This window comes from Pan paniscus, chromosome 23 (genome assembly GCF_029289425.2).
Source record: "Pan paniscus chromosome 23, NHGRI_mPanPan1-v2.0_pri, whole genome shotgun sequence".
NCBI lineage: Eukaryota > Metazoa > Chordata > Mammalia > Primates > Hominidae > Pan > Pan paniscus.
Window position 1 is genome coordinate 21,287,106 of NC_085927.1, and position 72,089 is coordinate 21,359,194.

Genomic DNA, 72,089 nt, shown 5'->3' on the forward strand with positions numbered 1-72,089 from the left:
GTAAGAGGTAGAGTAGGTAAAATTGTCTCCATATGATAGAGGAAGAAGCCTATCTAAGATCACAGAGTGGGTATGGATAGATGAGAGAAGTCAGTTTCCTCTTGCCTGATCCTCTCAAGGAAACAAAGAGTCAGGAAAGAAAAATTGTGAGGTGGCACAAAAAACAAAATGTGCACATTATTGAAATGGAAGAAACTGGAAAACAGTAACCATAAATTAAAGAGACCTGCACTGCATCCACTAGTAGGAGATTATTGAGATTCAAGCATAAGTGTGTGTGTAAGTGGGGACTGCTTATATCGTAGGTCCCATTCATGTAGGAGCAAAAAATAAGATAATATAACCAATATTTAGGGGATAGAAACTGAAAAGCAACTATTATAGGCCAATGTATACACTTGAATAATCTCGAGTATCATATAATGCCAAGAAATAAGAGAGAATAACTGAGTTACTGACATGGCTGAGGCAGAGGAAGAGAAGTTGATAATGGTTCATATAATTTATAAATAATATTTATTAAATGTTATATGTTTGTATTTCCAGATCATTTTTTCAGAATATTAAAAATATTTGATTCACTGAGTTTGCCTTTCCCTATACACCTGTTGAGAATAAGTTTGCTGCCTTGACACTGGGAGCCATAAGCCTAGCAGCACCACTGGGGACAGGCTGCAGGTGCCAAAAGAACATAGCATGCAGAGGTAGGTGGCTGAGCCTCAGGCTGGAAGACTGAAGGGTGGAGGAAGCTCTGCCTCCTTATTAGTAAGGAGAGCTCTTTCCTCTTCCTTTTCACTCCAGTTTAGATTCATTATGAACAGGATATTGGCAATCCTTCTCGGAATTTTGCTAATACCTGTGAAAGCATGAAAAGAAGCTTTGATCTTCTTTCCCCCTTTGGCGTGCAGAGATCACGAAGTCTGCTCCCTGTTGATGGGCAGAACTGCATAAGATTGTAAATTCAGGATTACTACCGAATTTACAACCTTTTTATGCCTTTCTCATAGGGAATTCTGAGTAATCCACAATGAGCGTGACTGTTTGCCCTATCCCTTAGCCTGTTGGGAAAAGTCTTTGACAGCCTCTGTGCTCACATCCAATGTGAAGCCATGAGAGATGAGCTGAGGGATCCCCAGGTCTTCTTCATCTGTCCTAGCCCAATATCCAAACTTAAGAACTGTTGAGATCTAATGCTTCAAAGAGACAGACCTGTGTATGTGATTATAAAGACAACCAAGACAAGTTCTATTCTTTGCCTAGTAATCGTTCTCACAAGCCAACTTAACTATAAATGGTATCACTATGGTCTGTGAGTGGAATCACAAACATAGCCTTCTTATCCAATATGTTATAAACTATTCATGTTAGGTGTGTATTCTAAGTGGAAGGTTTCTGTTTTTCAGGTTTATGGAGTCCCCAAAATCTTTTGCAAGCCTGGGAACTCTTTCTAATTATCAAACAGCCATCCCACTCTTGGGTCTTACTAATTCTCAGAGAGTTGTCAAGAAACAACGACCTGTTCCCTGCTGCCCAGGACCCACAGACCCCTTTATTCTCTCCTGGAAAAGCCATTCTCTTTTCTATTTATAGCAAAAAACCTCCTTCCACCTCTCCCACTTCCATAAACCCTATTATTCCTGAAAGAAATTAGATTTTTCAAAACAAGCCAGAAGACTCTACAGGCAAACACAGCTTTCTGTCTTCCCAGGCATCATCACTTACATGTTGAAGCACAGAGACACCACCTGCTTGAAAACAGGTGAAGGAAGGAGAAACACACGGAGAACTAAAACATAAATTAAGATAACAAAATGATAGAAAACTATATAATGTATATATAAATGTATCTATACACCTGTATAATACCTATTACATAGGTTCTCTCTTTTTTGAATAATTACTTCAATAAAAGAAGAGTTAATCTAATTTTTTCATGATTCAATTTTTAAAAAATTGTCCAATTCTATTTTTTCTTTTTTCTCATAATTTAGTTATGCTTATACATTTATCTGTACCATTTTCATGATTTCCTTAGATTTATTTTTTCTTCTAATTACTTGAATTTCGTGCTTACTTACTTGATCTTGTTTTTTATTTATTACTAATGAAAATGATATTAAATGATATATTTTAATATCATTATCATCATTATTATTGTAACCTGGTCCCTAGACCAAGGAAGCATATGACAGATGGGCCTTCTTATCAAAAAGAAAGAGTAAGCATTCTGTTCTTGCTAGTGTGTTTTATGTGTGTTTTCTTCAACTGGCTTCCAAGGCTGCCATCCTTTTCATTTTTGTCATAGGGCTATCACACGGTAGCAGCCTCATTTGTCACTCTCATGCCTCTCAGAGCATGGTCATATACAACAGCATCTCTCTGGTCCACCCTGGGAGGTTCAGGTTGCTCGACCTTCTGTTCGGAAGAATTGACAAATTGTTTTTGTCATTTGTCACAAGAATCTTGTACCTGAAATCAGAAAATCTAGTCTTTGGAAGGGATGCTATGAGCCCCAGACTATGTTTTTGTTTGTTGCTGAGCTGGCTGTAAGATCCTGAGTGACTGCTATGACGGACTGGAGTCTGAATGGTGTTTCCAGGACTAAAGGAGAGCCATGGCATAGAGGTACTGCAGAACCTCAGTGAACATTCACCCCCAGGAGAGGAGCACAATGGGGGCCTGCCTTCCCATTCCCACTAGAATGGAAGCCATACTGGGATACTGGGATTTGTTTTCAATGAGGTCTGTGATCCCAGAGGACACATACCCTAAAGTCTGGCACTGACTAGAGAAAAGGTAAGAAGAGAAAGATTCAGCCCTTTAGGTAATTCTTCATTCAACACACAGGTGCTTCAGAGATATACCTACTGAAGAAAGGACATTTGGAAGAAACTCAGGAAGTTCTGATGGTACTTACAAGCCTCCAACGCCCAGTACATACACTCTTTCCTTAGGATCTCATGTGTTCTCTGTTGTACCTGCAGTCACAGAGCCCTAGCACAGAAATAAGGACATTTATGGGCATTCGATCTCTGTTATCTTTTCTTGCCTTGTATTTTCTGGCTCAGCTGTACATCCCATTCTGCCTTTTGCTTCTATTGCCGAGTTTTTCTACATAATTCTTTCTAGCCTGACCCTATCAATCTGTCTGTGGTAATATGTGGACACATCAATCCTTTTTTAATTCCCACATTAAGATCTGCCAGGAAAGAGCCTGCTGCTATAGAAGGTGACAGTGGGAGAGAGAAGAGTCATGAGAAGCTGTAAGACACCGAGGTCTTAATGAAAGGAAGCTCACACAGTATAGGAGTAAACTGCCAGTCTCCCGCTTCATTTATATAAAGGCCCATCTACTGAATAATGGAAAAATCAAGCTAACTGTCTTGATCTTCCCTCTTACTCACTGGATTAAATCATAGTCTTGAGAATAAAGAGAATACTTTCCACACAGTTTGTATAACAATAGAAAGAAAAATATTGTGACTCCAGTTAATAATCAGGGCTGTGTCAGGACAGAAGAGAAGGGATTTTCCATTTCGTTAATACAAGGAGAAACAGCTGAAAAGAACATTACATTTATAACCTTGTAGAGAGATGCAGACCAGATCTAGGGCAACAAATCAATTGAAGGTTACAGAATGTTGTTGTAGGTTCTCTTTTATCAAGTCCTGCAGCCCTAGTACAAATGGCCATCAAGGAGTATGCCTATCTGTGTGATTGAATATCTGAAGAGATAATACATGTTTGGTGGTTTCAAAGTGCTTCCCCTGGTTTCTCTCTTTTCCTCTACTTTTCTCTAGCTGCTCATCTTTTACTTCCAATATATGTATTCAAGAGAATAGATCAGTGATATCATAAGTTGAAGATATTTGGCTTAAATTTTATAGCTAGGATTTCAAAACTCAGTGTTCTTTCTATAATGCACTAGGTTTCTGATTATGAGCAAAATTAGTTATGTTTTCTGGGCCTCCATTTCTTTACCTATAATAATTTATTAAATGTTTACATTGTGCTAGAATATGAGCTAAGCCCTTGAAAGATATTTTATTATTGGATAATTGGAACAACTTCCGACAGGATGATCATGATGATCTCCTGTAAGCAGATGATAAAATTGAAATTTAAGATGTTTGTTAACGTTTCTACTATAATTCAAATAATGACAGAGTTGAGAGTTCTACACACCCTATCCAATCCATAAACTTATTCTTTTAAATTACTTATTATATTTCTTTTCCTAACAGAAGTTATTTCTACTTTCATGTTAGTATACTTAAATTATATAATATATGCAAAATTTTACATAATGCATGCTGCATAGTAAGTACACAAACCAAAGAAGCACCAACACAAAAAGTTGAAGAGAGTACACAAGGCAGGAAAGTAAGAAATAATCTGAACTGGTTGTAGCAAATATTTTCTATGAGATTGAGTGCATTGGATTGATTTTTCTTTTTTCTTTTTAGCTTCTATACTAAAATTGATTTTTCAAAGTTAATAGACTATTTTAGAGCAGTTTTATGTTTACAGAAAAATTGAGCAGAAAGTACACAAAATTATCATATACGCCCTCTATACCTGCCCACAGAAAAAATTCAGATTTTTATACTCTCAAAGATCAAATAGGACACAGAAAAGCTGATTGTTCCCTCTATCATGTCCCATAATGCTTCTGACACTTAAATGAGATGTCAGTGTGTTGTTACATTGTTATATTGAGAGGCATTCAGCGAAAAATAAAGCAAAAGGTGGGCACGTTGAAATGGAGAAGTGTTATACACTCCTCACATCCAGTTCATTCTGCACTTATGGACTGATTATATGTTAGTCCCAGCTAGTCCAGAACCTAGCCTGAGTCTTTCTTTATTCTATCAGCTTTCCCATTTGTTCTTAGGCTTGACCCACTGCATAACTTGAACTTTCTTGTGCTTATCCCTTGAAAAGCTAAGGAAAAACATAGTGGCATAGTTCCATTTAATTAGTGATATCTCACCTTGTGTGAAAATATGCAGATGTATTGTAAGGTACCCTATAATGTCCTATATAATTTATAATGTATATAACGGAATTCATTTCATGGCAAACAATCTTCATAACTGATATATTTTTTTAAAAGATGAAGGACTAAACTTATCTTGTACCCTTTCTGATATCATTACTATAATAGGAAGGCTCATAACCTCCTCCAGAACTGTGACATGTGATATAAATAGAATTAATCTCATTTTAATCTTTGAGCATAGGAGAGCAATATAAAATATGAGACATATCATTTTCCAGTTGGGTACCTGGTGCAGTAACAGCAGAAAATACTCTTGTTTGCCTGAACTCAAAAACAGTTTCTTGGATTGCTAGGATTATTTTTTTCTAGGCAGGACATCACCACTGGGGACACACAGAGGGAAGAAACAAAATTATTGATTTGAGCCTTTTTTCTTTTTCTAATGTAAATGTTTACTGTTATAAATTTTCTTCTAAGCATGGCTTTATGTTCTTTCTGTTGTTTACTGGAGTGTTCCATAAATGTCAATATAATAGTGTTGAGCAGGTCTGCTGCATCTTTGCTGATTCTCTAACTATAATACTTGTTCTATTATTTACTGAACACAAAGGGTTTAAGTCTCCAAGTGTAATAGTGGTTTTGTCTATTTTTCTTTTAGTTCTAACAATTTTAGCTTCAAATATTTTGAAGCTTTGTTGGTAGGTACAAGCACTTTAAACATTTTTTTAGTGAAGCAACCCTTTTATAATTATGTAATATTTCACTTTATTTCTTTAATATTTCTTTTTCTGAAGTCCCATTTGTCTGATGTTAATATAGCCCTTCCAGATTTCTTTTGATTAGTGTTTTCATGGATCTCTTTTTCCATTCTTTTACTTTTAATCTTTGTCATTGTATTTAAAGTCAGTTCGTATGTAGATGGGTCTTCTTTAAGAAAAAAATCCATACTGACAATCTCTGTCTTTACATGTCTGTGTTTAGACCATTTACATTTAATGTAACTATTAATATGGTTGTATTTAAGTCTATTACTTCAGTATTCATTTTCCACTTCTGCCCTTTGTTTTGGTCTCTTATTATTCTGTTATAATGTATCTATTTGATTTTTGACTATTTCTTTTTGCATTATGTTTTTAGTGGTTTCTATTAGGATTGCCTACTACTACTATGCTTACTACTTAATCTTCCACAGTCTGTTTATATTTATTTATACTGCTTCATGAAAAATATAGAAATTGTATATAGGTTACTTTACCCTCATTTCTTCATGTTATAGTTGTCAGATGCCTTCCATCTTTAGACTTTGAAAACCCCAACGGGGAATTTTATAACATTTTATTTCAACAGTCTATGCATTTTAAATAAATTAAGAAGAAAAATTATTGTGTATAATGCTTAAATTAACATGGAAATACAGATATCTATTTGAGATCCTGATTTCAATTATTTTGGATATATACCCAGAGGTAGGGTTTTGGTATTATATGGTAGTTCTATTTAAAATTTTTTGAGGAACTCCATAATGTTTTCTATAGCAGCTACACCATTTTACATTCGCAAGAACACTGTACAAGGATTTCAGTTTTGCCACAGCCTCACCTATACTTAACTTTTTAAAAAATAATGGTCATCTTAACATTTGTGAGGTGATATCTCATTGTGGTTTTGATTTGCATTTCCCTGATGATTAGTGATACTGAATACCTTTTCATATACTTGTTCACTATTTGTCTGTTTTCTTGGGAGAAATGTCTATTTGAGTCTTTTGCCCATTTTAAACTTGTTTTTTTTTTTTGTTACTGAGTTTTATGGTTCCTTGCATATTTTGTATATTAGCCACTTATCAATATATGGTTTGCAAATATTTCTCCCTTTCCATAAATTGCTCCATTGCTATACAGAAGCTTTTTAGTTTGATGTAATATCATGGGTCTTTTTTTGCTTTTGTTGTCTGTGCTTTTGGTGTCATGCCCAAGAAATCACTGTCATGTCCAATATTATGAGGCTTTTTCTCTACGTGTTTGTCTAGTAGTTTCACACTTTCAGGTACCATGCTTAAGTCTTTAATTAATTTTGAGTAAGTTTTTGTGTATGGTGTTCAATTTTATTCTTCTGCATGTGGTATTACAATATGCAAGATATGGAAAAGAAAGATTAGTGACAAATAAATAAATAAATTGTGGTATATTCATACAATTAAACATTACTCGGCCTTGAAAAAGAAGAATATCCTGCCATTTGTGACAACACGATTGAACTTGGAGGAGATTATGCTAGGTGAAATAACCCAGTCACAGATGGACAAATAATGCATGATTACACTTATTTGAGGTATCTAAAATAGTCAAATTCATAGAAGCAGAGAATAAAATAATGGTTTCCAGGGACTGGAGGGAGGGAGAAATTGGGAGTTGTTGTTCAATGGTTTTAAAGTTTTAGTTATGTAAAAATAAGTTCTAAAGATCTGCTATACAACATAGTGTCCATAGTTAACAATACAGGCTTGAGCACTTGAAAATTTATTGAGGGTAAATCTCATGTTAATTTTTCTTACAACAATAGCAGCAGCAATAACAACAAAAACAAAGAGTCACAAGGAAACTTTTAGAGGTGACAAACATGTCTATTGCCTTGATTGTGATGATGGTTTCACGGTTGTATGCATATGTCCAAACTCATCAAATTGCATATATTAAATATGTATAGTTTTTGTATATAACTTATACCTCAATAAAGCTGACTGTAAAAGAGAAATGAAAACTAGTTTCTTGTATCTTATCATATATTTACTATTTCTGTTGTTCTTCCTTTGTATTTGAAGTTGCAAATTTTCCTCTGGTATCCTTTCCCTTTAGCCTGAATAACTTCCTTTAGGACTTCGTTTATAGCAGGTCTGCTCACAATGAATTCTCTCAGTTTTCCTTTCGAGAATGTCTTTACTATAATTTCTTTGTGATATTTTTACTGGTATAGAATTCAGGGTTTCTAAAGTTATTTTTTTATTGGTGTTTTAAAAATGTAACGAGAGACAGATCACGCATTCCTACAGGTCACTGTAAGTACTTTGATGTTACTCTAAGAGAAATGGGAAGCTATTGCAAGGATTGGAGTAGATGAGTGACCTATGTATATTTGAAAGATCTCATTGGCTGCTGTATTAAGAATGTTCTGTAGGAGGACAAGCAGGGAAACCATTTGGAAGGCTACTACGGTAATTCATTGAGATGAGGGTGGCTTGACCAAAGAGATAGCAGTGGTCAAACTATGGGTCAATCTTTTAGTTAGGGCCAACTGAATTTCTTGATGGATTCAATGTGAATAGTGAAAGAAAAAATAAGAGTCAAAAATAACTCTGAGGCTATGGGCAGAGATTCTGAAAGAATGAGATGCTGTCGATTGAAAAACAAAAGGTAATAGAAGCAGCATGTTGGCAGTGAGAAGGAGAGGATCAGGAGTCCAGTACTGGTCACACTAATTTAAAATCTTGCACATGTACCCTAAAACTTAAAGTATAATAATAATAAAAAAACTTGACGGTCTTCAGTGTGGTATTTCCAAGCAGAAGGAGAATAGTCATAGAAGTCTGTCTCTTCTACGTCTTGTCTGATGTGACCCAGTAGTAAAAGAAGGAACGTGTTGAAGTCTCTGTTTCTTCTCTGGAGTCAAGCACTCCTCATGGCTCTGTTCTTCCACCTTTCTCACTTTCATCAAATGAGAGACCTTGCTACAAATAGGTCAGGCTGTGCCCTCGAGTTCCTGAAAACCTCAGTGTCACAGGAAGTTTGTGTTCAGCTCCTCCTGCAGTCCCAGGCACTGTGTCACCCACAGCACAGAAGTACTCAGCAGCATCGCTCACATGGGTTGATGGTTTCCTCAGGTAGAAGGAGGTTTCACTCTTCTTAAATTCAGCCTCAAAACCTTTGATGCCTTTAACCTGGGTGGCCTCTGTTAGGTCTTTGAGGAGAAGCTGGAGGCTTTGGCTAGAGTATTGGACATACCAGAAGAGAGAAGGAACTCCACTATAGGAATAGTTGCACTTCAGTTCCAGAGGGGCTTCTTCAGAGACAGTAATGTGGCCATCAAGCTGGGTCACCGACTGGGCTCTGGTTCCTCCTGCAACATCAACACTCTGTTATTGAGACCAGAACAGATCTACCTGTAATGAGACAGAGTCTCTATTTAGATTCCGATTGGAACAATGTTCCTTGTATGGAGACGGGAGCAGGGAAACAATATTATTATACTTACTCAGTGTGAAGAACATTCCAAGCAGCAGAATGACCACTAAGAGCATGGCTAGGCAGTGAGGAAGCTGAGAGCTCTATTCTAGAAGATCTCCTGAGTGGGAAGGAATGTGCCAGAGGATGGTGAGTCCTTATAATGAGGAAAATCTAGGATTCAAGAGTTCCCTGCTTAGGTAAGGCCTAGAGACCACTAGTAAGAGCTGCTCTCTTGACAACAACCACTCTGGTGTTGATCCTACTCAGAATGTGCACCTCAGTGAGCTGTGAGATAAAGCCGCTCAGGAAGGACACAACTCTTCTTAGCAGAGACATTTCCGGTCTGTGAGACATTGCCCCCTGGAGGTCAAATGTGGAAACACACTGAGTCTTTTGGGTTTGGGCTCCATTTCCTTGGTTTGAATTTCTTAGCAGAATAATCTGATGACAGTGTTTTCAGGGGTCTGCTTATGAGGAAGCTATTTTAATCTTATAAAGTAAATAATATTATTTAATCCTATGAAGTAAATACTATTATCATCGTCATTTTATAAACGGGGAAACTAAAGCATGGAAGAAAAGATTCAATTTGTCCAAGTCATAGTAAGTGATAGTGATGTAGGTGATCCCCAAAACCAGCCCAGCAGGTTTCCTGGCTTCACACAGGAAAGAATTCATGAGTGAGCTGACAGAGCAAAGTGAAGGCAAGTGTATTGGAGCTACAGAGTACAGGAAAGTGGTTGCTCCATAGACAGAGTAATAGCAGCAGCAGTTACAGCCCTTGTGGATTGTTGGCTAGCTATATATATGGCTATTTTTTGATTATATTCTAAATAATAAATAAGTTCATGAATTACCTGGAAAAGGAACCCTAAACTGAGGGTTCCTCCCCTTTTAAGCCATATAAGGTAACTTCTGGGGATTGTCATGGCATTTGTAAACTGTCATGGTGGTGGTGGGAGTTTCACTTAGCATGCAAATGTATTATAATTAGTGTATAATGAGCAGTGGGGCCAATCAGAGGTCACTTTCATCTCCATCTTGGTTTTAGCTGGTTTTGGCCACTCTCTTTGCTGCATTCTGTTTTGATCAGCTCCTGTTTTGTTCAGCAGGGTCTTGTGACCAGTGCTCAGAAAACAAGTCTGGCTGATCTGCTATCTCAACAGAATTGGAGTTTGTCTCATAAATATGATTTAATAATCCACATTATTGACCACTGATAACTATTGCACATTTTACACTATAGCCCTTTACAGTAGATCTTATCTATACTGAACAGACGGGAAATCAAGTCCTTATGAAGTTAAATAATTTGTCCAAGGACATGCAAGGATTAGAATCCAATTCTTTTCCACTGCAAGCTCAGTTCCTTGCCCACTATGTTATCTGTGACGTAGTACTACCCTATAAGACTAGATGCAATTTTACCAAGACAAATGCTTAGAGCAAAATTTAGAAGAGAATAGGGACTTAAAAAAATCCTCAAGGAACCCAAACACTGACGGGATAGATAATGGAAAAAGTACTAAAGAAACCTTGAAGCTGGGCGTGGTGGCTCACACCTGTAATTCCAGCCCTTTGGGAGGCTGAGGCGGGAAGATCATCTGAGGCCAGGAAGTCAAGACCAGCCTGGTCAACATGGTGAAATCCCATCTCTACTAAAAATACAAATAATTAGCTGGGCATGGTGGCTTGTGCCTATAGTCCCAGTTACTTGGGAGGCTGGGATATGAGAATCGCTTGAATCTGGGAGGCGGAGGTTGTAGTGAGCCAACATTGTGCCACTGCACTCCAGCCTGGGTGACAGAGTGAGACTACATCTCAGAAAAAAAAAAAGAAAAAGAAAAGGAAACCTCAAAGGGTATCCAGGGAGGTAAGTGGCAAATCAGAAATGGCTGGATTTCTAAAAGAGAAGGAAAAGGAATTCTAAAAAGAAATGAATGGCTAACAGAGTGAGTGGTAAATAAATGTCTATAAGATGATAACTTTTCAATGTCTGTTGATTTTTTATTGATGCATAATAATTGTACATATTTATGAAATGCATGTGACATTTTGATACATACATACAACATGTAATTATCAAATCATGGTAATTGAGTTAACCATTGCTTCAAACATTTATTATTTCCTTGTGTTGACAACATTCCAAATCTAGCTATTTTGAAATATACAATAAATTATTGATAACTACAGTCACCATACTGTGCTATTGAACTACTGATTTTTTTAACAACACAAAAATCATGATTTTGGTCTTTTCAGCAAAAGGTCAACTGCTGTGGGAAGAGGCATTTTGATGAGACAAGGAAGAAAAAATTTGAATATAGAAATCTCCTTCTAGAGATTGCTGGATCCTCTAAAGAGGAGAAAAAAGTCATGGTGTTAACTGGATGAGGATGTTGAAGAGGTAATGGTAGGGTTTATACAAATTAGGGTATATTTACATGTTTTTGGAAATAATGTATAAACAATGGATCAAAGTTTTGAGGAGACAGATGGGATTGGAATGTGGATTATGGGTAGAAGGACAAAGTTTTGGTAGGAGGAAAAACAGTTATTTTCAATTTTATTGAAATGAAGGAGAAAAGGATTACAGTAGTTTAGATTTAAGTGATACTTTGGAGTGTGAAGGTAGAAAGTGAAACACCTATTACCTTCTAATGGGATCTTTTTTCTTGTTATACACAAAGATTAAAAGTCTCCCAAGAGAGTGAATGGAGGAGGATCTGGGTTAGGAAGTCTGAGGTATGTGAGAAGTTTTAGAAAATGGCAGTGAGATGTGATTACAGAGAAGAAGAATACTTTCCTGGAAACATTGTGGGCCTAGTTAGTTTTAAAGGTAACAACATTTATTTATTTATTTATTTATTTATTTATTTATTTATTTGAGACAGAGTCACACTCTGTTGTCTAGGCTGGAGTGCAGTGGCATGATCTCAGCTCACTGCAACCTCTGTCTTCCAGGTTCAAGCAATTCTCCTGCCTCAGCCTCCCAAATAGCTGGGATTACAGATGTGTGCCACCATGCCCGGCTAATTTTTTGTATTTTTAGTAGAGACAGGGTTTTGCTGTGTTGGCCTGGCTGGTCTCAATTTCCTGGCCTCAAGTGATCCACCCACCTTGGCCTCCCAAAGTGCTGGGATTACAGGCATGAGCCCCTGCTCCCGGCTGGTAACAGTATGTTTTAATGACACCAATCAGCACATCGGTGTACTCTGATCAGACAAGATATGCATTACAATAAGGAAGATACAGATTCATGATTGGGAATTAATTAGATCACTGCTATGATGCAGAATTGGGATGAGAATAATATAGTCAATGACTAAAGATTGAAAGCAACAGGTAATAGAGTATAAGCATTATAGGTAAGAAAATAAAAGATAAGAAGCTTCTGAGAAATAAGGTGAAAATAAAGGGGAACAAAGCTGGAGGCATCATATGCCCCACCTTCAAACTATACTACAAGGCTACAGTAACCAAAACAGCATGGCACTGGTACAAAAATATATACATAGACCAATGGAACAGAATAGGGAACTCAGGAATAAGGCTGCCCATCTACAACTATCTGATCTTTGACAAAGCTGACAAAAACAAGCAATGGGGAAAGGATTCCCTATTCAACAAATGGTGTTGGGATAACTGACTAGACAAATCAGAAGATTGAAATGGGACCCCTTCCTTACAAATCAGAAGATTGAAATGGGACCCCTTCCTTACACTGTCTACAAAAACTAAGTCAAGATGGATTAAAGACTTAAATGTAAAACCCAAAAGTATAAAAACCTTAGAAGACAACCTAGCAATACCATTCTGGACATAGAAATGGGCAAAAATTTCATGACGAAGACACTAAATGCAATTGCAACAAAAGCAAAAATTGACAAATGGGATCTAATTAAACTAAACAGCTTCTAAACAGCAAAAGAAACTATCTACAGAGTGAACAGACAACCTACAGAATGGAAGAAAATTTTTGCGAACTATGCATCAGACAAAAGTCTAATATTCAGCATCTATAAGGAACTTAAACAAATTTACAAGAAGAAAAAACCCCAACAAAAAGTGAGCAAAGGACACGAACAGACACTTTTCAAAAGAAGTTATTATTGTTGGCTGCATGTATGTCTTACATGTATGTCTTATACATGCAGTCAACAATAATACGAAAAAAAGCTCAACGTCACTGATCGTTAGAGAAATGCAAATTAAAACCACAAAGAGATTCCATCTCACACCAGTCAGAATGGCTATGAGTAAAAAGTCAAAAAACAACAGATGATAGCAATGTTGCAGAGAAAAAGGAACACTTATATACTGTTGGTGGGAATGTAAATTAGTTCAACCACTGTGGAAGACAGTATGCCAATTCCTTGAAGATCGAAAAACAGAAATACCATTTGACCCAGCAATACCATTTCTGGGTATATACCCAAAGGAATATAAGTCATTCTGTCATAAAGACACATGGATGTGTATGTTCAGTGCAGCACTGTTCACAATAGCAAAGACATGGAATCAACCTAAATGCCCATCAAAGACTGGATAAAGAAAATGTGGTAATATATACACCATGGAATCCTACACAGCCATAAAAAGAAATGAGATTATGTCCTTTACAGGAACATGGGTGGAACTGGAGGCCATTATTCTCAGCAAACTAACACAGGAACAGAAAACCAAATACTGCACATTCTCTTTTATAAGTGGGAATGAAGTGATGAGAACTCATGGACACAAAGAGGGAAAAACACACACTGGGGCCTACTTGAGGGTGGAGGGTGGGAGTAGGAATAGGATCAGGAAAAATAACAAATAAGTACTAGGTTTAATGCCTGGATGACAAAATAATCTGTACAAGAAACCCCCATGACACAGAATTACCTATGTAAAAAACCTGCACAAGTTTACCTGTATAACAAACCTATTTCAACTTCAATACCCCTGAACTTAAAACAAAAGTTAAATAAAAAGAAAAGAAAAGAAAAGAAAAGTGTCAAGGGACTAAAAGACCAAATATAGTCAAAGAACAAGTACAGTGAGAGTCACTGAGGGTGAGAATCTCAGGGTGGGAGGTTTTAGACTGCAGGTAAGATTTCAGAGGTGGAGCAGAACATTATCATAAGACCTGTCTAGATGGTGGCTATGGGAGTTAATGGCTAAAGGGGATTCAAATTAATGGTCTTTAAAGTTGATGAGTTCTGGCTTCTCACTGAATGGCTCATGTATCCTCATAGTGAATCTAACTCATGTCCCTAGTATTTTATTGTATCCTTAGTATTTGCCAGTAAAAATTTTCAATTATAAATAAATATATTTATTCAGTAAATATTTTCTGAGTACTTACTATTTGCCAGGCACTGTCCTAGATACAGAGGATGCTTCAGTGAATAAAAACCAAAAATACAGGCTTCAAACTTTTGTGTGTTCAAATACAGGAGAGTAGAGGATGGTGTTAAACAAAAGGTAAATGAGATTAAAGACTGTGTGAAAGAGAAAAGGAGTGTGAATAAAGTGACTGTAAGGACGTTGAAAGTGATATGTCAATCTTTGGAAACTGCTACCAGCACATCTCACTGCACTTTCTAAGATTTGTGTGTAGATATCTGTTCCCTTATCTTTCACTCATGGAATCAAAGCAATTTCCAAGTATGATCATCATAGCAATTTACATTTATCTACCCATTCTATGGACCAGAAAAATTCCTCAATCTGTGCGAAGTTTCCAAGAATAATTGGAAGCCACTCAGATCCAGGATCAAACTCCTCTTTCCTACTTCCTTTGCTTTATGTTCTAATTTCTTCAATATCCATTCTGCCTGGGAAACGTATGGCTAATAAAGAGCTGAGGATGCTTTAGAATTCTTCCACAATCAAAACACACATTTTGACTGCTATTTGAATGTTTAGGGGACTAGCATTACCTTTCTATATGATTAAGGACCATTGATTTTCTCAACTCATAACTCGCAATTTCTACCCTAACATTCCGGACCTTTTGCTCTAACATGTGTCTTAGATGGCTACTATAATCCATTCCACTGATGCTTTATTTGATTCATTATTTTGGGGTTTTCTTCTTATGATTGCTTCCAGTAAGATGAGGTTAAACAATGTGTGTTCAGATTTCAGTGTTAGACAATCTCAGGTTTAAAATAAATTTAAAGTTGATGCTAACTTATTAATACTGTGAATATTAGCAGGTTTTTAAATCTCTTTGAGACTCAGTTTTCTAATCTGTAACATACATATCAAAATAATTCTCAACCAAATGGTAATAAATATTAAAATATGTAATATACTTAGGGATTTCCTATAAAGATATTGACCTTCAAGGCCTAAAGGAAAGGAATACTTGATAGGTTAAAATATGTAAAAATTTAAAATTATATTAGAAATAAGCAATAAAAAGGTAATGTTAGAATAAAATATTCAAACAAATAATGTATTATTTAAGGCATGAAACTAATTCTTATGAATAAAAAGAGAAAAGAAGACAACTAAATAGAAAAATATTCAAAAGGTAGGAATAAGCATATTGCCAAATGAAAAAGTGCCAATACATGTAGAAAAAAGTTGCTCAAAAACACTATGAATCAGGAAAATGTCTAAAGATAATATATCTTTGGATTATTAAAAACTGGGCTGGGTGCGGTGGCTCACACCTATAATCCCAGCACTCTGAGAGGCCAAGGCTGGCAGATCTCTTGAGCTCAGGAGTTTGAGACCAGACTGGGCAACATGGCAAGATCCTGTCTCTACAAAAAGTAGCCAGGAGTGATGGTGTGTACCTGTAGTCCCAGCTAGTCAGGAGGCTGAGGTGGGAGGATTGCTTGAGTTTTTGAGGTGAAGGTTGCAGTGAGCCAAGATCCGGCCACTGCACTCCAGCCTGGGTGACAAGAGTGAGACCCAGACTCAAAATAAATAAGTAGAATAATTAAGTAAAATAAAAATAAAAGCTGTTAGTAATTCTCAATTTTTATAAGAATGTAAAATGAGTTCTTTCACCTACTGTTGGTTGGAAGCTATTTAACACATTATATATATTATATTTATTAATTATATAATAGTTATAATGGATACATTATGTGCATAATAATACATATATATGTATTATATAGAGTGTAGTTACATCATTTGGAGGGCAAATTGCCACTTTCTCCAAAAATTTTAAATGCACCTTCCCTTTGACATAGTAATTTCAGTTTCAGAAATCTCATTAAAATAAACACTTCCACATACACACAAACTAAGGTGAATCTGTAAAGACATAGGACACAATGTTCTTTATGACAGTGAGGCAATAGGAACAAATATGCATCAAGAGAAAAGCAATTATATGACGGAATGTCTCAAAGTACTAAGTAACCACCAAAAAGAATAAAGTGAACTTCTCTATTGGTATAGAAAGATCTCTAGGACAATTTATTAAATGAAAAATAAATGGAAAGTTAAAAAATCTAATAAATCCAATTTACATGACAAAACTGTGTGTATGTATGTAAGTCTGTGTGTGATTGCATAAAGTTATATGCAAAGATAGATAACTGAAATTAAACTGGCTATCATGGTATACCTTCAACTGTCAAAGCTAGTGTTCTTTGAAAAGAGTGGTATGAGATAGGGAAGAATGAGGAAATGCAGCTAAGTGTTCCCCTTTTGCTTTAGCTGAGTCATTTATGGTGAGATGGATTTGTGTGCTGCTTAGGAAATAAAACATGATGAAGACTATTTAAAGATTCAAGACTTCAAGAAAAATAAAAACAAATTAATATTCATTTGATTTTTGTTTCTTTCCAAAAAGAAAAACCTTCATCACAAATATGCATGCTCTAGTAACTGGTGTTACTGCACTAGTAAGAAAGAACATTTCAGATTTTTCTTGCAGAAACATCAACTTGTTTCTGGTAATTGGAACAACTATAACAGCATGCATTTCAAAGCTTGGACTTGCCCCTGGATCCAGACGAAAAAAGCCTTTGGGACAAGCAGAATTATTTTCATTTTCCTTATTCATTCATTTTTACTAACAAACTGAAATGAATTTTTTTGACATGAAGAAGAGTCTTGAAAATTCTTAACCCTCTTCATTTTATTGCTATGTTCAAGTTATGATTCACAGCCTCTTTATCATTTTTTCTCAGCCGCAACAACAATAAAGTTCTTATTCCTATCTTTTTACCCTTCATCGTATCTCCCTTATTTACTTTACCTATTTTCCTCCTTCTCTCCTTCCCTTCCTTTTCCTCTTTTCTTGTTACTTTTGGACTCCTATCGACATTTTGTTCTACATGAATGCTACCCTCCTCCTCACTTGCCACCAGGGAGATATTGCACAGGTGCAGCCCCATCTGTCCCAGTGTGCGACTCTGACGATGCAATAGTACACAGCAGTGTCTCTCAGCGTAGCGTGGGGCAGGATCAAGGTGCTGGGCTTTCTGTCTTCTGTGATGATCAGAGAGGCCATTTCGTTGGTTTCATTGTTTTTTAGACCATGAATGATATACTGTGGCCCTTGGGAGTGAATCTGTCGATACCAATGTATGTACTCATTTCCACTGATGGTAGAGTGATTACAAGGCAGGTTTGCAGCTCTTCCTTCAGCGCAATCCATGGAGGTGGGCTAGGTGGTCTTAGCATCAATTATAGTTCCTAAGGGGTCAAGAAAATCAGATTAGCTCATGACTCTCAAACCAATGTAATTCTATGGATCAAGGATACAACACTCCCTTAACACTCCAAAACTTTTATGTCCTGCAAGAACACAAAAAATATCATTGCTGTTAATTATAAAGACCAAAGATACATGCCAATAATCAGAGACCCTCTAGGCTGTATTCCATGGGCGCTTGACTTAGTAAACCCATAGATTTCTTAAAACTGAATACTGCCAAGGGCTCTTCTGGGATTATGGTTATGATCTAGCCTGGTATGTAGATGTATGTACTTCCTAGACAAATGCACTGAACAGTTCTCAGTCATATCTAGTATGCTGGATAAAGCACAGGGAGCATAGAGGGCAAACCACCCTTCGGGGTCCCTTGTCCTCAGAAGCCCTCCCTAGGTAGACACAGAGCACTTACCAAAGGTCAGAAACACAGTTACTCTTGCCACCAGCCTCATACTTCAAGGACAAGTGAGGATTGTGGATCCAGAGTTCAGTTTTTGTGTCTGATTCTAGGTTTAAAGAATTTCCAGAGAACAGAAGCAACAGCTACTAGTAAAGACTTGCAAGGAGTGCAGCTCTCATTGTGTTGTTGTCAGGATCTTGTCAGCCAATGATAGAGCAGTTGCTTTTCTATGTCTTCCTCCCCAGGTTTAGTCATGTTCCTGAGAAGACGGTGAGGATATCAACCAGACATCCTCAACTCAGGGGGTGTCTACTGAAATCATTTATGAGGTTTAAAGTCTAAGAGGCTGGCACACAATGAGGAAAACTGATCATACGGATGTATCTATCCAGACCTTTTCTTCCATCATTTCTTCCTCAATGTACCAAATAAAGTTTCCTCTGCTCCATGGAGCTTGTGGAAAGTGTCATTAAATCCCAGAAACCTATAGTGAGCTCTGTGTTGTAAGGAGTTGGAAATTCCCATCTACATTCTAGAAAACGGAAGTGAGGTTCAAAAGTAGGAAGTGATGTGCTCAGGGGGGGGAAAATAAAAATTAATAACATTGACACTGAAAGCTAAGTCTCCCCAAACTCGGGTTTTCTATAGAGGTCCCTGGAATCATGTGTCGACTGTTGTCTAAGTAGCCATTTCTCAATACATCTGTTCTTGATATAGTGACTAATGACATAAATGGTGCTGGCTCTCCTCCGCCTTAAACTCATGGCCTTCATGTTCATTTCCTAATTTCTATGCCCATGCTTATGCCTACTGTGTGCACCAAGGACACTGAGGCGGAAAGAAAAGAGACCAGGAAAAGCAAAGAAGGTTGGGGTGGTGGTGGTAAGAATAGGTAAAGGAAAGGAAGAAGAAGGTGTAAGGAATAGGGGAGGTAAGAGATGATTAGGGAAGTGAAACTTGGAGAAAGCAGTGTTAAGGGAGGTGCTCTGAAAAGACTTAGTCCATCAGTGTAAGGGCCCCAGAACTTTTGAAGCCATAACACACTTAATAAGAGATCATAAAGTACAATTTGTCTAAAGAGGATAAAAGCGTATCTTTTGTTTCCTGTTTTCTGTGGAACTTTAGTGGAAAACATAAGCTTAGCGTGCCTTCTCCAAGAAAGAAACCTGAGTTTTAAGGTGAAGCAGCCCCCTCTTGTGACTGACTGAATGAACTGTGTAGCTATAGTCAGGCAAAAAATCAGCCAGCAATCTTCTGACTCTTTTATCAGGTTTGAAGGTAGGTATCTTAGTTTTAATACCTCTGTACTCATCTTTGTTTTATCAGTCCTCTAACACTCCAAGAAAGGTTTTAACTATTTTTTAAATTACTTTGTTATTTCATTAATATTCCCATTATAATTCTCTATTGCTGACTTGGAGTTAATTTTTCTTTTGTTTCTAATCTTCCCATAATTAAAGGATGGTTCAAAAGCCCATACTATTCAATGTTTATAAGAGATATTGGCGGCTGGGCATGGTGGCTCACGCCTGTAATCCCAGCACTTTGGGAGGCCAAGGAAGGCAGATCATGAGGTCAGGAGATCGAGACCTTCCTGGCTAACACGGTGAAACCCTGTCTCTACTAAAAATACAAAAAATTAGCCAGGCGTGGTGGCACGTGCCTGTTGTCCCAGCTACTTGGGAGGCTGAGGCAGGAGAATTGCTTGAACCTGGGAGGCGGAGGTTGCAGTGAGCTGAGATTGTGCGATTGCACTCCAGCCTGGGTGACAGAGCAAGACTCTGCCTCAAAAAAAAAAAAAAAAAGAGATATTGGCACAGAATAAGCACTCAATAATTACTTGTTTCATGAATGAGTAGATGAGTCATAACTGACAAATTTACTGAGAGAACTTATGCAGAGCAAATCTTTAAATTATTCTCTGTGCACTCTTTCAGTTTTCTGGAATAGACTTTGAACAAAAGACTACAAAGGGGTAAACACAGGGTCAGATTTGTAGGCAAAAATTCAATGATAGACAATAAATTTCCCCAACATGGGTGTGAAAAATCAAGCTACAAAGATATGGAGTAAAAGTCATAGTAATAATATTCCATTCATTTAAAAAATATTCACTAAGAGCCTACTCTGTACCAGATCATAAAGATGTAAGGTAACAGGACAGTACTGCTGAAAATATAAGAAGAAACAAACAATTACTTAAAGTAGGGAGGACTATATCATGTTGTTACATTAACAAAGGCAGAAGAAAAGTAATTAATGCAATTTCCTTTTTTGCTTTTGGTTTGTTCGCCTTTATTTTTTGGAAGACAATTGAGGCCACTAACAGGTGATTTTTTAATGGTATTGAAAAACCATTAAGTATTTTGCATAGCTCTAAAGAATAAAAAATGTATTTGTCCAATCTATTGAGTATTCGCAGAGTATCTTACATTTTAGAAGATTACATGATCTCTAAGATCATAATGGGTAAGGTTTTCTCCTCCTTTGCTTGATGAAAAACCAAAGTAATGAGTTCAACTTATTTTAACTTCTTTATGATTTACCACCATAAAATATATACAAATCTATTATTTAAAGTTTAAATTTATCAAAACTTACACACACAAGAGAATTTGATACAAGACCAATACCCTCACATGATGAATACTCTCAACAATCTAGAAATGTAGAAAAGAGTCCTTAATCTGATAAAAGGTATCTAAAAAATATCCAAGGCTAACATTGTAATTAATGGTAAAATACTAAACATTTTTTCTCTGAGGTTAGGAACAAGACACATTATCACACTTCCATGTATTATCGCATTGGAATAACTGGCATCAAGTCAGGAAAGAAAATAAAATGCATACATTTGGGAAAGGAATAAGTAAAATTCTTCTTCTGCATAGATAACATAATTTGAATATAAAAAAAGTTAAAAGAATCTGTAAAGAAACTACTAGAACTAATGGATGAATTGCACAGTGATTGAATAAAAAAATTCCATTGTATTTCTAGATTCTAGCTAAAAGCAATTGGAAAATAAAATAAAAATGCCATTTACAATGAAATAAACAAATGAATTTAATTAAGGATATGAAAGTTCATTAAAATGAAAATTATAAAACATTAATAAAAGGAATTAGAGAGGACCTAAATAAATGGAGAGCTATATTTATAAATCTAAGGAATCCATATTTAAATTATCAGTTTTCTCAACCTGATCATAAACTCAGCAAATTTGAATCAAATTACTAGAAATTTGTTGTGGTAGAAGTTTGAGAATCTGTTTTGCAATTTCTATGGAAACTTGAATCCTATAGCAAGCTAGACAATCTTGAAGAAAAAGGTGGGGGATAGTTGGAGGAATTGCATTTCCAGATTTCAAGACTTATGTGAAACTTCAGTAATTAAGAGAAAATGGTCTATTGGTATGAGAATTGTTAAAAAGATGATTTAACAGAATCATGTCCAGAAATAGATGAACACGTATGTAATCACTTGATTTTCTCCAAAGGTGCCAATGCAATTCAGTGGGGGAAGAAATGGTCTTTTCAATATAAATGCCAAAGTAACTGTTTAATGATATATATAAACACACACACACACAGACACACACAGACACACACACACAGACACACACACACACACAGACACACACACACACACATTCTAGATGGGTCAGACATCTAAATGTGAAGGGTGAAGCTATAAAGTTTTAAAAGAAGACACAGGAGAACAACTGTATTATATTAGAAGTGGACAGCAATATCTTTAAAAGTACACAAAAAACCCTAACCATAAAGAAAGAAAAATAAATTACAGTGGAGACTACAGTTGACCCTTGAACAAGTTTGACCTGTATGGGTCCACCTATATGCGAATTTTTTTTCAATAAATATATTGGAAAAATTTTTGGAGATTTGCAAAAAGTTGAAAAAAACTTGCAAACACACAACGTAGTCTAAAAATATCAATAAAATTAAGAAAAAGATATGTCATGAATGTGTAAAATGCATGTAAATACTAGTCTATTTTATCACTTACTACCATAAAACATACACAAATTTATTACAAAAATTTTAAATGTATCAAAACTTAAGCACATAAACACAGAGTGTATGTGGTGGCACTTGGAGTCCAGAGAAATGCAAACAGACTTAAAGATGCAGTATCAAATCACAACTGCATAAAATTAACTATAGTACATACCATACTACTGTAATAATTTTGTAGCCACCTTCTGTTGCTGTTGCAGTGAGCTCAAGTTTGTGAATACCTACTTAAAATGCAATGCTAATTCTCTCCACATGAGCAGTTCATCTCTCTAGCCATTTGCGCATTGCAGTAAAAAGTCATCTCTCACAGATCTCCCATACTTTTCGCTGTGTTTAGTGCAATAGTGTAAACCTTGAATAACACCATGTAATCCATACAAAATTCCATAGTGATGCTGGAAGTGCGCCCAAGAAGCAGTGAAAAGTCATAACCTTACAAGAAAAAACTTTATTGCTTGATATTAAGCTGCAGCTGCAGCTGCAGTTGGAGCTGCCTGCAATTTCAGACAGATGATTCATCTTGTGAACAGACTACATAAACTTACAGAACTGCTATATACAGTATGGTACTGTAAACATATTTTTTCTTTCTTATGATTCTCTTAATATCATTTACTTTTTTCTAGTTTATTGTAAGAATGTGGTATATAATACATATAACATATAAAATATGTGTTAATTGATTTTTTATGTTATCAGTAAGGCTTCTAGTCAACAGTAGGTTATCAGTAGTTAAGTTTTGGGGGAGCCAAAAGTTGTATACAAATTTTTGAATGCTTGGGGGTTGGTGCCCCAAACCCTCATGTTTTTCAAGACTCATCTGTACATAGGGACCCAGAAGTCCAACCCCCACCTGGCAGTTTGACGATCCTCCCTGCCCTCTGATGTCAATGAGGCTGAATGGGGACCCTGGATTCTATCTCTACCAGGTAGTAAGGTGGTGTTCCCCTTCCCCTGCTGGAGTGGCATCAGAGAAAAGGAGAAAAAACAAAAATTTTAAATAAGATCCAGAGTTTCAAACACAATACTCAAATGTTCAGATTTCAATAAAAAAAATCACTCAATATACTCAGAACCAAGAAGATCTCAAACAGAATTTTAAAGAGACAATCAATAGATGCCAACCCTGAGATGAAAGCGATGGTAAGATTACCTGACAAAGATATTAAAGCAGCCATGATGCAAATGTTTCGAAGGGCAACTACAGACATGCTGGAAACAAATAAAAAAACAGAAAGCTTCAGGTGGAAATAGAAATCTCAGCAAAGAAGTAAGATACATAAAAAAGAACCAAGATATAAAATGGAAATTTTAGAACTTAAAAATATAGCTGAAATAAAAAGTCCACCAGATGGGCTCAATAGCAAAATGGAGTGGACAGAGAAAATTATTAGTGAACTGGAAGGTAGAACAGAAGAAATTACTCAATCTGAATAACAAAGGGAAAATAGAATGATTAAAAAAATGAACCAAGCCTCAGGGAATTGCAGGACTATAACAAAATATCTAACATTCCTTTCATCAGAGTACTAAAAAGGAAAAGGGGTAGGGCTGAAAAAGTATCAAAGAAGTAAAAGCCAAAAACTTCTCAAGTTTGGCAAGACACAAAATACAGCGGTATGCTGAGTTTAAAAAGTCAATTCCCAAAGGTCATTTATATAACATATATGGAATTACAAAATTATAGAAATGAAGGACAGATTAATAGTTCCTAGGGATGAAGGAGGGGATGGGAGCAGAGAGGAAATGAATATGGCTACAAAAGAACAACAGAAAGCATCCTCGCGGTGATAGAAATGTTCTGTGCCTTGACTGAGTCAACTTCAATATCCTGGTTGTGATATTGTACTATAGTTTTACACCACTGGAGTAAACTGAGTAAAGGATACATATGATCTGTCTTAATTTTTAAAAATATATGTGAATTTATAATAATCTCAAAATTAAAAAGTTTAAAAATACATGTCAACAATATTAAGTACTAGCAAGGTTATGGAGAATTGAAACTCCTTTCCATAATGATATAACCTCAAAAATGCCTTGGAAGTTTCTAATAAGGTTAAAGATACGCCTGTCCTATGACCCAGAGATTCTACTACAACAATAAAAGTTATATAAGAAGGTTCAACAATTTCACATGTCCACAAAAAGACTTACATAAGAACATTTATAGCAGTTGTATTCATCATAGCCCCAAACTGGAAACAACACAAATTTCTATTACCAGAGAAGTAGATAAACAAGATGGCATATTCATACAATGGAACAGTATTCAACATAAGAAACATATAAAATATAATGCATGATTTCATTAATATGAAATTCAAGAGAAAACAAAACTAATCTAAGGCAATAGAAATCAAAATAGTGGTTATCTCTAGAGGTGGGTATTGATTGAAAAGAGGAATGAAATAATTTCTGGGTTGGTGGAAATATTCTGCATCTTGATTGGTGGAGGATTATTACACAGGTATGTGCATAACTAAAACGTTCACAAACATTTGATGAATGTTCGTGCACTTTACTATATGCATATTATACCTCAATACAAAAACCAAAGAGATACGCTGACAGAACTAAATATGGTGACAACACAAATTCTGTATCTTTCCTAATATTAAGACCACCTAGGTTTCCCAGACATTTCTTATCTACTTTGCTGAAAGTCTTTCAGGCTTTTGAATCAATTCGAATAAAGTAACCACAGGCTTGTCCTTTGCTGTTGGGCATCAGAAAGCACTCAAGTCTCCTAATAATTTTATTTATGTATCAACCTATATGTATGAATGTTTAAAAAAACATGAGTTCAACTCCACTGGGTCTGCATAGATTTCTCCCTTCATTATTTATTACTTTTCCCAACAGTGAGAAATCTGGCTCTCATGATCTGTGATCTATTATATATTTTACCTATACACATTTGTTCAATCCAAATGCTCACATAACTTACTTTAAGAATTGCTAGCCTATACCCCTTGAGAAACAAATTTATTAACTACAGAATGGTATTTGTGTGCCATTCTTTTGCCTTTAGTCTTACAATATCTATTCAAAATACTGTTTTCAAAAATTATTTAGGTTAGTTATTTTCTTCCACATTAAAGACAGTGTCATTGTGTTTACATTATTCACTATAATATTGTTGGAAGCATTTGTTACACTTTCTATTTCTTTTGGGGTTCCACTCACATTCTAATTATTAAAAAATTTATACACAGTAAGATTTACTTTTTGTGGTATACAGGTCTATGGTACAGTTCTCACCAACCCTTTGATCTGTTTCCTATCTTTATAGTTTTGCTTCTACCCATATGTATTAATAATATAAATAAACTCACACAATATGTAGTCCTTTGGACTTAGTTTCTTTTATTTACCAAGACACGTTGAAGATTCATCCATGTTGTTGCATGAGTCAATATTTCATTTTTTTGTTGTTGTTGCTGAGTAGTACTCAATCATATGGATGAACCACAGTGTGTTTAACCATTCTCCAGGTGAAGGACATCTGATCGTTCCCAGGTTTTAGTAATTATGAATTAAGCTTCTGTAAACATCCACATGGAAATTTTTATGTGAACATAACTTTTATTTCTCTTGGCTAAATACGTAGGAGAGGGATTGATGAATCATATTGTAAGTGAAGTTTAACTTTATAAGAACTGCCAACCTGTTTTACAAAGTGCTGATCATTTCTCTTTCCTATCAGCAATGTATGAGAGTTCCAGCTGATGTGTAGCCTAATCAGTACTGATATTCTCATATATTTGAACTTTATCCATTCTTACAGGTGAGTAGATGTAAGTTACTTAATATCTTGAGGTTTCAATTTCTTTCTTTGTAAGTTTGAAATTATAATACCTGCTTCATAAAACAATATTATCCTTACCTGTTTTTAATCTTATCTCCTGTGGGTGAGCAAGAAAAGCAGAGATGTGGACTAATGCGCCCCATTGCTGTAAAGGATAGAGAATCACTCTAATCACTCTAGACAGCATGGAGATACAGATTGGATGTGACAAAAAAAAGAAAGAAAAAAAAGAAAGGAAGGAAGGAAGGAAGGAAAGAGAGATAAAAAGGAAGAAAGACATGATTAATGCCTTCTGAAGGAGGTCTTTTATTTTATTTTTATTTTTATTTTATTTTATTTTATATTTTGAGATGGAGTCTTGCTCTGTCACCCAGGCTGGAGTGCAGTGGTGCGATCTATGCTCACTGCAACCTTGAAGGAGGTCTTTTAAGCAGACTCTACTGATGTGTTTTTGTACTGTAGTTAGGTGTGGTCTTTGAGAAAACCTTCAAAAAAAATCCTATGAAGAAAGATTTTGGAGGAAGTAGCCAAACACTTCAATTTGACACTAGAGTCAAATTGAAACTGTCAGTCCACCCCTTGTTTCTGTACATGGGGTCTCCCAGACAGAAAATATTGGAGAATCAAAGGATGACAGCCCCTCATGTGTGCTTAATAAAAGATACACTGGGAAGAAAAGAGAAACAATCAGTGAGGGAAACCAAGAAATATCAGACCATACTCTCCTTAAATTTGGTAAAGAATCAAAACGAGATCCTAATTATACTGGTAAGGTGGTGTTTGTGGTTTTTGTTTTTTGTTTTTTTACTTCTGATGTGAATCATCTCTGGCAGCTGTTTTGATGGATGAAATCACTCCCCTACTGGATGTAAAGGTCACTTTTTGATCTTTCCAGAATTATTTATGAGGCCTTTTATAATTCATGTCTGTTTTCTAGTGCTTGTGATTTTGTTAATTAGTATTATTTTTTACTTTGGCATGATTGTAGCAGAAAAACACAGAAAATGTATGAAAGAAAAAAAGAGAAAGGAAGGAAAACTTCGTGGGAGAAAGACCCACCTTCCCCTCCCCTCCCCCGAAAAAAAGGTCAGTTTGAGAGGATCCGTGTGCAAAAGGGCCAAGGCTATGACAGAAGAGGAGAAAATAATTTTTACAATAATTTTAACATAACTGTTTTTGGCACAACTCTGAAATAGCCTTGGAAATGTTATAATGGATGAAAACAACTACTAAATAATTACGGTGCTCTTAGAAATTAACCTAAACGTGCGTGTGCTCCCATCCATATTTTTCTATATACATATGTTATTTTGTTTTATAAGTGTCATAGTACTATTTTGTATTTGACTTTGTTCATTTGATAAATTAACTTAATTCCTATGTTACAAAATTTTCATCACAATAATTTTATGGCTACAAAACTTTTTATTAAAAAGGTGCAAAAACTTTATTTGACCATTTAGCTGACCAATCTCAGTTGATTTTAATGTTTAAACTCTCCAATACAGTTGTATTTTTATCCTCTCTTTCCCATGATAAAAATCTTTGTAAGTACTGAGAAATAAAGTAATTGGTCAAATCAGTGAACACACTTTGAAATCTATGGCTAACTTTTCCCCGTAGTTAGACCAATGAACACGGCTACCGGAACTTGAATCATCAGCTGCATCTGGGCTTGGCGAATATAATTGCAGTTGGAAGAGTGAAAAAGAGACCATGCCTAAATCTCTTCATGGGTCACCTTCCAGTTTCGTCTAAACTCCTCATTTTAAAAAGAGCTCTTTTCACTCAGTTCTCTGGAAAGGTGGTTACCGCCTGCATAATCTTTATGCTATGTTGGACTGCATTGCATTGAAGCAGATGAGTTCTACAGAGGTGACTCTTCAGGGAGTTGGTTGTAAACTTCTTTTAAGTTTTGTGTACATAATGAAAAATGTTTAATTTTCAAATCTTCCGCAATACAATTGAGCTAAAACCTTAAAGAAACTGCTTGGAAAACTCTGCTACCACCCAAACAGGGGTCCCAAACCCCTGGCGGCGGGGAATCTGTACCATTCTGTGGCCTGTTAGGAACCTGGCCGCAGAGCAGGAAGTGAGCGGCAGGTGAGCATTACTGCCAGAGCTCCGCCTCCTGTGAGATCAGCAGTGGCATTAGATTCTCATAGGAGCCCGAACCCTATTGCGAACCGCGGCATGCGAGGGATCTAGGCTGCTCGCTCCTTAAGATAATCTAACTAATGCCTGATAATCTGAGGTAAACAGTTTCATCCCGAAACCATCACCCCACCCTCTCCGTGGAAAAATTGTCTTCAACAAAACCGGTCCCTGGTGCCAAAAATGTTGGGGACCGCTGCACTGAAAGATGACTTTTTATATAAATATCTGTATCACAATTTGTTAAAATCCACCAATTCTTCCTAAGACAATTAGAATTCTTTGAGACACCTGTATAGAGGAAAACCGGTAGTTAAGTTTTAGGAACTAAAACTGCTAAACTCTTCCAGGTCTTAACAGAGTGAATTTCTACACGCATTCCTACTGCCATGGGGAGGAGTTGCTCGAGATCCTCACAGACATTGTGACTTTGGCTTTCTCTGGCGCCTGCTCTTTGGGGAGAGTAGGATGATCTGCTACTGAAGACCCAGGGCAAGATTTGGAGACAGGCAGCAGGTGCTTGGGGAGCACTGTGCCCTGCACAGAAGTAGGTTCCTACATCTGTAGTCTGGGTGGCTGTGATGTGCAGGGAGCTGTTCTTTTTTGCTTCTCCAAACTGAAATGTCAGTCTTTTCTGCTTCTTCACTTCTCCACTCTTCACTAACTGTATCAAAAAAACGGGATGTCCACCAGGCCTTTGCTTATACCACTGTATATTGCTTAAAGTAGTTGAGGAATTGCAGTACGTGGTGAAGTCCTCTCCTTCTTGTACATGCTGGTACTGAGGAATTTGCATTACCTGTTGTCCATTCACCTCTGTTTAGAAAGACAATGGGAAGCATCACATAAAATCAGATTAGATATTTAGCTCCTGAGCTACGCAGGTCTCTCTCACTCCTCTTTTCTTTTTTCCCCTTTCTGTCCACGTCTCCCTTCCCATCTCCCTCAACCTTTATCCATTCTGTCTCTTTCTCTCTGTTTCTCTCCCTTTGTCTTACCTCTTGTTTCTCAAATAGAAAGTCCATTCCCTGCCTGCAGATACTTCTCTATCCTGTTGGATTTATTCTCTGGAAGCAGTCAGGGACGTCTCAAACTTACGTGACAATTGCATCCATAAGACCAACATTGATATGATGAGTAGCATCTCCCTCTCCTTCCTCTTCATCCAACTGCTCCTAAATGGGTTGCCTGGTACAAGCTTCTTCCAGATCAATAGAAATAGTTGCGGTCTATTTTGGAAAGTAGATGTGTGCATTTTGGAAAGAAAGGGAAAGAGGTGACTGCAAGTTGAGAAAACCAATCACACTATTTTGCCCACCCTCTCAGAGGAGAGTCTATGTTTGCCGATGCTGCCCCCCTGTGGCTGGACTCAAACATTGTTGATTTGACAACAGATTATTTTATTAATAAAGCTGCTTTCTAATTTAGGTGGTATGTATGTGTGTCAAGGATTGGAAGAAAAGAGTTTACTGATGGTGACATTGTTCAAGGAGGAATAATTTGCCTCTTAAAAATGGAGTCTGTGATTTAAAACTAGGGCATCCGAAGAAAAGAGAAAGTTCCATTTTGTCGCTTCCATCGTCACTAAGAATCATGTTGTGCCATGTAGCACATGCTTATAAGTGCCTTAATGGGACATATTAGGTCACAGACTTTTTAATAAATGTGGGAGACACTTGTGATTTATTGTTAGACAACCCATTACCTCAAAACAGAAGATAAGAAATACAAATTTCTCTTTCGTCACCCGGATTTCCCTGGTAAACTATCCAATTTAGAGATCATGTCTGCCATCCCACTATGTTACTTTTACACATGCCAGCGTGATGAGGGAAAAAAAGTCTTATCTAACAGATAATCAATTTCTATTGGAAAGCTTCCATAAAACAAAAGACTTGGATAAAGTAGCTTTCTGTTCTGATCTGGCTGATAAACATCTACAGTATGTGGTGGGAAAGGTTGGAAGATAAAAACAGAAAGTAACTTAAAAAAACTGTGGACTCCCTCAGAACTTCAGTCACACTTATCACAGTGTTTATACCTGCGTAACTACTGATTATCTGAGTTAGCCATTTTGTACCTTAAAGGTGTGTACTGTATCATCTTCAAGAAATGCACTGTCTTATGTGGTAGCTACTAGCCACACGAGGATACTTAAATTTAAATTAAATAAAATTTAAAATTTAGTTTCTCATGCACACTAGCCACATTTCAAGTGCTGAGTATCCGTATGTGGCTAGTGTTTATGCAGATGCAGAATATTTTTACTATCTTTGAAAATTCTATTGGACAGTACTGCTCTAGAATATAGGGTCTATGAAAACAATGAGTTTTGTCTCTTTGGTTTGCTAATGGATCACTAGTATACTCCTGATATGTGGTAAGCCCTCAATAAGTATTTGTCTATTATTCACCAACATGTCCTACTCTAATAGCGGGTAAATTGTGGATACTCAGGTGTTCATTAAATGATTTAAAAAAACTGTGTGTTTGTATATATACCGTGTCACGATTTAAACTTAAAATATTCCAAAAAATATTAAAATATTAGAACCATATCAATACCATATTCAAATGGTATTGGTTGAAAATGTGCCCTTCTATAAAAACAATCAAGGTTTGGTTGTAGCTATTTAGAAATATTACCTTTAGGAGATACTACTTTCCTAGGGTTGCCGTAGCAAACAAATTTGGTGGCTTGACAAAAATTTATTTTCTTTATAGCCCTAGAGGCCAGAAGTCTGAAATTAAGGTGTCAGCAGGGCCGTGTTCCCTCTGAACGTTCTAGGGGAGGATCCTTCCTCATCTCTTCCAGCCTCCGGTGGCTCCAGGCATCCCTTGGATGTGGCTGCATAATTGCAACCTCTACCGCTGTCTTTAGATGGCCTTCTCATCTGTGTGCTTCTTTTTTCTTTTTTTTTTCTGAGACAGAGTCTCACTCTGTTACCCAGGCTGGAGTGCAGTGGCTCACAGCAACCTCCACCTCCCAGGTTCAAGCGATTCTCCTGCCTCAGCCTCCCGAGTAGCTGTGATTACAGGTGTGCATCACCATGCCTGGCTAATTTTTGCATTTTTAGTAAAGACAGGGTTTCACTATGTTGGCCAGGCTAGTCTTGAACTCCTGACCTCAGGTGATTCGCCCGCCTCAGCCTCCCAAAGTGCTGGGATTACAGGCATGAGCCAATGTGCCCGGCCTCATCCGTGTGTTTCTTTTTTTTTTTTTTTTTTTGAGACGGAGTCTCGCTCTGTCGCCCAGGCTGGAGTGCAGTGGCGCAATCTCGGCTCACTGCAAGCTCCGCCTCCCGGGTTCACGCCATTCTGCTGCCTCAGCCTCCCGGGTAGCTGGGACTACAGGCGCCCGCTACCACGCCCGGCTAATTTTTTGTATTTTTAGTAGAGACGGGGTTTCACCAGTGTTAGCCAGGATGGTCTCGATCTCCTGACCTCGTGATCCGCCCGCCTCGGCCTCCCAAAGTGCTGGGATTACAGGCGTGAGCCACCGCGCCCGGCCGTGTGTTTCTTAAAAGAACAGTTGTCATTGGATTTAGGGCCTGCCTGAATAATCCAGGGTGATCTTAACTTGATATTCTTAACTCAATTACATTTGCAAAGACCCTTTTTCAAATAACACCACATTCACTATTTCTAGGGATTAGGACATGGACATATCTTCTGTCATCATTCAACCCACTACAAGAAATCTAATGTCTTTAAAGTGTTGCCATGTAAATGTATTAATGGCGGAAATCTCAACATTTTGTGTAGGGTAAAAAGTGAATCTAAATCTGAATTACTGCATGAAATGGAAACAGACCAAGAAGCAGTTTTAGGATGTGCTGAAAAATGGCAAATCTCGTGAATTAAGATACACTTTTGAAATGCATGCCACTGGGATGCTTTTTTTCCTCCTTAGGAATACTGGATTTGGATCTCAAAATGAAGACAAAGCTAACAATTTTAAGGCAATAAGGACTCCTTCCCCATTCAAGAAGAGCAAGGAGTGTGCAAGGAGCACCTGTGGGGGCTTTAGAAATCCTCCTCTTCATCCACGGCAGCAGTACTGGTGCAGTTTACGTAGGAGGCATAAACCAAGACAGAGGAATCTCGCCCGGGTCAAGCTTGCCCTTTCCCAACTCGCAGCATGGTCTGTCTTGTAGCCTCTGTCTAGATCTTATGGTTGGAAGTGGAAATTTACTAAAGGAAGAGAAGGGAAGCTGGCCATGCATTGGTTCAAGGAGTAAAAGAAATCTCTGCACTCTTAGACGGAATCTCTGCATTTCCTAGTAGGAAACATTTCCATTGAATATAAACGTATGATAGCTCTCAGTGGCAAATATTTTTGTCAAAACAATTGTAAGAGACGATCAGATTCAAAAATATTTATAATAAGATGTTACAAGTGTTATTCTATGAAATCTCAGATTCTATGAGATTCTATGAAATCTCAGATAAAAAACAAATAATGCCTGAATTGGGCCATAAAGGGTGAGTAGACCTGTGTGCATATTACAATGGGAAAAATATATTCTGGGAAAAGAGGTCAGATTTAGGAAGGCCCTTAATATTCACATAAAGGGTTAGAATTTAAATATACATATATGATATATAAATATATATAATATAAAAATATATATATTACATATATGAGAGAAGGATGGAAGATTAAAATAGAAGGTAAACAGGATTCCATAGATGGCCTTGTATTTTTGTTTGTTTGTTTGTTTGTTTCTTTTTGAGATTGAGTCTTGCTTTGTCACCCAGGCTGAAGTGCAGTGGCAATCTCAGCTCACTGCAACCTCCGCCTCCTGGGTTCAAGCAATTCTCTTGTCTCAGCCTCTTGAGTAGCTGGGATTACAGGAGCATGCCACCATGCCCGGCAAATTTTTGTATTTTTAGTAGAGACGGGGTTTCGCCATGTTGGTCAGGCTGGTCTCGAACTCCTGACCTCAGGTGATCCGCCTGCCTCCGCCTCCCAAAGTGCTGGGATTACGGACATGAGCCACCACACCCGGCCGGCCTTGTAGTTTCAATATAGAATTTCAACTTTACAACTTCTAGTGGTTCCTCATTACCCAAAGGGAGGAAGGAAGTGATCTTATTAGATACATTTTGTAATAACTCTAGTTGCCATGTAGCAGTTAGATTCAAAGAGTTGAGAAAAGAGGCAGGAAGACAATTAGGAAGCCATTGCAATCATCCAGGTGAGAGGTGCTGAATGCCTAAATTAGGAAAGCAGTAAGCAATATAGAAATAGAGAAACAGATACAAGCAGTATTTGGAAGTTCAAATTAACATGACCTTGATAATTACTGGATTATCAAGGTCATGTGTTATGCTTCATTAGCACTCTGATATCTATCTGGCATAGGAATATGTTTACTTAGTTAGCTCTTGTGGGAGTTAGTATCCAAAGATGCCCCCAAAATCCTGCTTCTGATATTCATGCCCTTGTGTATTTCCCTTCTATGTTGACTCTGGGTTGGCTCCATGACTCAATTTTAATTATATTTACAGAGGCCCCTTTTCCAAGTAATGTCACATTCATGGTTCTTATGTATGCATGAGAATGCAGTAGAAATAATATTGTGGCAGTTCTGACCTAAACATTAAAAAGGCCTGGCACCTTCCACTTTTGTAATATTGGAAGCCCTGAGCCACCAGATAAGTTGTACCCTAGAGAGATCTTGAGGAGAGACCACATGCAAAGGCCATGTGTAATGAAAGCCCTGAGAATAGTTGGGATGAGAGATGAGCCCAGCCTTCCACATTCCCACCAAGGCTCCAGGTATGGAAGTGAGCTCCAGGGGTTCTAGTCAGGCAAGCCCCCAGAGGACCCTAGCTGCAGTCAGCATCACAAGGAGCAGAAGTATCTTGAGATAGTAAAATGGCACTTGCTTAAGTGAGTTGTACAACAGTTTGTTATTCAGCAAGCCACAAAAGCTCTGGAGTCCAATGAAAAATAGTCTTTTTGAGAACTTGTGAGAAATCAACAATAAAAATGTATGCTTCCTCTGGCTGATTTCTGCTAGTCTCTAATAGCTTGACCTGAAACATCTGCCTGTTTCACCAAACTTCTTTTCAAAAGCCATCCTTGTGCTTCTGCACTGGCACAGAAGACCTGGTGGCAATGATCAGATGTAACAAGAGCTCTGTGCAGCCACAGTACAGGAGCAGGTGGCTGATTGCTCAGGTTGGGGCCCTGCAATCAACAGAGATCTGTGTTTCTTATTTAACATGATTTTTATATTTCACTCACTCTTCTCTTCCCACGTGTCTAAACTAACAAAATTTACAAGAACATGCCTGTCTGTGTCTCCATAAATAATCAGAATTTGACACATTATTTTCAATTTCAGATCAGTTTTAGAATCCAAAGACACTGAAAATTTTGGTCCATATTTACTTGGTTACATACAGCTTTCATAAAGATAGGGATATTTTTGTAAGGACCGTGCACCACAGATTTACATTTTTCTTGATTGTGTGTGTAGGAAGATCTCTGTCTCATTGTGGCTTAAGGCAGGCAGAGTTCTCAAGGAAGTTGGAGTCATGGGCTGGTTTCAAGCAGCGTCATTCCACACTGAAGTGTTGTATGAATGTAATTAATTTCTATGTGTGCCTTGACATGCGGGAGACTGTGAGGCATTGTGTTGCAGCCACTCACAAATGAGTCAGATGTTCATCTTTTATTTTACTCATGCCTTTTGATTCTACCAATTCAGAGTTAGTTCAAGCCTCAAGATCATTGCTGGAAAAATTAGAAATTCTTCCATTGATCTTTATGCCAATAATGGAGAGCTGGTTTGGGAATTTGACTAGCAGCTGGAACAGTGATCAGTCTTCTTTTGTGTAGTTCTTCTCCACCGACACTAGGGTACAATGAACCATAGCTTCTCCGCACTCAGTCCTGTGCTATACCCTTCTGATTCCATATATGTTCAAATAATATTACAAATTTAGCCACTTCTGATCTGGTAGTCAAATAGATTCATTACTACCTTGTGAATAAATTTTGACAAAAGTATTTCTCTCTCTATATATATATATCTCTAAATGGGTCCAGTCAGAGATTTGTATACACTCCATTATTATTTTTAAAATGTACCAGCTTTTTTCCCTAAATATGTGACAATAACAATAATATTTTTAAAAACATAAATCCACAAAAGAGAGAGAAAATGCAATAGCAGCATAATTTAGGTAACTGGACAGGAGCTGGATAAACAATTATTAATGTAGATGTGTAGAGAAAGTTGAAATTCTAGCTTTTAGATGAGGAGGCCCAGAAGCAACTTACTTCATCTTAACAGCCCCCAAGAACGCTTAGAATTAGATGCCTCTAGAGTACAAGTGGGACCTTAAACTGGTGGGTTGTTTGGAAATCTGCAAAAGGAGGAGAGCACCAAACACTCAGCCTACTTAATATACCTGGAAATTACAAATGAAGAGACTTTGATAATAGAGTTCAGTTAGTCATCCAACATCACAATCACAGTACCAGCTGGGGTATAGACCACGTAAAATAGTGAAGGTCCTTCATCAGTGCTCCTTTATGATATTATCAGTGATATTTAAAAATGAAAATAGCCACATGTGAGAAGAAATAAAAATACAAATGTTCATGTGGGGGAAAAGTTGAACTAAAGCAAAACCAAAATCCCCAATGGATTAAAGGAGGCAGCATCACCTGTTCTGGTATTAAACATGCATATTTCCAGGGCAGGTGTGTGAGGGAGGGGCATGCTGACATGCTCCTTTTGTGCTGTGATAAAGTATAATAGAAGAATTCGTTTTCAGGACATAGCAACAATGAGGGGGTAAATATCGCCTTTGTTTACCCAGATTGTTTTAGATAGATTTGAATAACTATTGGGTTCTTTCAGAATCATGCCAAAAGAGCAGGCAATGGGTCTGACTCCATGATGTGGTTAATGTGCTGTTGGGAGCTGGGGTTATTATTGTTTAGTTACAGCCGAGTTACCAGGTCATGTGTTATGCTTCATTAGCACTCTGACATCTATCTGTCATAAGGAATATGTTTACTTAATTTGCTCTTGTGGTAGTTAGTTATGATCACTAGCATGCTTATTTTTCTATGTTTGCACAATCCTCTTGAAAAAAAACTGTAATTCAACGAACTTGTCTTTTCCATCCTACTCATGGTTCTTTGTCAATGCTGGTAACAGTGCAACACCAGACACAGGTTTGTGTATGGGCTGCAGGTGCCTGAACAGCACTGTGTAAAGGCACAGAGGTATGTGGCTGAGTCTTCAGGCTGGGATCCTTTGATGTACAAATAGCTGTAACCCTCCTTGGTATTAAGAGTGGCACTTATTCGTCCTTTCTTCTTTTCATCCCCATTTAAAGTCATTACAAACAAGGCCTCGGGGCTTTTTGCAGTTTCCCATCTGTACCAGTGTAAGGCATAAAAATTGCTGGAAGGGAAGCTGCAGGTGAAATTGGTGCTGTCTCCCGCCTGAACATGCAGTGACTGAGGACTTTGTTCCACGTTCAGTATGCTGCTCACGCCTGTTTTTTTTTAAAAGAGTCAGACATAGAAATTGGTCTCTCTACAGAGTTGGCATTTTCTTCACACATCCCCAAGTAAAACCTAGAGTGTCTGACTGCATCCTCCCCCTTCCTCATCATCACCCCAGACTAAGAATGTCTCCTGTAACCCCTGGACTTACAGTCAAGATGAAGCCAGAGGATTAGTAATGGGGCTGCCAAAGGATTCTTCTCCATGTTTCCTGCTCACGTACCCACAGCAGAGAAACGTTTTGCAGCCAAAATCTGTGGAAATATTCTGCTTCAGAAAACAGGATTCTGCATCTGGTTGCCTAGCCAATCAGAGACCAGCTCCCATAAATGTCCTAGAAACGCTCTGCCCTATGTTCAGTTTCCTGTGGTTCACAAAGAGGGGTCGAAGTAACTGCTTTCTTCAGGCCAACTTCATAAACTTTGAGGAAATCCCCCATGAGTGTGGAACACAACGAGAATTGACACCCTTTCAGAAGTGCACTGCCTAACTGTGGACTGCTATTATTCAAATTTAGAGGGAGTTACAGGTGGGATGGCATTTGTGGCAGGAAAAGCACTTTTCTTTGAATCTTCAAACATTAAAAAACAACTTTTGAATCCCCCTCAAATTATAAGTGTGCACACATCTAAATTACCTTTTTCTTTATGTACATTAATAAGAAAGTCATGCAATAGAGACATTGCTGTTTCCAATTTACAAACAAAAAATAACCCAAAGCTCAAGGAGATTAAATAATTCACTCAAGGTCAATTACCTAAGTGGCATATTAAGAATTAGAACATATATCTGTCTAGCTCTAGACTTTATAATATTTGGAATCTGATATGCCACCTACATTTGTGATGCACCATGAATGTTTTACATGTTACATATGTTCTAAAAATAATGGAAGTCTAATTTGTGGATATTCTTTATTAAGGCTAAAAAAATGAGAACAACCCAAATGTCCATCAGCTGGTGAATGAATAAACAAAATGCAGTATGTTCATACAAGATGTGAATGATATTGGGCAACAAAATTAATAAATAATAAATAAAATAAAATAAATAATCAAAAATGAAATAAATAAAATAAAACATAATATATGCTACAACACAGATGAGCCTCAAAAATACTATTTTAAGAAAAAGAATCCAGCCACAAAAGATTACATATTGAGTGATTCCATTTATATGAAATGTTCAGAAAAGGAAGATCTATAAAGATATAAGCCGGTTGCCTGGGGCCGGGGTTGGGTTAGAGATTAACTATAAGTTTGGCATGAAGGATCTTTCTAGAGTGTTGAAAAGGATTTACAAATAGATTATGGTAATAGTTTCATAAATCAGTTATTAATTAAAAATCACTGAACCATACATTTAAAATGGATGAATTTATGGAACGTAAACATACTCCAATAAAGTTGTTTAAAAATGCTGTCTTGCTTCTGTCACAGTCCAGATATAATGTTAGTTTGATTCAATATGCATGTATTTTTTAAACAGTAGTTTTTGTGCTTTGAATTTCCCTAGGAGCTCTGAGGAATTAAAAATTACAAAGCTACAGCCTCATCTAGGGGAGAGGAAAAGAAAGAAAAAAAGATTACAAAGCAACATTCCCTAGTCCCTGTGAGCCCAAAATATAATTGAAGAAATAAGATATATCCAAGGGAAATTTAATAATATAAGATAGCATTAATTAATTTTTTTCAGAATATAAATTTAACCTCTAGGTATTTAGTGTATGAAGTGCCTTTAAAACCTTTCCAGTGAACAACTGAAGTAAGCAAAGGAAACAGCATGGGGTATGTACTAAAATCAGGGGACAGCACTTTTCACATACATTTAAATCATGTTCTAAAAAATTAGAACAGGATTAGAAAGTATCTCAATGGTTAACTTCTAGCTTTCCTTCCCAGGAAAGGAGATAAAGGTATGGGTAGTAAAGGAAATCCTGGAAGCCTCAATAATGACTCCTAGTTCAAAAGCATGAGGACTAGGGTTAGGGATGGCTGCTAGACAAACAAGCCATTCTTTTTTTTAAATTATACTTTAAGTCCCGGGGTACATGTTCAGAACGTGCAGCTTTGTTACATAGGTATACACATGCCCTGGTGGTTTGCTGCACCCATCGACCTGTCACCTACGTTAGGTATTTCTCCTAATGTTATCCCTCCCCTAGTCCCCCATCCCCTGACAGACCCTGGTGTGTGATATTCCCCTCCCTGTGTCCATGTGTTCTCATTGTTCAACTCCCACTTATGAGTGAGAACATGCAGTGTTTGGTTTTCTGGTCTTGTGATAGCTTGCTGAGAATGATGGTTTCCAGCTTCATTCATGTCCCTGCCAAGGACATAAACTCATCCTTCTTATGGCTGCATAGTATTCCATGGTGTATATGTGCCACATTTTCTTAATCCAGTCTATCACTGATGGGCATTTGGCTTGGTTCCAAGTCTTTGCTGTAGTAGTTTCTTTTCTGTAGTTTCTTCTCCAGATGAATGGAGAAGATCATAGCATTCAGGTAACTTCATCATACGAGAGTGAAGTCATGGCCACAATCACTCAGAAAGCCTACATGCTGTGGAGCTCATTTCTGGTGAGAACACCGATCCACTGATAAATTCACCCACATGTTGGAGGAGCAGTGTCCAGATCAAGAAGATATACCTCTAACAGCAGGGAGAAATCCTCTATCTATAATAGTAGGACAGAATCCTACAAGGTATAGCCACACATTTGACCTGAAGTAAAGGCCAAGCCTGTTGGCAACTAAACACAGCCTTACAGGGAAAGTAAACAACGAGATTCTCTTTCTGGAACAGTGCATGATCCTAGTTTCCTTCCTCCCCACTTTGGCCGCAGGACAACTCAACTAGTAATATCAATCTTTATCATTCTTAACAGCCTAATATATCAGGGAGGATTCTAAATGTACCCACTCTGATAGTGAAGGGAAACAAGGTCAATTTGCTTTCTCTGTTTTGAGCAAACAATGGGCCTGTATATCAACTCTTATGCAAGGAGTGTGTGTGTCTCTCTGTGTGTGTGTATGTGTGCACACAGAATTTTTTAAAACATAAAAAGATATACATATACATGAGTCCTCTGAAAAACTTTTGCAACATAAAAGATAAGATGCATGCACTACAGAGAAAAATGCCTCAGAATTTTTTCCACCTCACCTCCACAGTGAGTAAAGTGAGGGATTTATAGATAAAATTTTTAGTAAGATTATTTATTAATTCCCCCAAAGTGCAAAAATAAACCAATGTAGATAAACCAAAGCTAGTATTCAACTATTTAGCATTTACATATTTAAATATTATGTTAAGAAACTTACAGGATAGAAATCTTGACAATTCTGGATAAATAACACAAAGATTAATCCAGCTTAAACTTTTATATTAATATTTGAATTGCAAGGACTCTGGACATAATTTTACCTTTTGTGCATTCATTCAACAAACATGTATTGATTGTGTCTCCTGTGTGCTAGGCATTGTTCCAGGCATGGAGAACATGGTGGTGAAGAGATAGAAAAGGGACTAGAGTGCAATGAGAAGAAATTAAATAAATGAGTTTTTACAAAATAAGATAATTCTATACGGTGATAAGCTCTATAAAGACAATATAACACTGTAATGAGATAGAGAGTTATTCTTGGGGTGAGAAAATGTATCTGCTCTACAAAAGGCATGGAGGGAAGGCTCAACTCTGACACTTTGTGATGCTAGGCAAGACATTTAATTTCTCTCATATTCAATTTCCTTTTCTGTAAGTAACCAGTAGCTTTTTGTTGGTACTGGGCTAAGCATTGGCATTTGTCATTTTGTTTATTTCTCAAAATAACCCTTTGTAGTAAGTACTATCAATATCCACATTGTAGGGATAAGGAAACTGAAGCATAAATGTTATTAAGTAATTTGCTCAAGATAATTCAACCAATGAGTGGTAGGTCCAGAAATGCAATCCAAGCCTATATAATGGTTATGCCATTACATTATAAGTAATGGAAAAAGCAGAAATTACTTTTACACCAACCGAATAAATCACCTAGTACAATAACTTCTGTATCTTAGGCACTCAACCAGATGCATTCAATATAGAAAATATTGGGGGGTTGGGAGACTCTATCTGAAATTGCAGTGCAATCTATCTACAAGATAAAATTCAGTATTTTTCCGAGAGGCATTTTGTAATTTGCATAGCACATTTTATGTACCGTAATGCATATCCATGTTCTATCATGTTTCTTACTGTTAGTGGGAAATCAGTGGCGTTATGATGCTGTATTGGGAGGTTGGGCGGCATATGATAACATGGAGAGAGTATGCTACACTGTGTTCCCTACAATGGCTTACTTTTCTCCATCATTGACTCTTGTTATCACTTCTTAGGATATTTCTATACTACAGTAAGGGACAGAGCAGTAGACGAACTCTCACTTAATAGAGAAAAACTTCCCACCTTGTGCAATAATGCCAACATTTGTTTCCAAGGTATTCCATTAGCCTAAATCATCCCATATATTATATTTGCCATTTTGAAATCAATCACCCTCACATATTCAGGGAAAAATATTTTTAAAATAAAATTTTAAAAAATCCCAGCCAGGCCTGCTGAATCCTGTCTCACATGATTACTACAATGGAAAGGTTACTGACATTGGTTCAGAAATGTTAGCTCCTGTTGCAACCAGGCTTCACCACAGCTTAGCCCGTGAACACTGGAGGGCAGCAGGGAGGCCAGCATAAACCTCACCAAATAGTTCAGCGGGACACCAGGTGGCAGTGCTTCAGAACTTGGTGCTTTAGTTCTCAACACGTGGAATATGCTAGAGCCTGATTCTCAAAGAAGGAAAATACAATAGAAAGATTTCGATAAAGGCTTCACAAGGTGGTGACTTTTGTGTAAAGACGTAGAGGAGTTCAGAGGTACACCATGAAGTTTTGTGGGGGTATAGCATTGCAGGCAGAGTGGGCAAAGGCCTTGATATGGAAGCCCGCTTGGAGTGTTTAAGGAATAGTATCTCATCTTTCCCTCTAGCCTCTTGTACTTCATAGCACACTACTGTAGAAGAGACTCACTGATACATTCAGCATTCTTAAATACTTAGTCGGTGATTTCCTCCATCTGTTGATCCTGAGGCAATTTGTGCCTAGGTTTGGCATCTTGTCATCCTCACTGAGAAAGCCAATGCTGCTGCTTTGGGGCTATTTGCTTCTCCATAGTCCAAACTTTGATTTTTTAGGAGCCCTCTAAGATGTTACACCCTGGCTGACTTTAGTTAGAGATGCTTTTCAAAGTTAGGGAAAGTTGTGTCTCATTTCCCAAATATAAAAAATTGGAAGACTAAAACCTATCTCGTAGGGTGTATGATGCTTAAATTAGGTAATGAATTTGAAATGTATAAATAGTGCTTGACATATAGTACGGCCAATGAATATCAACTTTCTTTTTTCCTAGTAAAACCTGCTTTCCTTCAGTGTTCCAGTCTTTAGCCTGTTACTGCTTTTTCTTCTTCCACTGAACATGGTTCAATGATGGACATGTTAAAAGAAAAACTTTAGACGAATTAAATTTTACAGAGTTTAATTGAGCAAAGAACGATTAGAGATTCAGGCAGTCCCCCACCAGACCAGAACAGGTTCAGAGAGACTCTGGCACTGCCACATGGTCAAAGAATATTTATGGACAGAGAAAGTAAAGTGACTTATAGAAAAAGGAAGTAAGGTACAGAAACAGATGGATTGGTTAAAGCTTGGCATTTGCCTTATTTGAACATGTTTGAACAGTTGGCCACCTATGGCCGAAACTTAGGGATTGGTAGAGAGCAGACTGTAGCCTGTTTATGCATCCTGTTAGGTTACAGGGCACTATGTATGGAGAAACCTTTGCCCTGAGTTTAAAATAAATAAGGAGGCAGCTTTAGGCTAAACTTAATTTAACAGAAGTTTCTAGAAAACCTACTTGGCCATCCCTTCCCCTGGAAGTAGTCACTATTTTTCATTATCTTCTTGTGGTCATTTCCTCCTGGCTACATTAATACAATTGGGGTGCTGAAAGGGCACAGGGGGATCACTCAATGGGGTTTCATTTTCATTTTCTTAATGAGTAATTATATTAAGTGCTTTTTGCGTATGCTTATTACTATTAGATATCATATTTCTGAAGTGTCTCTTCAAGTTTTGGCCATTTGTATTGTTTTCTCATTGCTTATTGACTTGTACAAGTTTTTTATATATTCTGCATTTGAATCTTTTTCAGAAATATGCCAATGCAAATATAATTTCCCAATCTGTGCACTGACTTTCCACCTTTATAACAATGATTTTTGACAAAGGGTTTAAAATTAGACTTTCATGTTCATACGAAGCTAGCTAGAGAGTTTTTGTTTGTTTGTTTGTTTTATAAGTACTCTAAAAATACTTTTTCCTCTTTGGCTTCTGTTGATTTTGATGAGAATTCAGCAACCATTCTTAAAGACATTTCCCAGAACATGATATATCAACTTTCTCTGGCTGCTGGCAAGTTTTGCTTTGTTTTAGTCCACTTAGACATTCTGAATATGGACTTTCCTTCCACATCTGCACTGCTTCTGGCAAAACCACAGTGGTGGACTTAGAGAATTCCTTACTCAACTTTATGGCATTCTGTATAACATTGCTCCTGACCAAGGAGCTTGTTTTATAGAAAGTCAAGTGTACCAGTGAGTTGAGGTGCTTGCTGAAAACAGATTATGTAACGGGTAATGGAAGAGGTAGTTATAGAAACCAGCTACAATCATGTGACCATTTGTGGGAGAAAAGACTATACTGTTATAAACATTTCTTTTTCATTGTCATATGAAAATATTAAAATACATGTCAACCATTTTTTACTCTCCTCCCATTTGCCTATACATAATAGTGAAAGATATGTTAATAAGTTACTCTTATAGCTTGTTATATCTCAGAAGCTAAACTACAGGATATCAATGGGAGAGTGTGACTCAGCTAGAAGAGGAAAGAACATCACCCAAAGATGAATAAATACTTTGTATTCTCTTTGGGGGAGAGGGTTAGGGTATGTGTGGTTGAATGAAGAACAGTGGCATCATATTGGCAGGAAGTATGCTTTTTAAAATTGCCTTTATTTGAAAGCTAAGTGCTATTAAAAGAGGTGCATATGGATGTCAAGTTTACAAGGTGGGGGTATTGTGGTAACTTCGTACTGTCTCATCGTAACTACCTGGAAATATATTTCTAAGAAAATCCGTCCCTATATTGTTCTCGATTAAGTTGAAAAAAATTGTGCAAGGCAGGTGCCAGGCTCCAGGCACTGTGGCAACTCACATATGTTGCTACTGATCTGCTAACTCATCTTATTGTTGATTCACAACTCCCCCACTCCCCCCAGATCTCCTCTTTCAGCTTCTCTTTTTCTTGGGCCAAGTACCCAGGGAGCATGATAGCAAATAACACCATTTCTTCTGAAGGTCACCAACACTATGAGATTGAAGGAGGTAAGAGACAGACAAGTTTTAGTTTGTCCTCGTGGGTTCCACCTGTCACCATGGGTTCCAAAATGTCTTTACAAATCACAGCTTTTGCATGCTCTTGTCCATGTTCAACTCTCCTTCCCAAATGTGAGTCTAGCTGACCTAGAGTAAATTCAGGCTCAATACTAGATGCAAAGACAACAGCTTTGCATAGGAGTAAGAGCAGATTATGCCATTGTATCACATAGAAATCTGGCATGCTTATCACGACTTTGTTTTACACATGAAAAACATGCCCAGCCACAGAATTTAACAAGTGAGACTGAATACTTTGGATTAATGGGATAGAAATGTGGTATCAGGAGAATTCTAGGACACATGATCTAAGAAGTACTATTCTACTTGTGAAGCCAATAGGACTGAATGTCCTGATCCTCTTCAGCCTAGTACATAAAACTTAGTGTTAGATTTTGAAAAGATTACATTTTATTCCTGTTACAATTTCATAAAAACATAAACAACTAAGTAACTTCCGAGAGCCACCAGTTCCAGCAATTGCATGAGGTCTAATCCTTATAATTAATCTTATTCTACATCTTTCACGATGGTTCTGCTTCCCTGATTGTACCCTAACTGACATAAAGCCTAAGAGGAAAGGGCTAAGGAAATGATTTTTATGGTGATTCAAGATAACTAGACCCAGATTTCTGCTGTGAGCATCGTTAAGTGAAACTGCCACTTTAAGTTATTATGTGGAAGTCTTTCCAACTTTAGACAACTTTACACATTTTCTGTATGATCTATTTTAAGTAAAAATTGAAGTATTAGAAGAAAGTTGCTCTGAACACCTGTTTCCAAATGAGATAGAAGGAGGTTTTACTTGGAATTAAATCATCTGATCCAGACCACAGATTAAATCCACAGACCACAGTCACTACCCTCTCCTGCCTGAGATCTGCAGGTGTGCATTTCAGATTGGCTCCTGTAGCAAAGGATGGGGAGTAGAGGGGTTCTCTTATTGAGCCCTAGGGTTTTTGTTTGGCTTTTACTATCACTTCAAACACTGTGAGTTCCCAAAAAGCACAAAAGTACTTTGCTGAATCTTCTAGCTGTAAGGCTGAAATGGTTAAGGCGACGGATTTCGCTGCTTTCTTGAAGTTGACAGAATAGCAACCACTTTTTGCATTCTGTTCATCAGAACCCTGGCGAATAAGGAAAATCATCTCTTTGCTGGGAAGTTGCTTGTACCAAAAAATATAATATGACCACCAACTTGCTTCATGTAGGCAGTTCAGGGTGACTGCTTTCCTCACTGGAATGGATACTGATGACTGGGCTTGAGTAACCTTCTGGGCCACACTGGATCCTGTGGGAAAAATCAGAAAACAGAGCTGATCCTTTGATATAGTGAATAAAATATCATAAGAGCTAGACTAATTTAGGACCCAGAGACAAACCAAACTAAAATCATAATATGCTCGCTTTTTTACAATTTCTCCTTTCCTCCTCAAGTCCATGAGAAATACCATATGCCTGTTTGGAATCCTTCCACCCTTAACATTTTTACTCACACTTGGAACCATCCATACCAGAGTAGCTGAAGGCCACAAATACACACAGCAGGCTGGAGAACAGCATGTGGCATGTAGCTCTTTGCACAAATGTGAGTTGTGCTGCCTGAAGCTCAAAGTTCAGTGCCTATGAGGGCCCTGCGGTGTGTATATGTAGTTCCTGGGTTCTGATGCTATCTCCCCAAACAGGAAATTGAGTCTCATGTTCATAGACAACATGGCTATGCACAGATGAGGAAAAATGTCTGGCTCACCCCTGAAACTTTACTTTGTCTAGTTGTCTTTCCCTAGTCATTAGGATAGACAGAACCTAGAAAAGGGATATAAGAAAAGCAATTTGTATTGAGGGGAACTGCAGTTGAACCAGTTGACATACATTGATATTATTTATTTAGCATATATTTACTTTTTGCCATCAGAAACTAATTAAATTTAAAATAAAAATACTCAGATATTTGACTTTCTCTGTGAAAGGCAGTCCTACTCTAAACAATTACTGCATCTCTTTCTTCCTCCTTACTGAGGTCTAGGGCCCTAGTTAAGTTCTATAATAAGTAAAGCTACTTCAAAATCAAATGATAAAAATCAGTACTTCTTGACTTTCAGAAGCTGCTCAGTTTTTTATCTCTTTATGAAATTATAACAGCAATAAAATGTAATCATTTCAAAATCTGACACTAAGTTTTATTTACTAGACTGAGGAGGATCAGGATATTCAGTCCTGTTGCCTTCACAAGTAGAATTACACTTCTTAGATCATATGTCCTAGAATTGTCCTGATATCACATTTTCTATCCCATTGATCCAAAGTATTCAGTCTCACTTGTTACATTCTGTGGCTGGGCATTTTTTTAATTTTTAATGATAAGCATAAGACATTGTTTGTCATGATAAGCATACAAGATCTCTCTGTGATGCAAATGATACAATGCTATAACATACTCCCACAGAACGTGTTATCTGAAGGTTGCAAGAACTTTGTGCATGTCAATACCACAGAAGTTGGTGGCTGAATTTTTTGTATGCTGTTATGTGATTGTACGGAATTTAGATGTTAATCTTCCATGTGATTTCATTGTCTTTTTTAAATTTTTAAATAGAAAAATTTTTATTTTAGAGTTGGGGTCTCTCTTTGTCACCCAGACTGAAGTGCAGTGGCACAATCAGAACTCACTGAAGCCTGGAACTCCTAGGCTCAAGTAATTGTGTCACCGCAGCCTCCCAAATGGCTAGGACTCCAGTTGCGAGCTACCAGGCCTGGCTAAATTTTTATTTTACTTTGTAGAGATGGAGTCTTTCTACGTTACCCAGACTGGTCTCAAATTCCTGGCCTCAAGTGACCTTATCTTGGCTTCCCAAAGTGCTGGGATTATATGTGTGAACCCAGCCCCTAGTTTCACTAACTTAATGGATGAATTAATGTAAAGGGACCAAGAGATAGCTAAGAAAGAAAGTGCAGACAAGGTCTCTAAAACGTTTCCAGTTCTTCTATAAAGGTCAATATAGCATATCACTGAGTGGTGCAGGGAATAGTTTCTCATTGTTTGAGACATCTACTCCTTAGTCCCATTTCAACTCTGAGTGTTGAGAGGTAGCCATGCTCTGGTTTGCAATTATTTGTACCTAAGTAGATGGAGACCATGAATACCCACAGTAGACTGGGAAGCAGTATGATGGCAGGATTTCCTTCCTGTTGAAATAGCCCTGCTCTGTACCCTGACAGTACAGGTGCAGGGTCCCTCAGTTCTGTATGGAAGCTGCCTCTGAAATGTGGTTTCTGGGTGGGTCAAGTGTGAATGTGCTATCATAATCCCTAGGCTGGGAAATTGGTTCTATCCTAAACATTGTTTTGCCCTGTCTTATAATTTAATTAACAAATGACAAAGGATTATAACTGGTAAAGGACATGCATGAAACAATATTGAAGGAATTCTTAAAAGGAGATTAGTCATTTAAAATTTCCAAGTTTAGGAAATTGATCTGTGATAAATCTGAGGGGCTAATCTGAAACCAATTTATTATGAATCATGGCTTTGAGTACAAATATACATTCATGTTTTGATTGTTCACTTGCTACCAACCTGAGTCAAAGGTGAAGCTACTCACCAATCCTTGGCTTTGACACAGGAGACAAACCAGAAGTCATCACCTCCCATCCTTCCTACTTACCCATCAAACCAAGGGAATTGGAACTTCACAATGGCAAAGCAACAGCTCAGACAAATGAGATTTAAAAAAAAAGACTCCCAGGTTCTGTATTTTCTCCAGTTGTGTGTTCTACTGTCAATAGTAATGGCAAAGGCCTATTATTTCTACTATAAATCTATGCTTAATTTTATTAGAAGTTCTAGGATGGGAGAATCCATGGGCCTTCTGAATTCAAATCTTTAGCTATGCTGTTGCCATCAGTGCATGTGTACTGTTTGGTGCAATTCTATAATTTTTAATACTTATCAGGAAGACAAGGCTGGATCCTGGGTCCTGTTTGGGGCGGCGTGGGAGAGGGGGCCATGGGTGTCTCGTCCTGCCCCAGGCCCAAACCCCCAGGGGTCCTGTCCTCAGGAGCTGCTTGAGCCCAATTCCACCGAGGGAGGGGGAGCTTCAGGACGCTTGCTGTGTACTCCGGACTCACGTTGAGGTCCGATTTTGGCCCTCTCCCAGTGAGATAGGATGGGCTCACCACATCTGGACAGGCCGGCAGGGCCTCGCTGCAGCACAGAATGATCCCATAGGTCTCAAGGCCGAGTGTCAGCTGCAAATTCACTCATCCATCAGCCCTCTGCCTCCCTCCTCCTTTGAAAGAGCAGTGGCCTGCCCGGCTTGTAAAAGCCCAGGGCTTCCGGAAAGCCGACCGCGTGTTACAGGACACCTGCAATGAGGAACAGATGCGAATCCGAGGGGGAGACCATGTGACCACGCGTGGCTCTGGCCAATCCCACAGCAGTTGGTATTAATGTGTGTCACCGGAGGCATACGGGGCGACGGCAAAACAAAGGGTGGTGTCCAGGTATCTGCAGGTGGAAGGGGGAAACGGGAGACATTTCCATCAATGCCAGGGATAATCAAAGAACACCTGGGACACGGGGGTTGGCCGGGCCGCCTGTGCCTCACCCAAACCACGTTTTCAAATGCCTACCAGAGGAGCAAAGAGGTTTCTGCAAAATTCGCAAAACCCCCAATCCTGCACCGACCTGGTAACCCTGACGCAACCTCGGCTGGCACAAACCCACAGAGAGTGGGAAAGAAACACACAGACTGTGAGACAGAGAGAGAAGAGAAAATGGGAGACACACACACAGACACATAGACACACACACAAAAACACACACACACACACATAGAGTCATACAGCAGAGGCATTGAAACACACAACCCCAGGCAACCGCTGAGGCTGCGGGGTCCTGCTCTGGAGGAGAACGGTCCTCGGGTGAGAGAGCAGCCCAGGGGCATGCATGCCGACCAGTCCTCGAGATCACGGAGGGCGGCACGACTTTTGGGGAGACTCACACCAACCAACACCGTCTGTGAAGGCCTGAGGCTAGGATCCTGTGCTGCTTCCCCCGTCTCCGCCTGGGGTTTCATCATCATGGTCGGCCCATTGCGACTCCTGGCATCCGGAGACGTTCCCTTCGACCGGGGGAGAGGTGAGGTCTTAGCCTCAGAGCCTGGACACCCAAGCAATGCCACGGAGGGCTCCTGATCTGCCATGCCTCGGGGCCTGGTTTCTAAGACAACCGCGGTAACCACAGTGACGGGAGGAACCGCTCGCGCCTTGCACATGCGCATTGGCTGAGCCGACTCGCGCTGCACTCCTGACATGTAGGCTGCGTCCCCTTTAAAGATCGCCACCTCCGCGCGACTGCCGCGATGCTCCTGCTACCGCCGCGGCGACGGCTGAATCCTGGGTCCTGTTTGGGGTGGCGTGGGAGAGGGGACCGCGGGTGTCTCGTCCTGTCCCAGGCCCAAACCCCCAGGGGTCCTGTCCACAGGACCTGCTTCAGCGGACTTCCACCGAGGGAGGGGGAGCTTCAGGACGCCTGCTATGTTCTCCGGACTCCCGTTGAGATCCGATTTTGGCCCCCTCCAAGTGAGATAGGAGGGTCTCACCACACCTGGACAGACTGGCAGGGCCTGGCTGCAGCACAGAATGATCCCATAGGTCTCAAGGCCTAGTATCAGCTGCAAATTCACTCATCCATCAGCCCTCTGCCTCCCTCCTCCTTTGAAAGAGCAGTGGCCTGCCAGGCTTGTAAAAGCCCAGGGGTTCCGGAAAGCCGACCGCGCTTTACAGGACACCCGCAATGAGGAAAAGAGGCGAATCCGAGGGAGTGACCATGTGACCACGCGTGGTACTGGCCAATCCCACAGCAGTTGGTGTTAATGTGTGTCACCGGAGGCATACGAGGCGATGGCGAAACAAAGGGTGGTGTCCAGGTACGTACCGGTGGATGGGGGAAACGGGTGACATTTCCATCACTGCCAAGGAAAATCAAAGAACACCTGGGACCCGGGGGTTGGGGGTGCCGCCTGTGCCTGACCCAAGCCACGTTTTCAAGTGCCTACCAGAGGAGCAAAGAGGTTTCTGCAAAATTCGCAACACCCCCAATCCTCCACCGACCTGGTAGCCCTGACCTAACTTCGACAGGCACAAACCCACAGACAGTGGGAAAGAAACCCACAGAGACTGAGAGACAGAAAGAGAAGAGAGAATGGGAGACACACACACAGACATCTACACAAACACACACAGAAACACACAAACACACACACACACAGAGTCATACAGCAGAGGAGAGCAGCCCAGGGGCACGCAGGCCGACCCGTCATCGAGATCACGGACGGCGGCACGACTTTTGGGGAGATTCACCCCAGCCAACACCGTCCGTGCATGCCTGAGGCTGGTATCCCGTGCTGCTTCCCCCGTCTCCGCCTGGGATTTCATCATCATGGTCGGCCCTTTGAGACTCCTGGCATCCGGAGACGTTCCCTTCGACCCCGTGGAGAGGTGAGGCTTTAGCCTCAGAGCCTCGACACCCAAGCACTGCCACGGAGGGCTCCTACTCTGCCAAGCCTCGGGGCATGGCTTCTAAGACAACCGTGGGAACCACTGTGACGGGAGAAATCGTTCGCGTCGCGTGCATGCGCATTGGCTGATCCGATTCGCCCTCCACTCCTGACAGATGTGCTGCGTCCCCTTTAAATACGGCCACCGCCCAGCGGCGGCAGTGATGCTCCTGCAACCGCCGCGGCGGCGGCTGGATCCTGGGTCCTGTTTGGGGCGGCGTGGGAGAGGGGCCCGCGGGTGTCTCCTCCTGTCCCAGGCCCAAACCCCCAGGGGTCCTGTCCTCAGGAGCTGCTTGAGCCCACTTCCACCGAGGGAGAGGGAGCTTCAGGACGCCTGCTGTGTTCTCCGGACTCCCCTTGAGATGCGATTTTGGCCCTCTCCGAGTGAGACAGGATGGGCTCACCACATCTGGTCAGGCCGGCAGGGCCTCGCTGCAGCACAGAATGATCCCATAGGTCTCAAGGCCTAGTATCAGTTGCAAATTCACTCATCCATCAGCCCTCAGCCTCCCTCCTCCTTTGAAACAGCAGTGGCCTCCCCGGCTTGTAAAAGCCCTGGGGTTCCAGAAAGCCGACTGCGCTTTACAGGACACCCGCAATGAGGAACACAGGCGAATCCGAGGGGGAGACCATGTGACGACGCGTGTCACTGGCCAATCCCACAGCACTTGGTGTTAATGTGTGTCACCGGAGGCATACGGCGCAATGGCGAAACAAAGGGTGGTGTCCAGGTATGTGCCGGTGGAAGGGGGAAACGGGTGACCTTTCCATCAATGCCAAGGAAAATCAAAGAACACCTGGGACCCGGGGGTTGGCCGGGCCGCCTGTGCCTCACCGAAGCCACGTTTTCAAATGCCTACCAGAGGAGCAAAGAGGTTTCTGCAAAATTCGCAACACCCTGAATCATGCACCGACCTGGTAGCACTGACGCAACTTTGGCTGGCACAAACCCACAGAGAGTGGGAAAGAAACACACAGACTGAGAGACAGAGAGAAGAGAAAATGGGAGACACACACACAGACACATAGACACACACACACACACACACTCACACAGAGTCATACAGCAGAGGCATTGAAACACACACCCCCAGGCAACCCCGGAGGCTGTTGGGTCCTGCTCTGGAGGAGAACGGCCCTTGGGTCAGAGAGCAGCCCAGGGGCACGCATGCCGACCCGTCCTCGAGATCACCGACGGCGGCACGACTTTTGGGGAGACTCACCCCAACCAACACCGTCCGTGAAGGCCTGAGGCTGGGATCCCGTGTTGCTTCCCCTGTCTCCTCCTGGGGTTTCATCATCATGGTCGGCCCATTGCAACTCCTGGCATCCGGAGACGTTCTCTTCGACCCGGGGAGAGGTGAGGCCTTAGCCTCAGAGCGTAGACACCCAAGCAATGCCACGGAGGGCTCCTGATCTGCCATGCCTCGGGGCCTGGTTTCTAAGACAACCGTGGGAACCACAGTGACGGGAGAAACCGCTCGCGCCTCGCGCATGCGCATTGGCTGAGCCGACTAGCGCTGCACTCCTGACAGGTAGGCTCCGTCCCCTTTAAATATCGCCACCTCCGCACGGCTGCCGCAATGCTCCTGCTACCGCCGCGGCGACGGCTGAATCCTGGGTCCTGTTTGGGGTGGCGTGGGAGAGGGGACTGCGGGTGTCTCGTCCTGTCCCAGGCCCAAACCCCCAGGGGTCCTGTCCACAGGACCTGCTTCAGCGGACTTCCACCGAGGGAGGGGGAGCTTCAGGACGCCTGCTATGTTCTCCGGACTCCCGTTGAGATCCGATTTTGGCCCCCTCCAAGTGAGATAGGAGGGTCTCACCACACCTGGACAGGCCGGCAGGGCCTGGCTGCAGCACAGAATGATCCCATAGGTCTCAAGGCCTAGTATCAGCTGCAAATTCACTCATCCATCAGCCCTCTGCCTCCCTCCTCCTTTGAAAGAGCAGTGGCCTGCCAGGCTTGTAAAAGCCCAGGGGTTCCGGAAAGCCGACCGCGCTTTACAGGACACCCGCAATGAGGAAAAGAGGCGAATCCGAGGGAGTGACCATGTGACCACGCGTGGTACTGGCCAATCCCACAGCAGTTGGTGTTAATGTGTGTCACCGGAGGCATACGAGGCGATGGCGAAACAAAGGGTGGTGTCCAGGTACGTACCGGTGGATGGGGGAAACGGGTGACATTTCCATCACTGCCAAGGAAAATCAAAGAACACCTGGGACCCGGGGGTTGGGGGTGCCGCCTGTGCCTGACCCAAGCCACGTTTTCAAGTGCCTACCAGAGGAGCAAAGAGGTTTCTGCAAAATTCGCAACACCCCCAATCCTCCACCGACCTGGTAGCCCTGACCTAACTTCGACAGGCACAAACCCACAGACAGTGGGAAAGAAACCCACAGAGACTGAGAGACAGAAAGAGAAGAGAGAATGGGAGACACACACACAGACATCTACACAAACACACACAGAAACACACAAACACACACACACACAGAGTCATACAGCAGAGGAGAGCAGCCCAGGGGCACGCAGGCCGACCCGTCATCGAGATCACGGACGGCGGCACGACTTTTGGGGAGATTCACCCCAGCCAACACCGTCCGTGCATGCCTGAGGCTGGTATCCCGTGCTGCTTCCCCCGTCTCCGCCTGGGATTTCATCATCATGGTCGGCCCTTTGAGACTCCTGGCATCCGGAGACGTTCCCTTCGACCCCGTGGAGAGGTGAGGCTTTAGCCTCAGAGCCTCGACACCCAAGCACTGCCACGGAGGGCTCCTACTCTGCCAAGCCTCGGGGCATGGCTTCTAAGACAACCGTGGGAACCACTGTGACGGGAGAAATCGTTCGCGTCGCGTGCATGCGCATTGGCTGATCCGATTCGCCCTCCACTCCTGACAGATGTGCTGCGTCCCCTTTAAATACGGCCACCGCCCAGCGGCGGCAGTGATGCTCCTGCAACCGCCGCGGCGGCGGCTGGATCCTGGGTCCTGTTTGGGGCGGCGTGGGAGAGGGGCCCGCGGGTGTCTCCTCCTGTCCCAGGCCCAAACCCCCAGGGGTCCTGTCCTCAGGAGCTGCTTGAGCCCACTTCCACCGAGGGAGAGGGAGCTTCAGGACGCCTGCTGTGTTCTCCGGACTCCCCTTGAGATGCGATTTTGGCCCTCTCCGAGTGAGACAGGATGGGCTCACCACATCTGGTCAGGCCGGCAGGGCCTCGCTGCAGCACAGAATGATCCCATAGGTCTCAAGGCCTAGTATCAGTTGCAAATTCACTCATCCATCAGCCCTCAGCCTCCCTCCTCCTTTGAAACAGCAGTGGCCTCCCCGGCTTGTAAAAGCCCTGGGGTTCCAGAAAGCCGACTGCGCTTTACAGGACACCCGCAATGAGGAACACAGGCGAATCCGAGGGGGAGACCATGTGACGACGCGTGTCACTGGCCAATCCCACAGCACTTGGTGTTAATGTGTGTCACCGGAGGCATACGGCGCAATGGCGAAACAAAGGGTGGTGTCCAGGTATGTGCCGGTGGAAGGGGGAAACGGGTGACCTTTCCATCAATGCCAAGGAAAATCAAAGAACACCTGGGACCCGGGGGTTGGCCGGGCCGCCTGTGCCTCACCGAAGCCACGTTTTCAAATGCCTACCAGAGGAGCAAAGAGGTTTCTGCAAAATTCGCAACACCCTGAATCGTGCACCGACCTGGTAGCACTGACGCAACTTTGGCTGGCACAAACCCACAGAGAGTGGGAAAGAAACACACAGACTGAGAGACAGAGAGAAGAGAAAATGGGAGACACACACACAGACACATAGACACACACACACACACACACTCACACAGAGTCATACAGCAGAGGCATTGAAACACACACCCCCAGGCAACCCCGGAGGCTGTTGGGTCCTGCTCTGGAGGAGAACGGCCCTTGGGTCAGAGAGCAGCCCAGGGGCACGCATGCCGACCCGTCCTCGAGATCACCGACGGCGGCACGACTTTTGGGGAGACTCACCCCAACCAACACCGTCCGTGAAGGCCTGAGGCTGGGATCCCGTGTTGCTTCCCCTGTCTCCTCCTGGGGTTTCATCATCATGGTCGGCCCATTGCAACTCCTGGCATCCGGAGACGTTCCCTTCGACCCGGGGAGAGGTGAGGCCTTAGCCTCAGAGCGTAGACACCCAAGCAATGCCACGGAGGGCTCCTGATCTGCCATGCCTCGGGGCCTGGTTTCTAAGACAACCGTGGGAACCACAGTGACGGGAGAAACCGCTCGCGCCTCGCGCATGCGCATTGGCTGAGCTGACTAGCGCTGCACTCCTGACAGGTAGGCTCCGTCCCCTTTAAATATCGCCACCTCCGCACGGCTGCCGCGATGCTCCTGCTACCGCCGCGGCGACGGCTGAATCCTGGGTCCTGTTTGGGGTGGCGTGGGAGAGGGGACTGCGGGTGTCTCGTCCTGTCCCAGGCCCAAACCCCCAGGGGTCCTGTCCACAGGACCTGCTTCAGCGGACTTCCACCGAGGGAGGGGGAGCTTCAGGACGCCTGCTATGTTCTCCGGACTCCCGTTGAGATCCGATTTTGGCCCCCTCCAAGTGAGATAGGAGGGTCTCACCACACCTGGACAGGCCGGCAGGGCCTGGCTGCAGCACAGAATGATCCCATAGGTCTCAAGGCCTAGTATCAGCTGCAAATTCACTCATCCATCAGCCCTCTGCCTCCCTCCTCCTTTGAAAGAGCAGTGGCCTGCCAGGCTTGTAAAAGCCCAGGGGTTCCGGAAAGCCGACCGCGCTTTACAGGACACCCGCAATGAGGAAAAGTGGCGAATCCGAGGGAGTGACCATGTGACCACGCGTAGTACTGGCCAATCCCACAGCAGTTGGTGTTAATGTGTGTCACCGGAGGCATACGGGGCGACGGCGAAACAAAGGGTGGTGTCCAGGTACGTACCGGTGGATGGGGGAAACGGGTGACATTTCCATCACTGCCAAGGAAAATCAAAGAACACCTGGGACCCGGGGGTTGGGGGTGCCGCCTGTGCCTGACCCAAGCCACGTTTTCAAGTGCCTACCAGAGGAGCAAAGAGGTTTCTGCAAAATTCGCAACACCCCCAATCCTCCACCGACCTGGTAGCCCTGACCTAACTTCGACAGGCACAAACCCACAGACAGTGGGAAAGAAACCCACAGAGACTGAGAGACAGAAAGAGAAGAGAGAATGGGAGACACACACACAGACATCTACACAAACACACACAGAAACACACAAACACACACACACACAGAGTCATACAGCAGAGGAGAGCAGCCCAGGGGCACGCAGGCCGACCCGTCATCGAGATCACGGATGGCGGCACGACTTTTGGGGAGATTCACCCCAGCCAACACCGTCCGTGCATGCCTGAGGCTGGTATCCCGTGCTGCTTCCCCCGTCTCCGCCTGGGATTTCATCATCATGGTCGGCCCTTTGAGACTCCTGGCATCCGGAGACGTTCCCTTCGACCCCGTGGAGAGGTGAGGCTTTAGCCTCAGAGCCTCGACACCCAAGCACTGCCACGGAGGGCTCCTACTCTGCCAAGCCTCGGGGCATGGCTTCTAAGACAACCGTGGGAACCACTGTGACGGGAGAAATCGTTCGCGTCGCGCGCATGCGCATTGGCTGATCCGATTCGCCCTCCACTCCTGACAGATGTGCTGCGTCCCCTTTAAATACGGCCACCGCCCAGCGGCGGCAGTGATGCTCCTGCAACCGCCGCGGCGGCGGCTGGATCCTGGGTCCTGTTTGGGGCGGCGTGGGAGAGGGGCCCGCGGGTGTCTCCTCCTGTCCCAGGCCCAAACCCCCAGGGGTCCTGTCCTCAGGAGCTGCTTGAGCCCACTTCCACCGAGGGAGAGGGAGCTTCAGGACGCCTGCTGTGTTCTCCGGACTCCCCTTGAGATGCGATTTTGGCCCTCTCCGAGTGAGACAGGATGGGCTCACCACATCTGGTCAGGCCGGCAGGGCCTCGCTGCAGCACAGAATGATCCCATAGGTCTCAAGGCCTAGTATCAGTTGCAAATTCACTCATCCATCAGCCCTCAGCCTCCCTCCTCCTTTGAAACAGCAGTGGCCTCCCCGGCTTGTAAAAGCCCTGGGGTTCCAGAAAGCCGACTGCGCTTTACAGGACACCCGCAATGAGGAACACAGGCGAATCCGAGGGGGAGACCATGTGACGACGCGTGTCACTGGCCAATCCCACAGCACTTGGTGTTAATGTGTGTCACCGGAGGCATACGGCGCAATGGCGAAACAAAGGGTGGTGTCCAGGTATGTGCCGGTGGAAGGGGGAAACGGGTGACCTTTCCATCAATGCCAAGGAAAATCAAAGAACACCTGGGACCCGGGGGTTGGCCGGGCCGCCTGTGCCTCACCGAAGCCACGTTTTCAAATGCCTACCAGAGGAGCAAAGAGGTTTCTGCAAAATTCGCAACACCCTGAATCATGCACCGACCTGGTAGCACTGACGCAACTTTGGCTGGCACAAACCCACAGAGAGTGGGAAAGAAACACACAGACTGAGAGACAGAGAGAAGAGAAAATGGGAGACACACACACAGACACATAGACACACACACACACACACACTCACACAGAGTCATACAGCAGAGGCATTGAAACACACACCCCCAGGCAACCCCGGAGGCTGTTGGGTCCTGCTCTGGAGGAGAACGGCCCTTGGGTCAGAGAGCAGCCCAGGGGCACGCATGCCGACCCGTCCTCGAGATCACCGACGGCGGCACGACTTTTGGGGAGACTCACCCCAACCAACACCGTCCGTGAAGGCCTGAGGCTGGGATCCCGTGTTGCTTCCCCTGTCTCCTCCTGGGGTTTCATCATCATGGTCGGCCCATTGCAACTCCTGGCATCCGGAGACGTTCTCTTCGACCCGGGGAGAGGTGAGGCCTTAGCCTCAGAGCGTAGACACCCAAGCAATGCCACGGAGGGCTCCTGATCTGCCATGCCTCGGGGCCTGGTTTCTAAGACAACCGTGGGAACCACAGTGACGGGAGAAACCGCTCGCGCCTCGCGCATGCGCATTGGCTGAGCCGACTAGCGCTGCACTCCTGACAGGTAGGCTCCGTCCCCTTTAAATATCGCCACCTCCGCACGGCTGCCGCGATGCTCCTGCTACCGCCGCGGCGACGGCTGAATCCTGGGTCCTGTTTGGGGTGGCGTGGGAGAGGGGACTGCGGGTGTCTCGTCCTGTCCCAGGCCCAAACCCCCAGGGGTCCTGTCCACAGGACCTGCTTCAGCGGACTTCCACCGAGGGAGGGGGAGCTTCAGGACGCCTGCTATGTTCTCCGGACTCCCGTTGAGATCCGATTTTGGCCCCCTCGAAGTGAGATAGGAGGGTCTCACCACACCTGGACAGGCCGGCAGGGCCTGGCTGCAGCACAGAATGATCCCATAGGTCTCAAGGCCTAGTATCAGCTGCAAATTCACTCATCCATCAGCCCTCTGCCTCCCTCCTCCTTTGAAAGAGCAGTGGCCTGCCAGGCTTGTAAAAGCCCAGGGGTTCCGGAAAGCCGACCGCGCTTTACAGGACACCCGCAATGAGGAAAAGTGGCGAATCCGAGGGAGTGACCATGTGACCACGCGTAGTACTGGCCAATCCCACAGCAGTTGGTGTTAATGTGTGTCACCGGAGGCATACGGGGCGACGGCGAAACAAAGGGTGGTGTCCAGGTACGTACCGGTGGATGGGGGAAACGGGTGACATTTCCATCACTGCCAAGGAAAATCAAAGAACACCTGGGACCCGGGGGTTGGGGGTGCCGCCTGTGCCTGACCCATGCCACGTTTTCAAGTGCCTACCAGAGGAGCAAAGAGGTTTCTGCAAAATTCGCAACACCCCCAATCCTCCACCGACCTGGTAGCCCTGACCTAACTTCGACAGGCACAAACCCACAGACAGTGGGAAAGAAACCCACAGAGACTGAGAGACAGAGAGAGAAGAAACAATGGGAGACACACACACAGACACCTACACACAAACACACAAACACACAAACACACACACACACACACAGAGTCATACAGCAGAGGAGAGCAGCCCAGGGGCACGCAGGCCGACCCGTCATCGAGATCACGGACGGCGGCACGACATTTGGGGAGACTCACCCCAGCCAACACCGTCCGTGCATGCCTGAGGCTGGTATCCCGTGCTGCTTCCCCCGTCTCCGCCTGGGATTTCATCATTATGGTCGGCCCTTTGCGACTCCTGGCATCCGGAGACGTTCCCTTCGACCCCGTGGAGAGGTGAGGCCTTAGCCTGAGAGCCTCGACACCCAAGCACTGCCACGGAGGGCTCCTACTCTGCCAAGCCTCGGGGCATGGCTTCTAAGACAACCGTGGGAACCACTGTGACGGGAGAAACCATTCGCGTCGCGCGCATGCGCATTGGCTGAGCCGATTCGCCCTCCACGCCTGACAGATGTGCTGCGTCCCCTTTAAATACCGCCACCGCCCAGCGGCGGCAGTGATGCTCCTACAACCGCCGCGGCAGCGGCTGGATCCTGGGTCCTGTTTGTGGCGGCGTGGGAGAGGGGCCCGCGTGTGTCTCCTCCTGTCCCAGGCCGAAATCCCCAGGGGTCCTGTCCTCAGGAGCTGCTTGAGCCCACTTCCACCGAGGGAGAGGGAGCTTCAGGACGCCTGCTGTGTTCTCTGGACTCCCCTTAAGATGCGATTTTGGCCCTCTCCGAGTGAGACAGGATGGGCTCACCACATCTGGTCAGGCCAGCAGGGCCTCGCTGCAGAACAGAATGATCCCATAGGTCTCAAGGCCTAGTATGAGCTGCAAATTCACTCATCCGTCAGCCCTCAGCCTCCCTCCTCCTTTGAAATAGCAGTGGCCTGCCCGGCTTGTAAAAGCCCTGGGGTTCCAGAAAGCCGACTGCGCTTTAGAGGACACCCGCAATGAGGAACACAGGCAAATCCGAGGGGGAGACCATGTGACGACGCGTGTCACTGGCCAATCCCACAGCACTTGGTGTTAATGTGTGTCACCGGAGGCATATGGCGCAATGGCGAAACAAAGGGTGGTGTCCACGTATGTGCCGGTGGAAGGGGGAAACGGGTGACCTTTCCATCAATGCCAAGGAAAATCAAAGAACACCTGGGACCCGGGGGTTGGCCGGGCCGCCTGTGCCTCACCGAAGCCACGTTTTCAAATGCCTACCAGAGGAGCAAAGAGGTTTCTGCAAAATTCGCAACACCCTGAATCGTGCACCGACCTGGTAGCACTGACGCAACTTCGGCTGGCACAAACCCACAGAGAGTGGGAAAGAAACACACAGACTGAGAGACAGAGAGAAGAGAAAATGGGAGACACACACACAGACACATAGACACACACACACACACACACACTCACACAGAGTCATACAGCAGAGGCATTGAAACACACACCCCCAGGCAACCCCGGAGGCTGTTGGGTCCTGCTCTGGAGGAGAACGGCCCTTGGGTCAGAGAGCAGCCCAGGGGCACGCATGCCGACCCGTCCTCGAGATCACCGACGGCGGCACGACTTTTGGGGAGACCCACCCCACCAACATCGTCCGTTAAGGCCTGAGGCTGGGATCCCGTGTTGCTTCCCCTGTCTCCTCCTGGGGTTTCATCATCATGGTCGGCCCATTGCAGCTCCAGGCATCCGGAGACGTTCCCTTCGACCGGGGAGAGGTGAGGTCTTAGCCTCAGAGCGTAGACACCCAAGCAATGCCACGGAGGGCTCCAGATCTGCCATGCCTCGGGGCCTGGTTTCTAAGACAACCGCGGGAACCACAGTGACGGGAGGAACCACTCGCGCCTCGCGCATGCGAATTGGCTGAGCCGACTCGCGCTGCACTCCTGACAGGTAGGCTGCGTCCCCTTTAAATATCGCCACCTCCGCGCGGCTGCCGCGATGCTCCTGCTACCGCCGCGGCGACGGCTGAATCCTGGGTCCTGTTTGGGGTGGCGTGGGAGAGGGGACCGCGGGTGTCTCATCCTGTCCCAGGCCCAAACCCCCAGGGGTCCTGTCCACAGGACCTGCTTCAGCGGACTTCCACCGAGGGAGGGGGAGCTTCAGGACGCCTGCTATGTTCTCCGGACTCCCGTTGAGATCCGATTTTGGCCCCCTCCAAGTGAGATAGGAGGGTCTCACCACACCTGGACAGGCCGGCAGGGCCTGGCTGCAGCACAGAATGATCCCATAGGTCTCAAGGCCTAGTATCAGCTGCAAATTCACTCATCCATCAGCCCTCTGCCTCCCTCCTCCTTTGAAAGAGCAGTGGCCTGCCAGGCTTCTAAAAGCCTAGGGGTTCCGGAAAGCCGACCGCGCTTTACAGGACACCCGCAATGAGGAAAAGTGGCAAATCCGAGGGAGTGACCATGTGACCACGCGTGGTACTGGCCAATCCCACAGCAGTTGGTGTTAATGTGTGTCACCGGAGGCATACGGGGCGACGGAGAAACAAAGGGTGGTGTCCAGGTACGTACCGGTGGATGGGGGAAACGGGTGACATTTCCATCACTGCCAAGGAAAATCAAAGAACACATGGGATCCGGGGGTTGGGGGTGCCTCCTGTGCCTGACCCAAGCCACGTTTTCAAGTGCCTACCAGAGGAGCAAAGAGGTTTCTGCAAAATTCGCAACACCCCCAATCCTCCACCGACCTGGTAGCCCTGACCTAATTTCGACAGGCACAAACCCACAGACAGTGGGAAAGAAACCCACAGAGACTGAGAGACAGAGAGAGAAGAGAGAATGGGAGACACACACACAGACATCTACACACACACACACACAAACACACAAACACACACACACACAGAGTCATATAGCAGAGGAGAGCAGCCCAGGGGCACGCAGGCCGACCCGTCATCGAGATCACGGACGGCGGCACGACTTTTGGGGAGACTCACCCCAGCCAACACCGTCCGTGCATGCCTGAGGCTGGTATCCCGTGCTGCTTCCCCCGTCTCCGCCTGGGATTTCATCATCATGGTCGGCCCTTTGCGACTCCTGGCATCCGTAGTCATTCCCTTCGACCCCGTGGAGAGGTGAGGCCTTAGCCTCAGAGCCTCGACACCCAAGCACTGCCACGGAGGGCTACTGCTCTGCCAAGCCTCGGGGCCTGGTTTCTAAGACAACCGTGGGAACCACTGCGGAGGAAGAAACCGCTCGCGCCTCGCGCATGCGCATTGGCTGAGCTGATTCGCGCTCCACTCCTGATAGATAGGCTGCGTCCCCTTTAAATACCGCCACCGCCGCCCTGCGGCAGTGATGATCCTAAAGCCGCTGCGGCGGCTGGATCCTGCGTCCTGTTTGGGGCCGTGTGGGAGAGGGGCCCGCGGGTGTCTCGTCCTGTCCCAGGCCCAAACCCCCAGGGGTCCTGTTCTCAGGAGCTGCTTGAGCCCACTTCCACCGAGGAAGGGGGAGCTTCAAGACGCCTGCTGTGTTCTCCGGACTCCCCTTGAGATCCCATTTTGGCCCTCTCCGAGTGAGACAGGATGGGCTCACCACATCTGGTCAGGCCAGCAGGGCCTGGCTGCAGCACAGAATGATCCCATAGGTCTCAAGGCCTAGTATCAGTTGCAAATTCACTCATCCATCAGCCCTCTGCCTCCCTCCTCCTTTGAAAGAGCAGTGGCCTGCCCGGCTTGTAAAAGCCCAGGGCTTCCGGAAAGCCGACCTCGCTTTACAGGAAACCTGCAATGAGGAACAGAGGCGAATCAGAGGGGGTGACCATGTGACCACGGGTGGTACTGGCCAATCCCACAGCAGTTGGTGTTAATGTGTGTCACCGGAGGCATACGGGGCGACGGTGAAACAAAGGGTGGTGTCCACGTATGTGCCAGTGGAAGGGGGAAACGGGTGACCTTTCCATCAATGCCAAGGAAAATCAAAGAACACCTGGGACCCGGGGGTTGGGGGTGCCGCCTGTGCCTCACCCAAGCCACGTTTCCAAATGCCTACCAGAGGAGCAAACAGGTTTCTGCAAAATTCGCAACATCCCCAATCCTACACCGTCCTGGTAGCCCTGACGCAACTTCGGCTGGCACAAACCGACAGACAGTGCGAAAGAAACACACAGAGACTGAGAGACAGAGAGAGAAGAGAGAATGGGAGACACACAGACAGACACCTACACACACACACACACACACACACACACACACACACACACATACACACAGAGAGTCATAAAGCATTGAAGAGCAACCGAGGGGCACGCAGGCCGACCCGTCATCGAGATCACGGACGGTGGCACGACTTTTGGGGAGACTCACCCCAGCCAACACCGTCCCTGCAGGCCTGAGGCTGGTATCCCTTGCTGCTACCCCCATCTCCGCCTGGGGTTTCATCATCATGGTCGGCCCTTTGCGACTCCTGGCATCCGTAGTCATTCCCTTCGACCCCGTGGAGAGGTGAGGCCTTAGCCTCAGAGCCTCGACACCCAAGCACTGCCACAGAGGGCTACTGCTCTGCCAAGCCTAGGGGCCTGGTTTCTAAGACAACCGTGGGAACCACTGTGGAAGAAGAAACCGCTCGCGCCTCGCGCATGCGCATTGGCTGAGCCGATTCGCGCTCCACTCCTGATAGATAGGCTGCGTCCCCTTTAAATAGCGCCACCTCTGCACTGCGGTAGTGATGCTCCTAAAGCCGCCGCGGCGGGGGCTGGATCCTGGGTCCTGTTTGGGGCCGCGTGGGAGAGGGACCAGCGGGTGTCTCGCCCTGTCCCAGGCCCAACCCCCCAGGGGTCCTGTTCTCAGGAGCTGCTTGAGCCCACTTCCACCGAGGAAGGGGGAGCTTCAGGACGCCTGCTGTGTTCTCCGGACTCCTCTTGAGATCCCATTTTGGCCCTCTCCGAGTGAGACAGGATGGGCTCACCACATCTGGTCAGGCCAGCAGGGCCTGGCTGCAGCACAGAATGATCCCATAGGTCTCAAGGCCTAGTATCAGTTGCAAATTCACTCATCCATCAGCCCTCTGCCTCCCTCCTCCTTTGAAAGAGCAGTGGACTGCCCGGCTTGTAAAAGCCCAGGGCTTCCGGAAAGCCGACCTCGCTTTACAGGAAACCTGCAATGAGGAACAGAGGCGAATCAGAGGGGGTGACCATGTGACCACGGGTGGTACTGGCCAATCCCACAGCAGTTGGTGTTAGTGTGTGTCACCGGAGGCATACGGGGCGACGGTGAAACAAAGGGTGGTGTCCCCGTATGTGCCGGTGGAAGGGGGAAACGGGTGACCTTTCCATCAATGCCAAGGAAAATCAAAGAACACCTGGGACCCGGGGGTTTGGGGTGCTGCCTGTGCCTCACCCAAGCCACGTTTCCAAATGCCTACCAGAGGAGCAAACAGGTTTCTGCAAAATTCGCAACATCCCCAATCCTACACCGTCCTGGTAGCCCTGACGCAACTTCGGCTGGCACAAACCGACAGACAGTGCGAAAGAAACACACAGAGACTGAGAGACAGAGAGAGAAGAGAGAATGGGAGACACACAGACAGACACCTACACACACACACACACACACACACACACACATACACACACAGAGTCACACAGCATTGAAGAGCAACCCAGGGGCACGCAGGCCGACCCGTCATCGAGATCACGGACGGCGGCACTACTTTTGGGGAGACTCACCGCAACCAACACCGTCCCTGCAGGCCTGAGGCTGGTATCCATTGCTACTTCCCCCAACTCCGCCTGGGGTTTCATCACCATGGTCGGCCCTTTGCGACTCCTGGCATCCGTAGTCATTCCCTTCGACCCCGTGGAGAGGTGAGGCCTTAGCCTGAGAGCCTCGACACCCAAGCACTGCCACGGAGGGCTACTGCTCTGCCAAGCCTCGGGGCCTGGTTTCTAAGACAACCGTGGGAACCACTGTGTAGGAAGTAAACGCTCGCGCCACGCACATGCGCATTGGCTGAGCCGATTCCCGATCCACTCCTGACAGATAGGCTGTGTCCCCTTTAAATACCGCCGCCACGACGGCGCTGCGGCAGTGATGCTCCTAAAGCCGCCGCGGCGGCGTCTGGATCCTGGGTCCTGTTTGCGATGGCATGGGAGAGGGACCCGCGGGTGTCTCGTCCCGTCCCAAGCCCAAACCCCCAGGGGTCCTGTTCTCAGGAGCTGCTTGATCCCACTTCCACCGAGGAAGGGGGAGCTTCAGGACGCCTGCTGTGTTCTCCGGACTCCCCTTGAGATCCCATTTTGGCCCTCTCCGAGTGAGACAGGATGGGCTCACCACATCTGGTCAGGCCAGCAGGGCCTGGCTGCAGCACAGAATGATCCCATAGGTCTCAAGGCCTAGTATCAGTTGCAAATTCACTCATCCATCAGCCCTCTGCCTCCCTGCTCTTTTGAAAGAGCAGTGGCCTGCCCGGCTTGTAAAAGCCCAGGGCTTCCGGAAAGCCGACCTCGCTTTACAGGAAACCTGCAATGAGGAACAGAGGCGAATCAGAGGGGGTGACCATGTGACCACGGGTGGTACTGGCCAATCCCACAGCAGTTGGTGTTAATGTGTGTCACCGGAGGCATACGGGGCGACGGTGTAACAAAGGGTGGTGTCCACGTATGTGCCGGTGGAAGGGGGAAACGGGTGACCTTTCCATCAATGCCAAGGAAAATCAAAGAGCACCTGGGACCCGGGGGTGGGGGTGCCGCCTGTGACTCACCCAATCCACGTTTCCAAATGCCTACCAGAGGAGCAAACAGGATTTTGCAAAATTCGCAACATCCCCAATCCTACACCATCCTGGTAGCCCTGACGCAAATTCAGCTGGCACAAACCGACAGACAGTGCGAAAGAAACACACAGAGACTGAGAGACAGAGACAGAAGAGAGAATGGGAGACACACAGACAGACACCTACACACACACACACACACACACACATAAAAACAGAGAGTCATAGAGCATTGAAGAGCAACCGAGGGGCACGCAGGCCGACCCGTCATCGAGATCACGGACGGCGGCACTACTTTTGGGGAGACTCACCACAACCAACACCGTCCCTGCAGGCCTGAGGCTGGTATCCCTTGCTGCTTCCCCCATCTCCGCCTGGGGTTTCATCATCATGGTCGGCCCGTTGCGACTCCTGGCATCCGTAGTCATTCCCTTCGAACCCGTGGAGAGGTGAGGCCTTAGCCTCAGAGCCTCGACACCCAAGCACTGCCACGGAGGGCTACTGCTCTGCCAAGCCTCGGGTCCTGGTTTCTAAGACAACCGTGGGAACCACTGTGGAAGAAGAAACCACTCGCGCCTCGCGCATGCGCATTGGCTGAGCCGATTCGCGCTCCACTCCTGATAGATAGGCTGCGTCCCCTTTAAATAGCGCCACCGCTGCGCTGCGGCAGTGATGCTCCTAAAGCCGCCGCGGCGGGGGCTGGATCCTGGGTCCTGTTTGGGGCCGCGTGGGAGAGGGACCCGCGGGTGTCTCGTCCTGTCCCAGGCCCAACCCCCCAGGGGTCCTGTTCTCAGGAGCTGCTTGAGCCCACTTCCACCGAGGAAGGGGGAGCTTCAGGACGCCTGCTGTGTTCTCCGGACTCCCCTTGAGATCCCATTTTCGCCCTCTCCGAGTGAGACAGGATGGGCTCACCACATCTGGTCAAGCCAGCAGGGCCTGGCTGCAGCACAGAAAGATCCCATAGGTCTCAAAGCCTAGTATCAGTAGCAAATTCACTCATCCATCAGCCCTCTGCCTCCCTCCTCCTTTGAAAGAGCAGTGGTCTGCACGGCTTGTAAAACCCAGGGCTTCCGGAAAGCCGACCTCGCTTTACAGGAATCCTGCAATGAGGAACAGAGGCGAATCAGAGGGGGTGACCACGTGACCACGGGTGGTACTGGCCAATCCCACAGCAGTTGGTGTTAATGTGTGTCACCGGAGGCATACGGGGCGACGGTGAAACAAAGGGTGGTGTCCACGTATGTGCCGGTGGAAGGGGAAACGGGTGACCTTTCCATCAATGCCAAGGAAAATCAAAGAACACCTGGGACCCGGGGGTTGGGGGTGCCGCCTGTGCCTCACCCAAGCCACGTTTCCAAATGCCTACCAGAGGAGCAAACAGGTTTCTGCAAAGTTCGCAACATCCCCAATCCTACACCGTCCTGGTAGCCCTGATGCAACTTCGGCTGGCACAAACCGACAGACAGTGTGAAAGAAACACACAGAGACTGAGAGACAGAGAGAGAAGAGAGAATGGGAGACACACAGACAGACACCTACACACACACACACACACACACACACACACACACACACACACAGAGTCATACAGCATTGAAGAGCAACCCAGGGGCGCGCAGGCCAACCCGTCATCGGGATCACGGACGGCGGCACTACTTTTGGGGAGACTCACCCCAACCAACACCGTCCCTGCAGGCCTGAGGCTGGTATCCCTTGCTACTTCCCCCATCTCTGCCTGGGGTTTCATCATCATGGTCGGACCTTTGCGACTCCTGGCATCCGTAGTCATTCCCTTCGACCCCGTGGAGAGGTGAGGCCTTAGCCTCAGAGCCTCGACACCCAAGCACTGCCACGGAGGGCTACTGCTCTGCCAAGCCTCGGGGCCTGGTTTCTAAGACAACCGTGGGAACCACTGTGGAAGAAGAAACCGCTCGCGCCTCGCACATGCGCATTGGCTGAGCCGATTCGCGATCCACTCCTGACAGACAGGCTGTGTCCCCTTTAAATACCGCCGCCACCGACGCGCTGCGGTAGTGATGCTCCTAAAGCCGCCGCGGCAGCGGCTGGATTCTGGGTCATGTTTGCGATGGCGTGGGAGAGGGACCCGCGGGTGTCTCGTCCTGTCCCAGGCCCAAACCCCCAGGGGTCCTGTTCTCAGGAGCTGCTTGAGCCCACTTCCACCGAGGAAGGGGGAGCTTCAGGACGCCTGCTGTGTTCTCCGGACTCCCCTTGAGATCCCATTTTGGCCCTCTCCGAGTGAGACAGGATGGGCTCACCACATCTGGTCAGGCCAGCAGGGCCTGGCTGCAGCACAGAATGATCCCATAGGTCTCAAGGCCTAGTATCAGTTGCAAATTCACTCATCCATCAGCCCTCTGCCTCCCTCCTCCTTTGAAAGAGCAGTGGCCTGCCCGGCTTGTAAAAGCCCAGGGCTTCCGGAAAGCCGACGTCGCTTTACAGGAAACCTGCAATGAGGAACAGAGGCGAATCAGAGGGGGTGACCACGTGACCACGGGTGGTACTGGCCAATCCCACAGCAGTTGGTGTTAATGTGTGTCACCGGAGGCATACGGGGCGACGGTGAAACAAAGGGTGGTGTCCACGTATGTGCCGGTGGAAGGGGGAAACGGGTGACCTTTCCATGAATGCCAAGGAAAATCAAAGAACACCTGGGACCCGGGGGTTGGGGGTGCCGCCTGTGCCTCACCCAAGCCACGTTTCCAAATGCCTACCAGAGGAGCAAACAGGTTTCTGCAAAATTCGCAACATCCCCAATCCTACACCGTCCTGGTAGCCCTGACGCAACTTCGGCTGGCACAAACCGACAGACAGTGCGAAAAAACACACAGAGACTGAGAGACAGAGAGAGAAGAGAGAATGGGAGACTCACAGACAGACACCTACACACACACACACACACACACACACACACACACACACAGAGTCATACAGCATTGAAGAGCAACCCAGGGGCACGCAGGCCGACCCGTCATCGAGATCACGGATGGCGGCACTACTATTGGGGAGACTCACCCCAACCAACACCGTCCCTGCAGGCCTGAGGCTGGTATCCCTTGCTGCTTCCCCCGTCTCCGCCTGGGGTTTCATCATCATGGTCGGCCCTTTGCGACTCCTGGCATCCATAGCCATTCCCTTCGACCCCGTGGAGAGGTGAGGCCTTAGCCTCAGAGCCTCGACACCCAAGCACTGCCACGGAGGGCTACTGCTCTGCCAAGCCTCGGGGCCTGGTTTCTAAGACAACCGTGGGAACCACTGTGGAGGAAGAAACCGCTCGCGCCTCGCGCATGCGCATTGGCTGAGCCGATTCGCGCTCCACTCCTGATAGATAGGCTGCGTCCCCTTTAAATACCGCCACCGCTGCGCTGCGGCAGTGATGCTCCAGAAGCCGCCGCGGCGGCGGCTGGATCCTGGGTCCTGTTTGGGGCCGCGTGGGAGAGGGGCCAATGGGTGTCTCGTCGTGTCCCAGACCCAAACCCCCAGGGGTCCTGTTCTCAGGAGCTGCTTGAGCCCACTTCCACCGAGGGAGGGGGAGCTTCAGGACGCCTGCTGTGTTCTCCGGACTCCCCTTGAGATCCCATTTTGGCCCTCTCCGAGTGAGACAGGATGGGCTCACCACATCTGGTCAGGCCAGCAGGGCCTGGCTGCAGCACAGAATGATCCCATAGGTCTCAAGGCCTTGTATCAGTTGCAAATTCACTCATCCATCAGCCCTCTGCCTCCCTCCTCCTTTGAAAGAGCAGTGGCCTGCCCGGCTTGAAAAAGCCCAGGGCTTCCGGAAAGCCGACCTCGCTTTACAGGAAACCTGCAATGAGGAACAGAGGCGAATCAGAGGGGGTGACCATGTGACCACGGGTGGTACTTGCCAATCCCACAGCAGTTGGTGTTAATGTGTGTCACCGGAGGCATACGGGGCGACGGTGAAACAAAGGGTGGTGTCCACGTATGTGCCGGTGGAAGGTGGAAACGGGTGACCATTCCATCAATGCCAAGGAAAATCAAAGAATACCTGGGACCCGGGGGTTGGGGGTGCCGCCTGTGCCTCACCCAAGCCACGTTTCCAAATGCCTACCAGAGGAGCAAACAGGTTTCTGCAAAATTCGCAACATCCCCAATCCTACACCGTCCTGGTAGCCCTGACGCAACTTCGGCTGGCACAAACCGACAGACAGTGCGAAAGAAACACACAGAGACTGAGAGACAGAGAGAGAAGAGAGAATGGGAGACACACATACAGACACCTACACACACACACACACACACACACACACACACAGAGTCATACAGCATTGAAGAGCAACCCAGGGGCACGCAGGCCGACCCGTCATCGAGATCACGGACGGCGGCACTACTTTTGGGGAGACTCACCCCAACCAACACCGTTCCTGCCGGCCTGAGGCTGGTATCCCTTGCTGCTTCCCCCGTCTCCGCCTGGGGTTTCATCATCATGGTCGGCCCTTTGCGACTCCTGGCATCTGTAGTCATTCCCTTCGGCCCCGTGGAGAGGTGAGGCCTCAGCCTCAGAGCCTCGACACCCAAGCACTGCCACGGAGGGCTACTGCTCTGCCAAGCCTCGGGGCCTGGTTTCTAAGACAACCGTGGGAACCACTGTGGAGGAAGAAACCGCTCGCGCCTCACACATGCGCATTGGCTGAGCCGATTCGCGATCCACTCCTGACAGATAGGCTGTGTCCCCTTTAAATACCGCCGCCACCGCCGCGCTGCGGCAGTGATGCTCCTAAAGCCGCCGCGGCGGCGGCTGGATCCTGGGTCCTGTTTGCGATGGCGTGGGAGAGGGACCCGCGGGTGTCTCGTCCTGTCCCAGGCCCAAACCCCCAGGGGTCCTGTTCTCAGGAGCTGCTTGAGCCCACTTCCACCGAGGGAGGGGGAGCTTCAGGACGCCTGCTGTGTTCTCCGGACTCCCCTTGAGATCCCATTTTGGCCCTCTCCGAGTGAGACAGGATGGGCTCACCACATCTGGTTAGGCCAGCAGTGCCTGGCTACAGCACAGAATGATCTCATAGGTCTCAAGGCCTAGTATCAGTTGCAAATTCACTCATCCATCAGCCCTCTGCCTCCCTCCTCCTTTGAAAGAGCAGTGGCCTGCCCGGCTTGTAAAAGCCCAGGGCTTCCGGAAAGCCGACCTCGCTTTACAGGAAACCTGCAATGAGGAACAGAGGCGAATCAGAGGGGGTGACCATGTGACCACGGGTGGTACTGGCCAATCCCACAGCAGTTGGTGTTAATGTGTGTCACCGGAGGCATGCGGGGCGACGGTGAAACAAAGGGTGGTGTCCACGTATGTGCCGGTGGAAGGGGGAAACGGGTGACCTTTCCATCAATGCCAAGGAAAATCAAAGAACACCTGGGACCCGGGGGTTGGGGGTGCCGCCTGTGCCTCACCCAAGCCACGTTTCCAAATGCCTACCAGAGGAGCAAACAGGGTTCTGAAACTTCGCAACATCCCCAATCCTACACTGTCCTGGTAGCCCTGACGCAACTTCGGCTGGCACAAACCGACAGACAGTGCGAAAGAAACACACAGAGACTGAGAGACAGAGAGAGAAGAGAGAATGGGAGACACACAGACAGACACCTACACACACACACACACACACACACACACAGAGTCATACAGCATTGAAGAGCAACCCAGGGGCACGCCGGCCGACCCGTCATCGAGATCACGGACGGCGGCACAACTTTTGGGGAGACTCACCCCAACCAACCCCGTCCCTGCAGGCCTGTGGCTGGTATCCCTTGCTGCTTCCCCCATCTCCACCTGGGGTTTCATCATCATGGTCGGCCCTTTGCGACTCCTGGCATCCGTAGTCATTCCCTTCGACCCCGTGGAGAGGTGAGGCCTTAGCCTCAGAGCCTCGACACCCAAGCAATGCCACGGAGGGCTACTGCTCTGCCAAGCCTCGGGGCCTGGTTTCTAAGACAACCGTGGGAACCACTGTGGAGGAAGAAACCGCTCGCGCCTCGCGCATGCGCATTGGCTGAGCCGATTCGCGCTCCACTCCTGATAGATAGGCTGCGTCCCCTTTAAATACCGCCACCGCTGCGCTGCGGCAGTGATGCTCCAGAAGCCGCCGCGGCGGCGGCTGGATCCTGGGTCCTGTTTGGGGCCGCGTGGGAGAGGGGCCAATGGGTGTCTCGTCGTGTCCCAGACCCAAACCCCCAGGGGTCCTGTTCTCAGGAGCTGCTTGAGCCCACTTCCACCGAGGGAGGGGGAGCTTCAGGACGCCTGCTGTGTTCTCCGGACTCCCCTTGAGATCCCATTTTGGCCCTCTCCGAGTGAGACAGGATGGGCTCACCACATCTGGTCAGGCCAGCAGGGCCTGGCTGCAGCACAGAATGATCCCATAGGTCTCAAGGCCTTGTATCAGTTGCAAATTCACTCATCCATCAGCCCTCTGCCTCCC

General features: G+C 44.5%; 2 gene segments (V, D, J or C); both read right to left on the minus strand.

Annotated features, from left to right (window-relative positions):
• Positions 1 to 8,726: 8,726 nt before the first annotated feature.
• On the minus strand, positions 8,727 to 9,296 carry LOC134730171 (T cell receptor alpha variable 8-2-like). The segment is given in 2 exon segments: positions 8,727 to 9,115; positions 9,251 to 9,296. Coding segments are annotated over 2 exon segments (435 nt in total).
• Positions 9,297 to 36,474: 27,178 nt separating this feature from the next.
• LOC134730151 (T cell receptor alpha variable 24-like) lies at positions 36,475 to 37,157 on the minus strand. The segment is given in 2 exon segments: positions 36,475 to 36,833; positions 36,995 to 37,157. Coding segments are annotated over 2 exon segments (414 nt in total).
• Between the last annotated feature and the right edge of the window lie 34,932 nt (positions 37,158 to 72,089).